The sequence below is a fragment of the Dreissena polymorpha genome, chromosome 1 (genome assembly GCF_020536995.1).
Source record: "Dreissena polymorpha isolate Duluth1 chromosome 1, UMN_Dpol_1.0, whole genome shotgun sequence".
In the NCBI taxonomy this organism is placed as follows: domain Eukaryota; kingdom Metazoa; phylum Mollusca; class Bivalvia; order Myida; family Dreissenidae; genus Dreissena; species Dreissena polymorpha.
In genome coordinates, this window is record NC_068355.1 from 184,593,609 (window position 1) to 184,665,697 (window position 72,089).

Below are 72,089 nucleotides of genomic sequence, written 5' to 3' on the forward strand. Positions count from 1 at the left end.
TCATAAGTCAATGCAAAGAAAGAGGTTGTTCTCTAATTGCATACATATATATACCTTCAAATCGATACTACGTTTAAACTTTGTTTTATAATGTCTATGGAGTATGTACTTAATCGTGTGCTTTTATTATCAACCATACAGCCTTCATCTCGGGACTTCAGGTCTACGCATATACAATCCTCGGACACATGTCGCTGAGGTTATGTTTTGTATTAACACTTTATCTTGGATAAATGTACCATTATTAATGAGTGAATGTTAGTCTTGAAAGGTTGCCCTGTCGCGGATAAAGAGTGAAAATTAAAAAACCGCGATCACGTTGGTTGAACGAACGGTTTTATAGATATGTTTAACTATATTTTATGAAATATAAATCAGTTAATAAGCTTTCGTGACGCATCAGCGCGATCTGTTCACACTATATAATTAATATATGTACAATAAAAAAGAATCGCACATTCTGCCAAATTGTTTTAATTGTTGTAAGCACTTTTCAGGCAAAACAGAAATTCCTATTATTTGATCTGCAAAAGAATACCATGTTTAAAGGGGCCTTTTAAAAGAATGTATGCATGTTTTGAAAATTCTCATCTAATGCTTAAAATTGGTAAGTGTTTACATCGGAATTAAATAGTTCCAGTATAAAACGAAAATAAAATTAAAGAAAAAAAAAGTAATTCAATCATGGACTCGATCTCTTGGAGTAATAATATTGCACTAAAAGCACTCGGCCACACTTGCTAACGTAACAGTGCATGTATTTTATTCTTTATAAACATGGTAACCAATACTCGTATTTTCACAAAATAAAACGATAACAATCAAATTTTCCAAATTATCCAATCGTTTTGCTTTTGTAACGCTTGATAGTTTTCATATTTTTAAATCGTCAAAAGGTGCAAAAAATGGTTTTTATTTGTACATGTTTAGTATTACTGTTTCCTAGCAAAGAAAGAAAATAAATACAACGACAATTTGCAAATTTTAAGTTTCTTTTCCATTTTGTCAATCTATCAAAACGTTCAAAGGTCCCTTTAACTTCTCATTGAAAATCAAAGAGAGGTGTTGCGTAATTCGTTTATCTGCGGTTAGGCATAGCACGATAAAATAAATGAATTGCTTTGTTGATCTGGTTTTGTAATAAAAGTGTTAATGTCTTTTTTTGTGACATAGATTTTGTTAACATGGCACGCATCTTTGAAATAGGCGATGACCGTAGACACGTTTTTTAATTATTTAACCTGAACGAATTTTCGGCTTAAGAATGATGTTATGGTGTTAATTTGGTGCAAAAACAAAACAGACATAACACAACAGACACAACCCTTTTTAAAGAGACTTGTTCACATATTTTAGTTTAAAAAATAGCATTAACAACATATTTTACTAACAAAACTGGACTATTTGGAACAGCTTGAAACATATATAATAAAAATAACCATGTTCTGCGGATAGAAGCTGGTACCTTTGAGCTAACTCGAAGCCATTACACCAAGCACGTTTTTAACATTTACAGCATTGTTCAAACCCTACGTTTGAAATACACGCTTTTGCTCAATTATCAATGAAAAGCGCTACAAACGGTTAAATTTTTATTTTATTTTGTATGATGTTCATCAATATCTGTTTAATGTTTTTCTAGTCGAGGGTGTTATTTTGCTTGGTTATCTACATATATTATTTTTTTAATTGATGACATTTTTATTGTTTATATGTATTATGCCAAACTGGAAACACGTCACTTAATATGCGTGTGAAATTTTAATTTGGCACCAATGATTTGTAGTTTACATGCCTCAGTTTTTTCCCCAGAAGGTTTTAGCACAGCGGTCCTGCGGTGCTTGTACTTCAAAATCAATTTCGCAGCAGAATGATTTACAAGTCGTTTCTCGGTCAAAAAGCTGAAGCGTGCACGTCGCGACCGGAGAAAGTGACAATCACAGAGGATCTTCTTGGAGACTTCTCGGAAGAAGCCGAGCCGAATGCTCGTGGTCGATGGGCGGGTCTGATGAGGGTCGGTTAGGGAACTTCTGCGAGTGGCTCTGCAAATCAAGCGAGTACCGTCATCTCTCCAGTCTTTCGTCCTCTGCCGCTGACTTCGCTGATTCACACAATGTTGAAGAATCGCCAAGCGGAATGCGAAAAGTCCTTATGTGGGTATTCACAGGCAATTCGAAACCTCACGGAAATATAATAAAACACGAGATATTCTAGTTAGCGTCGACTTGTAACTAAACTTTTTTATTACAAATCATTTGGAGAAACCATGGTCGTTATACATTTGTAAGTCTAATAATCACATTTACAAAAACGTTCATTTTGCAACAGGATTTCACTGAATTACCTGTATTAGTTTTACATCCCTACCAAAGAACACAATTTCCCCTATAATATTTGTCGAAATAATACAAGTTGTAATTTTCGTATAATTATGTACATTTCAATGGGTATAATTATGCGTGATAAACATCATTAACTAAAGACTTTTTCCGAGTTTAGTCCTCGAACCGTTTACCTAATCTTGTAAGAACGTTATTGTTGTATTTGTGCAACGTATAAGAAAGAGTATGAATACAATATAACATTAAAAACGCATGTGAAAGAATTTGCTTTCTTAATTATTTAAAGCAGTATTACGTTAAGGTAGAAGCAGAATCATGGAATCGGCAAATATCGGTTCATGTCGACTTCGTTCGTAACCAATCGGTTTATCTCGGTATATTGACGGACATTGTCGGAGATGGTATTATCGAAACGAAACATTGTATGACATATCATAACCTACACATTATTGATACAATTAACGTTAATCTAATATGTAGCTATCAGTTTGAATAATAGCACGCTTTCGTTTCGGGAGTATATATATCTTAAAGGGATCTTTTCACGCTTTGGTAAATTGACAAAATTGAAAAAAGTTGTTTCAGATTCGTAAGTTTTCGTTTTAGTTATGATATTTGTGAGGAAACAGTAATACTGAACATTAACCATGCTCTAATATAGCCATTATATGCATCTTTTTACGATTTTTAAACCTAAAAATTATAAAGCGTTGCAACGCGAAACGATTGAATAATTTGGAGAGTTCTGTTTTTGTCGTTAAATTTTGTGAAACTACGAAGATTGCTTATATAACGTATAAAATACGTCGATAATGTATACTCGGCGGAATAGCTCAGTAGGTTAGAGCGTTTTTACTTCAGGACTCTGGCAGGACTCCAGGGGTCACTGGTTCGAAACCTGCTCCGGGCAATGTTCTTTTCCTTTTTTTATTTTTTTTCTTGATTTTTTACTGGAGCTTTTACGATCCAATGTTTACATTTATCAATATAAAGCATTTAATGAATAAGTTAAAAAAATGCCAAAATCTGTGAAAAGGCCCCTTTAACATGTATATGAAAACCCGCGTTAACCGTAAACACGGAAATCAATTGTCTCAACAAAACAGCTAACCGGCATAAAAACAAGTGAAAATATACTGGTCTAACAAGGGGGGGGGAGGGTGACAGAGTAATGGTGCAGGTCATACTTACGAACGTCTTCTATATATATATATAGTTTGTTGAATTTTTTTTTTGTCTTAACAAATATCGAACATCACAGACATAAAAATACATTCGGCTTAAACAAGACTTTCGCTTAGACTTCCTTTAAACGAAAAATACCATAAAAGCGGATGGTGTCGTCCTGAACAGCCTCAGCGGACTGTTAATCGGTGTAGATAATGTACGCACGTGCGTTTAGCTCAGGAACAGAGAATCTGATATTTCAAACACAACATTCAACCGATTAAGTCATCCCTTTAAACACGTTGCCTATATGTGACTTAAATATAAATTAGAATTTATATAAGATTTCGGAGCATCACATATGAACTTGTTATACTCATTGCAACGAAGTGCATGTTAATCTTTATTTTTAAACGGTGACATGAGGTGATTATGAATTTACATCCGGCCAGTTTGGTAACGTTGGGTAAACGAACGATTCATTGAAGGTTCAAATAACAATAACTACAATACGTTTTAGTTTTGTCCGCGTTATTCAGTGATAATCTTACTTTTCTCACATAACAATTGCAACCTTTGACGCAAGTTTAACATGGATTGTAGCTGATATTTATCAATCAACGGACGTCTGTGGTGCTGTGAGTTATTTAATATTTTTAATATAGTCTTATGTGAAGTTATTTTTATGCCATTACGTATACATATACATAATACATTTCAAACCAGCGTGAAGCGCTTGTAGTCGAACCAGTGTCACATAAGTCTGTTGCAGTTACCTTGGTGGTCTGTTTTTTAAGTAATTTTTAAATGTTTGCTCCGTGTTTAAGCAAACGTTAAGGCTGTTAAAACGAATCGAGCCGCGCTATAGGAAAAAAGGGTTTAAATGCATGTGCGAAATGTGTCGTACCTGATGAGCATGTGAAGTCCTCACTGGGTTATCATGGTCTTCTATTTCGGCCAAAACTGGAGTTTCATTTAAAAGATACTTCCTTTAAACGACACAAATCATAAAATCGGAAAGTGTCGTGCCTGATAAGGCTGTGCGGACTTGTATTTCAACCTAAAACAAGTCAACAACTTGATTTCTATCTCGCATATTTCAATATTTTGAATTAAAAAAAACACACACAAATGAAAACTATATTCCTTCGACGTTGATATTATATATAGTTAGTGGTCGCTGAAATACATGTAATTACGGCCTGACGCGATCGTGTAGTTGCTAACAGTCGACAAGACGGTACATCTTTATGTATGACGTCTTTTCTGCAAGCCTTAGTAAGGTTAATCATATTGCTTGGCCCGAGGTGCTCTATTTTAGTGTAAACGTTTAATTTTGGTTCATGTCGGATCTGATGAATGTTTACTGGCTGCATTGATAGAAACATAGGGGTGCAGTTCATACTGAAACAGTGTACACTATATAGCACATGCATATATCAAATAAAGCACCGTTTCTAGTGTTTGAAGTTAATAAAAAAGAAAAAGTTATCACATTAAGAAAACATTACTTAAAAAATGCAAGAAAATGTGCTTGTTTAGAAATAATTTCTTAGTTTAAACCTATGCATTTTAGCTCGATTGCATTTAAAATGCTTTCTACTTGTTCGAAACGCTCTCGAGTCCGTTTCCTTGGCCAAGAGCTAGTACTTGGTGTTGGGGGGAACGCTCCCACACGGGGTGTTTGTGGGGAACGCTCCCACACGGGGTGTTTGGGGGGCACGCTCCCACATGGGGTGTTTTGGGGGAACGCTCCCACATGGGCTAGTACTTGGTGTGTTTGTTGTTTTTTTTGTTGTTTTTTTTTTTGGTGGGGGGGGGAACGCTCACACATGGGCTTGTACCTGATGTGTTTGTTTTTTTTTTTTTGGGGGGGGGGGGGGGGCAACGCTCCCACATAGGCTTGTACTTGGTGTTTGGTGTTTGTTTTCAGACTCGTTGCGTTTTTCATGTAACGAAGATTTTTGACCATCATACGTACATAAGGAACATGGAATAGTTTAAAATGAATATTTACATTCCGCCTAATGATATTCGTCTGTTAATCGGTGACGAAAATATTACAATTGATTATCATTATTTATTTATTGATTTTTTTTTTCAACGATTGATTTTTGAAAGATTGATTTTTGTATCAGATTTTGCATTTTTTTTATTATTATAATCATCATCGTCATCTTTATCATCGTTGTCGTCATCTTCGTCGTCGTCGTCGGAATTGATAATGAAGTTATAATAACATTTAACTGTATAGTTAATTTTATTTTTTCCCTTGTATGTTCGTATGCATGTTTCAATATGTATACTTATGTTTTGTTACTGAAGACCACATTGTAAAAAAGAAATTATTTCTTAATGTGAATTCTTCATGAAATAAAGTTATTAGTATTATTATTATTATTAATTATTGTTATTATTATTATTATTATTATTATTATTATTATTTTATTTTATGCTTTCCGGTGGTTTTTAAAGAAATATCAGTGAATTAAAACTGATAATTTCACTATTTCAAACAATGAAAATTATCAGTGAAAATTATCGATAATTTTCACTGTTTATGTTAAATGACGTCATTTTTTGACGAAGTGACGTCATGTTCCCAACAAAACTCTTTAGTTAAACTCTTTAACAATGTATATAAACTGTGAAATTAAGCATAAAATAAAAAGAAAATGTGTTGGGTTCGGTGGATTATCGATCTTAATTCACTCGTGATCATATGAAATATATATTTACACTCGTGGCTGCGCCACTCGTGAAAATATTATTTTCTATGATCACTCGTGAATTTAAATCGATAATCCACCGAATCCAGCAAATATCCTCTATATAATTATTATTATTATTTTATTTTTTTTTGCGCGTGAACAAGCACTCACGATAAAGTTATATATATATATATATATATATATATATATATATATATATATATATATATATATATATATATATATATTAGGTCGAATTTTGATTTAAATTTAGTCCATACTATAAAAACAAAATGTTCAAAAGAGATGTTGAGTAAAGATATAGAGGATATTTGTTGGATTCGGTGGATTATCGATTTTAATTCACGAGTGATCATAGAAAATAATATTTTCACGAGTGGCGCAGCCACGAGTGAAAATATACATTTTATATGATCACGAGTGAATTAAAATCGATAATCCACCGAACCCAACAAATTTTCTTTTTATTTTATGCTTTATTTCACAGTTTATATACATTGTTAAAGAGTTTAACTAAAGAATTACGTTGGGAAAATGACGTCATTTCGTCCAAAAAATGACGTCATTTAACATAAACAGTGAAAATTATCGATAATTTTCACTGATAATTTTCATTGTTTGAAACAGTGAAATTATCAGTTTTAATTCACTGATATTTCTCTATAAACCACCGGAAAGTATAAAATAAATGTTTTTAATCACACTGAATAGAAATGTTTGAGTATCAGGACGCAACAAACATGTTGTTAAATCCAATGAGCACGTGTTCTGTGTTGATAATAACGTGAATGTTCTTAGGATGTAAGGTTTTATTGTTATTTCAAAAGATGTTTATTTCAAGTTGGAACTGTGTATGCAGACCTTTCAAATATACCGATGGGTCGAAAATGTAAATTTAATTTTTGTGAATTAGAAGATAAGTTTTTAATTTACTTATTAAGAAAGTTTTTATTTTTATTGACATAAGCATTTATTTTTTAAACAATTTAGTAGACAATATTAAAATTCCGTCAATTATAAAAAATGATTTATGCAGTATGCCATCATCAAACATATAAAAAGTACACAAAACTGTTTTGCCTGTACATAGGGACCTTCTTACAGACTGATAATTTAATTGATAGATTTGCATTGAAGCGTAGTGTACTTGTTAGTTTGTAGTTATGTTTTATCCATGAAGAGTTTTACCATTTTATTACAGTTTGTCAAAGTAAAATCTGTATTACATCATTCAAATAGTTAAATAACAAGTGAAAGAACTTTAAACATACAATAAACAACTAACACTTTTGTTCTGAAACTCAAAAGCAACTTGTAACACTAAAATACATTTAAGATTAAACAAAAAATAAATAAAAATGCATAATTACATGCGATGATTTTATTAGATTGCATAGAGTTTTGAAGTCAACAGTATTTGCCTGTTATTTCCTATGCGTGTAATGAAATTGAGCTGCGTTCTTGGAAAACGGGGCTTAATGCATTTCCGTAAGGGGGTCGCCCAAAATAAGCTTGTGTTGTCCGCACAGGTTAATCAGGGACGACATGTTTTGTTTGTACGTAGTTTTCGTTTAAAGGAAGTCTCTCCTAAACGAAAATCCAGTCATGATGTTATTTGTCGTGTCTGATGAGACTGTGCGGACTACACAGGCTGATCTTGCATGAGACATTTCGCACATGCATTAAGAATAGTTGTCACACAACGAGGCTTAATTATTGGTTCCATTTAAGATCACGTGTCAGCGAATAAAGACTCCGAAGAAAGCGTGAAATCTTTCCTGAAGTCACTGACAAGGTATAGTATATTCATTGTCAATCGTGTCTTTAATTATCAACATTTATTAAAAGTAAAACTTCCTTGTTGAGTTATTCAACATAAAATGTGCGATTTTGCCCTAGCAATTTAATAAATATCATTAAGGCGGTGTTTTGGATTCGCGGTGTATGAGACATGTATGTGTAAACTATAACACGAAACAAAAATATGTGCATACCGATCGAAGTGGCGAAGTGAATAATGTGTTCGTGATCGGTAGGTCACGGGTTCGAGCCCTACTGTGGGATCCTTCTTTAGATTCCCCTTATAGACACCAAATAATGGTTCTAGTCCCAGGAAGCGGACTGAGAGCGTTTCAATTAAGCTTTATGCACTCTATGCAATCGAGCTAAAATGAATATTTTTTAAACTAATATTTACATACGCATATTCAAACACATTTGTCCATTTCATTCAAAAACACACTCCAAGAATCAGCAAAGGTACCTTTTCAACATGGAAATTTGTATTCCAGTTCGCTGCGAGACGGAAGTTCCTTTTATGCCGACGGTATGACTAGAGCCTTCTCCAGCGCCATTACCGGCGATGGTAGTGGACCGGATACAATTGCTCTCAATGCAGCATATCGAATAATTGAGAACATCTTAGCCAGTGGCGACACTAATAAATACCTCATGGAAACCCTCGAGAAGTTGACAACCTCCAAGACGTCGTGAAAAATAGACAGCAGCGCAACGGAAGTCGGTCGAACGCGGAACTGAATTCAGAACGAGTCGGCATGGAGCATGATTGGTCACTAGCACAAGGCCAAACATCGGAACCGGCTGTTGCTGAGCGCGACTTCCATAACAAAAACTGCTTCAAGCTTAGGCATATCTGCGACTTCTACCGAGACTCCTGCTCCGCGCGCGATACAGAATACGACTCAAACGCGCCGCTCTGCTGCATCAGGCTTTCCGGCGGCGGAAATTTCCTCCTGAGTGACCATTACGGGAACTGCGTGCCGATCTACGACTCCTACACGTGCGAAGAGATGCAGATGATGTACACACTTTGGCAGCGTTAAGCGGCCGTTGCACCGGACATGACACAATTTATAGGTGTAGGCGCCTGTTAGCGCGGTCTGTTGTGTTTTTATCATAAGCTCGTTTAAAGGGGCCTTTTCACAGATTTTGGCATTTTTTAACTTATTCATTAAATGCTTTATATCGATAAATGTAAACATTGGATCGTAAAAGCTCCAGTAAAAAATCAAGAATAAAATTAAAAAAAGGAAAAAAACATTGCCCGGACCAGGTTTCGAACCAGTGACCCCTGGAGTCCTTCCAGAGTCCTGAAGTAAAAACGCTTTAGCCTGCTGAGCTATTCCGCCGAGTACTTATACTTGAAGTATTTTATACCTTATATAAGCAATCTTCGTAGTTTCACAAAATTTAACGACAAAAACAGAACTCTTCAAATTATTCAATCGTTTCGCGTTGCAACGCTTTATAATTTTTAGGTTTTAAAATCGTCAAAAGATGCATATAATGGCTATATTAGACCATGGTAAATGTTCAGTATTACTGTTTCCTCACAAATATCATAACTAAAACGAAAATTTGCGAATCTGAAACAACTTTTTTCAATTTTGTCAATTTACCAAAGCGTGAAAAGATCCCTTTAACAACACTTTAAACGTTGTTCTTCGCGTGCGTTAGTTTGTTCGGGGATATTTAAAGAAGAATACTGTATATGATTTGTTATCACTTACTATTTAATGTAGAATGTTCATTATGATTTTGTTGTTTGAACTATTATTAAATGAGTGCCTTAGTATTTATCTTACTACACATACGCAGGATGCATATGTTCAGTACAATCGTAATTATTCGGTGACATCGTGATTACTCGTGTAACATCGTGATTACTCGTGTGACATCGTGATTACTCGTGTGACACCGTGATTACTTATGCGACATCGTGATTACTCGTGTGAAATCGTGATTTCTCGTTCTACATCGTGATTACTCTTGTGACATCGTGATTATTCTGTGTCATAAATTTTCATTTATTTCGTGAGTTAACCGATTCTCGAATTGAAGACCACAACGAACAATTAGTTTTTGTTAGGTTTAATTGTTTGTTTTGAATGGGGGGGGGGGGGTCACAGTTCAATGAATTTACGAGTCCTCAACTTTGTAAGTTTTTCATCCACTAGTTTTATACCGCCGTATATCAATGATTCTATAGTATTTGCTCGTTGGCGAAATGAACGAGTGTTCTGAGTTTATTCCTATAGTCGTGCTAAATTGAATTGAAGTTTAAAAATGCTGTCCTTCTGAGGTAAAAACGTACACATCAGAGCCTCGCTCTGGGAAAACGGTGCTTAATGTATGCTCGACAAATATCGTCCTAGATTAGCCTGTGAAAATTGCACTTATCAGGGTGGATACTGTCCGCTTTTTTGATATCGTTTGGTTAAAGGAAGTCTCTTCTTAGCGAAAATCCAGTTAAGGCGAAACTGTAGCCCCTTATTAGCATGGGAGAACTGTGCAGGCTAATTTGGGTCGACACTGTTCACACATGCATTAAACCCCGTTTTTCCAAAGCGACGCTCATTCGATCAGTTTCAGTTTGTGAAACTCTCGTTAAAATATATCCGTAAAGATTGGATTTTTATTTAATTTGCTTTAATGCTCTGCACGATTTAAAAACGTCTCATTTAACAAAATTGTAGAAAAAACAAACAGCCGATTAAAATGTGTATACTTAAATTCCCCTTTTAATGCACATTTCATATACAAAAGTACTTTTAACGTCGCTTACAGTCATTTTTAATGTGTATTTTATATGAAGTCATGTTAATTATTCCCATGTGAGTCGTAAGTCCTATTTAAGTCCAATGTTTACACTTTTAAGGCATGTACGTTGAGTGTCCATCTTGTTAATAAAGTACAATAAAATAAAAATTGTTTTATCTCAATATCTAAATGAAATCCCTACTATTATTGATGATGCTGATATCTAAATGAAATCCCGACTATTATTGATGATGCTGATATCTAAATGAAATCCCGACTATTATTGATGATGCTGATATCTAAATGAAATCCCGACTATTATTGATGATGCTGATATCTAAATGAAATCCCGACTATTATTGATGATGCTGATATCTAAATGAAATCACGACTATTATTGATGATGCTGATATCTAAATGAAATCCCGACTATTATTGATGATGCTGATATCTTAATGAAATCACGACTATTATTGATGATGCTGATTCTGTAAAAAGTAAGCCTCGCTCTGGGAACACAGGATTTAATGCATATTCGTAAAGTGTTCTGGAACACGGGGTTTACTGCATGTTCGTAAAGTGTTCTGGGAACACGTGGTTTAATGCATGTTCGTAAAGTGTTCTGGGAACATAGGGTTTAATACATGTTCGTAAAGTGTTCTGGGAACACTGGGTTAAATACATTTTCGTAAAGTGTTCTAGGAACACAGGATTCAATGCATGTTCGTAAAGTGGTCTGGGAACAAGGGGGTTTGATGCATGTTCGTATAGTGGTCTGGGAACACGGGGTATAATGCATGTTCGTAAAGTGTCGTCAGAAGCAACACTTTCCATTTTCAATGTTCTTCTCGTCCGAAGGAAGTCTTTTTTTAACGAAAACCATGTATTAGGGGAAAGTATCATCCTTGATAAGCGGATCTGACGATAATAGACTAATTTAATACAAGTATAAAGTATATTTTATCAAAGCTCGGTTTCATTTGTTGAATATGAAGCAAGAACATGAAGCATACTTGTACCAAGTAAATATTCTTTCCTTTATTATACTAATACATGGAACATTCATTCGAATATTAAAACATGCTGGTAAATAGGAAAAGGGTCCAGGATTCCGTATGTTTAAATGTAATTTTTCAGTGTATGTTGCATCAGTTGACACGTTTTAAACCACATCTAAAAAGTAAAACAATCAACAAACATCCTCAGCTAATGGCAAAATTGTCATTATAGTCCGCGTATCTAAATCACTTTGCTTTTCATTCGTTAAATGACGGCCAATAAACTAGTGAGGCGATAATGTTGAGCTGACCGGTGACGTCGTCTATCCAGACGTAATAATCTTGCACGGAAGCAGTGACGCAATGGACAACATCGTGCAGGCAGTTTCCGAAACCGAAACAGATTATTTCTGTAGCTCCCAACTTCCAGTCGCCAGCCGACACAACAGCGGACCGCCAGAATCACCCCGTATAGGTCAGACAGTTTGGTTTACCATGTTTTCATTTAAACAACAAAGATAGAAACAACACCACTATTTATTCCGTAAATATAACAAACTCATAGCCTACAACCGAGCTACTATGTCGAAATCACAATCGTATTTTGCAATGTTTGGTGACATTTGCGTTCAGATTCTGATAATTATTAAATAGCCTGTTTTCATTGGTCCGCATGCATACAATTAGTTTTTCATGATCTTATTTTTTATAAACTTAAAATGTGGTCCATTCTGATCTGATTCTTTACGAGAGTGTGTCATCACACCAGGATGTCGTTACACTGTAAAACGGTTTTACATTCATGTTATATAAATTGTAAGTTGGAAATGAGCAGTCTCACTAATAATGACGAATATCCCCCTCCCCCCACACCTAACACCCGCATTTAAAACCCGACAGAATGTCGCACGTTGTACGCATTTAAAACCAGACGGAATGTCGCACGTTGTAACAACCAAGTTAAACAAATTGTAATTTACGAGATCGGAAGTCTCAATCATGAAGCAAATACTATCCCAAATTTTCACTTGCGAAGCTTACGCGAAAAAGCTTCGCATTATGCGTTAAATAAACACTAGCTCCTTTTTACATTTTAAGCAATATCTGGCCGAAGTTTCACTTACAGACCTTACATGGAAAAAACTTTGCCTTAAGGGATTGATAAACCACTAGCTCCAGTTCTCATCGTACTTTCGAAGCACGTGGGCGCTCCCGGTCCCTCACTGGCGGTGCAGACGACTTCACTGCGGAAGTTGTAGGAGCCCTTCTTTTGAAGCCACGTGGTTCGGCAGATTTAGGTTAGCACGAGATGCACGCGCTTCAGTTGTAGTTGCCGCGCAGGCGCCATGAACGAAAACGGGTCTGAAAAAGATTTGTGTTATTATATCTCGCACAATTTTAACACGGTTTCGGGGAAATTGGAAAATAATTTTAGAATGAAGTTATAGAATAATGTTTAACAAGATGGAATGGTTAACACCACCGGCGCGCCTCTTCTGTCACATGCGAAGAACCCAAAATGTACATTAATGTAGATTGATGGAGTTGACTTAATAAAAATGAGCCTCGCTCTGGGAAAACAGGGATAAATAAAAAGTGTCGTCCCAGATTAGCCTGGGCAGTCCGCATATTCCATCTAGACTGGATTTTCGTTGAGAAGAGACTTATTTAAAAATAAATTCCATTAAAGTGGAAAGTGTCGTCCAAGATTAGCCGGTGCGGACAGTGTACGCAAATACATTAATCCTCGTTTTCACAGGGCGAGGCTCACATACATTCATCATAATCATACAAGTAAGTGTTACTTTAATGGAACTGTAACTAGGGCAAGTGTACATGACCTGCGCCCCTTTATATATACATCTTTTATGGTTTCAGCTGTTTAGTATGACGGGCTTAAATTAGTTCATTCCAAATGGCATAGTACATGTATTGTGAATCACCCAAACGTGAACAGTTATCAAGCCGTTTCGCAGAAGAAAATAACGCGAACATTTTAAACAAGTGTATCCGTTTCAAACTGAGGACGTTATGATGATGATGATGGTGATGATGATGATGATGAAGAAGCTGATTATGATGATGATGACGATGATGGTGATGATGATGATGATGATGATGATGATGATGATGATGATGATGGTGATGATGATGGTGATGATGATGAGGATGATGATGACGATGATGATGATGATGATGATGGTGATGAAGAAGCTGATTATGATGATGATGACGATGATGATGATGATGGTGGTGATGATGATGGTGATGATGATGAGGATGATGAAGCTGATTATGATTATGATGATGATGATTATTATAATCATGGTATTCATAGTGCTGCTGATGATTATAATGATAAAAGGAATCATAAAGAGTTCTATTTTGGCGATAATAACGCTGTTGTTTAAAATGTATGTTTTTTCCTCAACGATAATTACGTTACGCCATCCTTAAATGAAACCATTTTACGATCTCACCATCAAGGATTTCTTCGGTCGCTCCGTGCCCAGTAACGTAACATTCGGCATCAACGTAAGCATCATAAACGGTCGAACTGACGTCACATGCGCAACGTCGCTAACCGGAAGTAGCGGCGATGGAAAGGCACACCGGGCGGTTGTGGTTGGAGAGGAAGGCCGGATGTTTCAATCGCAGTATCGCGATTTCGTTCGCCGGGTAGGGTTCGCCTATTAATCCAGTCTCTTTAAACATTAAAGATATGAGTGATAGTAGTAACGCGTGTACGGACGTAGTTTTATCAAAAGGCATTAACATAATGACTCTTATAAATGATAGTTAAATAATAACCATTTAGTTAAGCGCTTAGTTATAAAGCCCTTTTAGCTGTATTTATAAGACAGCTTTTTTTGGTGATGTAGCGCTGCAATACTTTATCGTATGTTTTGGTGACCCGAATCGTCTGCATCCAGTCATCGGAAGTGAACAAAGAGTCGACGCTGAGGACTACCGAGTATTCTTTATCCGAAGGCAGCCTTTTTATTATACAATAAATAAGCGACTTACATTGCAAAATGTATCATTCACATTGTGTTTATATATTATACGTAATTTTTTTAATTACTTAACAACTCAATTTGTGCAGGCGTTTAAAGGGATCTTTTCACGCTTTGGTAAATTGACAAAATTGAAAAAAGTTGTTTCAGATTCGCAAATTTTCGTTTTAGTTATGATATTTGTGAGGAAACAGTAATACTGAACATTTACCATGGTCTAATATAGCCATTATATGCATCTTTTGACGATTTTAAAACCTAAAAATTATAAAGCGTTGCAACGCGAAACGATTGAATAATTTGGAGAGTTCTGTTTTTGTCGTTAAATTTTGTGAAACTACGAAGATTGCTTATATAAGGTATAAAATACGTTAGCTTTTTGTACTCGGCGGAATAGCTCAGTAGGCTAAAGCGTTTTTACTTCAGGACTCTGGCAGGACTCCAGGGGTCACTGGTTCGAAACCTGGTCCGGGCTATGTTCTTTTCCTTTTTTAAATTTTATTCTTGATTTTTTACTGGAGCTTTTACGATCCAATGTTTACATTTATCGATATAAAGCATTTAATGAATAAGTTAAAAAATGCCAAAATCTGTGAAAAGGCCCCTTTAATGATTAATTAATCAGAAAAATCTTCAACAAAAGCACACATTATTTTAAACTTAAATCGACGCTTTTGATGTTTTTTATTTATTTAAAGGACATGAATATAATTAATACATTAATTTAATATAAATGAATCATTGCACAGTTAATGTATGATTGTCGTTTTCAATTTACTTGACTGTCATGAAATGTGAAGCGGATGCGTTATTTCACGTTATAATCAAAATGGCGACGTCCATGCCGAGAAATGTTTTTTCCGCCGTTTATACCCTTTATTTCGTTTTTAGTATTTTTAAAAAATGACTCTTTCTTTCCAGCCATACCAGTAAACACGTGTGTGTTTCTACACTTCATGGGCAAAGCATATTTTAAGTTCCAATTTAATCTACTGAGACATTTCCAGAGCGAACTTACAACATTTCATGCGGAATAAAACTAATTGATATATAATCAGGTTGATTTTTGTTTACTTGTTTGCGTTTTGTGACAATTCTGGACAAAGTATGGGGATAATTCCTTAATCGTTTTAAACCACAAATGTATATAGTGATTTTTCAAAAGCAGTCACATCCGCTGTATTTATTCGTTTATGTTTAATGTATTGTATGCATTTCCTCCATTTGTAAATAAGTAACCCGTTTGTAAAAACGGGGCTTAATGCGCGTGTGTAAATTGATGTCCATATTAGCCGCCCACACAGTAGGACGGAACTTACCACTGAGTCTTGATTTTGGTTTAGAAGAGACTTCCTTTATATCGAACAATTCCATATTGAAGGAGAGTGTCGTCCCTGATTAGCCTGTAATCCCCTTTTTGCAATAGTGAGGATCATATGAATATGTCATTTGCATTAAATAAATGAATATCGCACAACTATATACTCATTATGATACTGGAGTTTCATTTCTCATATATATCTAATGGATGTTGCATTATATTGAGAACCTACGTCTCATAGATTTAAAGCCATACAACATATTTTATTACTTTATTACTTTGATATATTCCATTTCAGGTTTCAGAATTAATAAGCAATCCGGCATTCTGCATTCACAAGATATATGACCGATACTGGGAATCTAGATGAACAAATATGACTATCAAGAAACTTTAAATAATAACATATAGTATGCAATATTATATAATGCAGGTGTGCGTTATGGCATGTAATTCTACAGCAGCTAGACGATTAACATTCTCTCATCTACCAGAAATGTTGCACTGAGTTTTAAGCTTTAGAACATTTGTGAACGGCTCATTAATATTACTTAAAGCAACATTAACACATTGAATCGCAAAGTAACAATTATGATTTGACATTCGGATTAACATTACCGTTTGAGTTTATGAGATTGAAACATGGGAAAATGCTAATATTTAAAATCATCAGATTTAAATTATAACAAACACTGACGAATAACAAATTCAGTTACAAGTCATGTACATAACTCTTCAAAGCGTTTAAATAACGGACACATAACATTTTAAAGGAGCTTTAACTTTTTAGTAATGAATCAAACAAGTCTTTTCATTACGTTTAACGATTGTTAACAAATCGTAAATATGTAATATATTATGAAACATTGTAAAGTATCAAATTCATTTTCTAGCGTACTAGTAATAATGTTTTCCATCTTAAGCATATATACATTTCCGAAAACAAAATGCCTCAAAGACAAGTTCTGATATGCTTGCGCTATCAATAAATGTCATGGATATTAATAAACAAGATAAACGTTTTAGTTATATCACAACTGGATAGTTACCTGTTGATTTTGATAAGACATTTGTCATTGACAGATATTTGAATTATCCAGCGCTTCACTATTCTTTTCGGAACACCACAAGAAGCGGGGATGTATCGGCCGGCTAAGATTCGCATTCCGAGTGATAGACAAACAGTTTCCTTTCGTCGCAATAACGCCAGCAGAGAAGCCGAGTACATTATTTAAAATCAAAGCGATGAAGGCACTGAAGTTGTTCGCTATTGTATAATCTAAGACGCAACTCAGTTTTCAACATAGTGTTATAGCTTTTCATATCGCAAGTTTGAAATGAACACAACCCAATCACATTTATAAAGAGTGTGTCTTAAAGCACAGGTCGAGATGTGTTTTTTTTCTAATCATTAATAAAAAGGTAATTTAAGCATCATTTTGGGAAAACAGGACTCAATGCATATGCATTAATTTTCATTCCAGTACCAGAGACTGTCTTTGAACGAAAAACACCAGAAAATCAGAAAGAGTCGTCCTTGATTAGCTTGTGCGCATTGCACAGGCTAATCAGTGTGCACAGGCTAATATTATTATCTTGACATGCATTATGCCCCGTTTTCCCTGAACGCAGCCAATATGTACATATTTCAATGATAAACACTAGACTGGCCAATGTCGTCTTACAAGCTATTAAACACTATTGATTAAATACACATTGCAGAAGTAGAGCAGACGCTTCTAGCATTCGTCGTCTGCATAATTTTACTGCTGGTAGTGAAGACAGGCAGAGGTTATCGTTCATAGCTTAGCAAACAACAGACTGACTTGCAGTTATCGTTCTCAGCGTAGTTAAAATCAAACTGGCTTGCAAAACTGCGTCTCTACATTAGTGTGAGCTAACGCTCATAACGAACAACAAGCAGCCGCGCTCTTTGAAAATGGGGCTTAATGTATGTGCATACATTGTCGTCCAATATTAGCATGTGCAGTCCGCACACGCTTATGAGAGAAGACACTTTCCGCTTTTATTGTAATTTTCGTTTAAATGAAGTCTCTTCTTAGCGATAATCCAGTTTAGACGGAAAGTGTCGTCCCTGATTAGCCACGCTTAAATGGGATGGCATTTTATGAACATTCATGAATCACAGTTTTCACAGAGCTCAATAAAAACAATGCAGCAACAGCATAACTTGTGCGCTATTGCCACAAAACAGCGGGGTAAATTATGACATAAAATACGCTATAAATGATATGATTTTTACGTGGCGTATACATAATTTTGACAATCCATAATCTTATCAGAGATGTTTTCAGTTTTAAAATTAAAGCCTGAAACATTAGCCTAGAGTGCGACGGAGGTGTTGACTATCAGGACGTAGCGGTATTTGTCAGGGTCTAAACGGAACAGGGACTTCAGCGATATTCCCGGTGATCCGATGTCTATTCTCCAAATGGATTGCACAGGGATTCATTTGTCATTTCCAACTGATTGTATTTGCGCGGAATTTAGCTGTTGACCAATACGTTGTGATCGTTTTTATTTGCAGAGTCGCTTCCCGTATCAATGGCGGTGTAGACGTTTAGGATCCGATTGAGCCTCGTTCGGGGAAAACTGGATTGTATACATGTACGTAAAGAGTCGTCCCAGATTAGCGTTAGCAGTCCGAATTTGGTAAACAAAAGGTTTTATACATGTACGTTAAGTGTCGTCCCAGATTAGCGTTGGCAGTCCTCAAAGGGTTAACAGAAAGTTGTATACATGTACGTAAAGTGTCGTACCAGATTAGCGTTAGCAGTCCGCATTGGGTAAACAGAAGGTGTTACACATGTACGTAAAGTGTCGTACCAGATATGCGTTAGCAGTTCGCATAGGTTTAACAAAAGTTTTTATACATGTACGTAAAGAGCCCGCAAAGGGTAAACAGAAGATTTTATACATGTACGTAAAGTGTCGTCCCATATTAGCTTAAGCAGTCCGTATAGGGTAAACAGAAGGTTTTACACATGTACTTAAAGTGTCATATCAGATAAGCGTAAACAGTTCGCATATGATAAACATAAGGTTTTATACGCGTACGTAAAGTGTTGTCCCAGATTAGCGTTAACAGTTCGCATATGGTAAACAGAAGGGTTTACACGTGTACGTTAAGTGTCGTCCCAGATTAGCCTAAGCAGTTCGCATATGGTAAACAGAAGGTTTTATACATTCACGTAAAGTGTCGTCCCAGATAAGCGTAAGAAGTTCGCTTATGGTAAACATAAGGTTTTATGCGTGACGTAAAGTGTCGTCCTAGATTAGCGTAAGCAGTCCGCATAGGGTAAACAGAAACGACACTTTCCGCCTAAGTTGGATTCTTCTTTAAAGGAGACTTTCCTCAAACTAAATATTCCATTAAAGCGAAACGTGCCGTCCCTAATTATTAGGCCGTTCGGATATGCCTAAGCCCCGTTTCACAGAACGAGGCACAAGTGAATACAAATGTGTGGTCCGTGCAAGCAGTCAAATGTACACGTTGAATCATTTCAACGATTCGTGTTCTACTAACATTGCTTCAAGTATAAAGAAAAACAACTATAATCAATTCAGGGCCACTTCGCGTTCAATTTACCGTTGGTGTTCTATCAACAAATAACTCGTATCGCTTTACCTCAACATCATGCAAACTTCGATTGTGTTTTCATGTAAACTGTTTAACAGTTTATCAGTTTATTTAAGTCTAATCCACAATACATTATAACAATTATAACAATAAATGATGCATAGCATGTATGAATGTAATGTAAATGATCTATGTGCATCAACCAAATAAATGCTCTTCCAAGTGGTGGGGGAACTATTGAGACGGCACTTATACACAGCCTGGCTCCTACAAACATATACGTGTTCGTATAAATCGTAGGTAAATTTAAGGTTAATTTAACTAGTTCTATCAAAACATCTTTATGACTAATAATCTTTGGGAATATCGAATACCTATCTCACTAAGAATATGATTTCATGATGAAAATTCCCTGCACACAACTTTTAATTTTTGACACAATATACAAATTCAAAACATACAATAAGATAATTGATGAAAATAAATATGTGAGCAATACTTTTTACTCACGAATTAGGTAGTCATAAAGACAGCCCTTTTGACCCGTACTTTGTTGTTTATGCATTACTCGTACCCTAGCAGTTCACACGGTGTCAACAACTCTGACCTAAACATAGGTATAGAGCACTAATGCGCTTTTTCGGCATAGCTGTTTACCCAGCTTTTCACATTAAATGACTTTTACATAACGCCAGCAGACATGCATATATATTTTCGAATATTTCATAGGCTGATTCGAGATAAAACCTCTGAATTTTGGCTACATTACTATGTCTGTGCTCAGCGCAAAGGATGTAGCACTGTTCAGTGTAAGGAATTACGGACTACTGTATGTTCAAACGACACAAATTGTGGCCCAGTTACGCGTTAACATCTATCTCCCATAATTTCAGTGTCGGTACTCGTTCACTTAATCGTCCGGTGAATATATAATTGACTATCGATAAACACAGTTTTGCTTTCAAGATGAGAAAACATACATTACCGAAATAGTAAAGTGTCACGATAAGAGGAAAATCGTTTAATTATCCAACCACAATATTTGCCGTACTCGATCAGCACGTGTGGAAATTGTTCCTGAACGCCTGGATAGTCCGCCATTATTTACAAGTCAGCTATTTTGAATTCAATTTTGTATCGAAAATCATTGTGCCAAAATGTGCCATTTACAATTCGCAATGAGATTTTTAATGACCCTCGTCATGCAAAAATGGATCTTTATTTCGTATGCGCCAATCCTATATATAGCCTATTGAGTGAATTTATAGCCAATAGCATCGCCTCTGACCAGACTGCGAAAAACGCACATGTTGGGTTTACGATACCCTGAACGAAACGCATAAGACCCATTTTAGCATGACGCGGCTATGCAAGTGTGGTTTAAGGTCGCTGTGGTGTAGTGGACATGGTGTCCGCCTGGCGATCGGGAGGTCATGGGTTCGATCCCCACTGCGGGAGCGTTCTTTAGATTTCCCCCATAGACACCAAGTACTGGTTCTAGTCCCAGGAAACGGACTCGAGAGCGTTTCAAATAAGCCTAAGGCTTTCTATGCAATCGAGCTAAAATAAATATGTTTAAACTAAGTGTGGTTTAAATGTGTCAAAGAAAACTGCATTTAAATCAAATACTAACATACGATTTAAATTTTGATAGTGAAGAAATATACTCATAATATGGCATGTGAGGACACTAATGTGTGGTTTGACAATGATATCACACATTTCATGCGACAATTATGCGTATTTCAAGTGAAAAAAAACAACGTATGGTAATATACAAATGCATGCATTTTAGTGTTCTTTAGAGTAATTTTGTAATAATATTTTGGTTGCTTGTTAGATAAGAAGTAGTGCAACAACAACAGTAATATTGTTCACATGTGAATACGCATTTAAGAGTACGTTTGTAGTCGTGGTCAGAAGGTCTTCATGTCGTCGATCACGCCTCACTAACTTTTTCTAACAAATTATTTTAAAACAGATGCGACTACGTCTCTCATGTTCGCTCTAGCCTGTTACGAAACATTTATGCCGGTTTGTACTTTGTAGCCATATACTTACAGTTACTGGTCACGCGATTTTCCAATATTTTGCTATCAAATGGTCAGCATTCTTTTCACAAAACATTGTTTTCGATTGTTTGGAGATTAAGAAATTCTTATGGTGTATAATGTACATCTCTTTTTGACCAACGTAAATACAGTGATTCATATTGTTTAACCATTTAACGACCTTGGACTTAAATATAATTTAACTTATTAAAACAACATAATTTATACATGTTTGATATAAGTTTGTATTCTGTTGAATATATATGTGTGCCATTTCATCATTTCACAATTATACTTTACATTTCAACAGAATGACAGACAAGACCAAATCACTATAATCCCCTGACTTGGAAGATATGACATGTAAAAATGTTTGATAAGAAAAATAAAAATTCATATAAATGTGTACTAGATGTTAGCTTTAAGAACGAAAACAAATTTTCAGAACGAACACATGTTTCTCCCATTCATTTTGCCTGAGAATGTTGTTCGCAATACATTTTCAGATAGTGGTCAACATTTGTCTTAAATAATCCTAAGTTCCACATTGAATCAAGTACATAAAAAAAAATTAATCACATATTTTATAAAACGTTCTGCCTGACACACTTAACCTACTCTCAATAGGAGTGGGCTTCGTCTACTGAAAATACCAATCATGGCGTGAAATGTACGTGTGCACAGATTAACGTGTACGTTTTAAAGTTTGTCATTCCCATGAATTAGTGACTTGTTCCTATATGATTAAGTACGTCATTCAATTGACTTACTTTCTCATTCTCACGGGTAAGCTTTTTCATTCTCATTACAAAGTTATCTCGTTCCCACTACCTTATTAATCATGGGAACAACATAACAAGTCTTTTGAGCGACATACATAATATCTGCATGAAGAACAATCCCCAAGTGAAGATCTGTCAGAATAGTTATTAAGGGTTTGAAAGGTATCCGAGTCTGACCAATGTATGACGGGGGACAAACGAAAAAACGGAGAGACAGACCAAATCACAATATGCCATCGCCAAAAGGAAATTTATATAGAAGTGAGGAAACAATTAACATACATTTTTTATTTACTATAACAACATTTGTTTCACAGTACAACAAGATTCCTGCTCTATGCATGGCTATATACATTAAATGGAGTGAAACAACAAGAAATGGATCAGCAAATCACATACATTAACATGATTATATCCCTAAACATACCAAAACTACAATGATACTATATTAAATGACATGTGCTATGTCTTAAAAAAAAACAACAATTAATGTGCACCAAACTACAGAAATTATTCAATTCAATAACACAAACATTATAGCCATGCAAAGGCAATTATTAATCCCTGATAAAGTCCTGATCGTTAGTGATACACAATCAATGGTTAAAAGACCTGGTGGTACGTTGCATAAAGTTTTCTTTATTCAACAAGTTTTGCTTTTGCAAAATGTTAATTTGGGATAATCGAACAAATTAAGACATGATTTTGAACCTTAAATCTACTTTTACCAATATAGTTTATTGCTTAAAAATATGTTGTTTATATATTATAGAAACAATTTTATTATAGCTAAATATACATACAAATAAACAAAATATATTTTTGTTCGAAATAAAAAATTGATATCAAAAATTTGAAATATTACACAATTTTGTCTAATAAAAAGCTGTGTATAATTGTTCAACAACAAAGCAGACATGTTTAATGCAAAGCAAGCTGAGTATAAACAACCACTATGTATGGAATCCAATCATAAGACATCAGATGAGATGGGAGTTTTACGGAACCTGGCCGCAGTGAATGTGCGTCAACGACATTTAATGTGGAGCAGTCAACATTAAAACAGCTTTTACAAAACTTGTAAACAATCAACTAAAAGCAATCATTCAAAACTGGAAAATAGTCACAATCAATTTACAGCTATAATTCAAAATTAGACACCTTAACAAGCAACAACAAGTTAATAAATAAATTTTAATATATTAACACATATTGCCTCAGTGTTAAAATATACTATGTGATATTGTATGAGAACATGCACTTATAATAGTCAAAATACCAAATTTTTAGCACTGTATGGCCAATTTTGGCAATTAAAATATGATGAATTTTAATTGATGCCATACTGGTGAATTTGGTATAACGCATAGAAATAAACAATTATGCAAACCATATTTCTTTAGCGATTATGGAATGAATATAGTATATAGTTTATAGTGTCGAATAATTAAAAAAAAAGATTCAATGTTCTTGTTACGTTGAGAGGTACAATTATACTCTAACAAGGGAGACGACTTTTATTTAGTATAACACAGTTGCTCTCCCTTGAGTCGTTCTTCACTGTTTTCCAAATTTCCAGATAGCAGTTGCTTAATTATATTAACTAAAAAGCTTGACATACAACAAGGTGTTTCTAATCCTTAAAGTATATTATTATGTTAATAATCTGATATTCTGCATATCTTAATTTACTATACAGGTTAATGTGCTCATTCATCCAAAGCAATTCTTTTTCTCTATTGCCTGATATGTAAATGATGTTTAATATGAAACAATTTTGTACAAATGAATTCAAACAGTGAATGTATCTGTTTGAAATGGCAATATTTTATGAATACTGTACAAACAAAAACATTAGCTTTGCAGTTGATCTATTTACAAATGACAAAATAAACTTATATACAGAGACACATAAATCTGTGTAACGTTATTCACTTATTACATTAGAAAAGCTGGTCGCAAATGTGTACATACACATATCTAAAGCATAATGTACTTTTAGAGCTAGAATGCAAATGTCAACACAAATAATGAGCATGTCAGTATATGATACAACAAGAACAATCTACAACCATATCTAGGATCATTATTCATGAAAATACTCACTTTGAAACAAAATTACTTGTGGAGGAATTACTATCATATTTTCAACAATGAAAGCATACTTTTTAAATAATTAAACAAACTCCATTACAGTTAAGATGCACTTCTAAGTTTTACTTTATTTAAATAGTTTTTCCATTAATGTGTGCATTAATGATCGAAATATTATGCATGTACATTCACACAATTTTTATAACGCGCTTAACTATTGTTAATATTAAACAAAGTATCTGTTGTCAATAAATAAATTGATAATTAACAGAAGGTTAATATAGTTTGAATAAATCAAATTATTATTTGATATTTTACTATTACATCACTACATGAAATTCTTGATAAAATACTGCCTAAAAAGAGCAAACTGATGATAAATGTACACGGACAGAATGACAGAGAGATCAAAATAGAAGCATCACAATTATGAATCGTTCTGATCAATTATTTTACCTAGCACATATTGCTATTTTATAGGTAAAAACTAAAAATAAGCATGTCTTGTTTATACAATAAATAAGTTAAATATTGTCCAAGGTATCAGCATTATTTAAACAACTTTGTGAAGGCTTAAAATCAATGTTTAAAAAAAACCAATTGTAACATATTTTTGTCTGTCTGTTTACGATAATCAGGATAAAGCTATATAGTCAGTTTCTGAATACAGACAAAATAGTAGTACTTGCATTATTTAGCTCTTGAAATAAAACTTTAAATTACTGCTATTACTGAGTTTCCCCTTATCATATTGGTCTATTTACCAATATATAACAAAATACTTAATCATCAAGATACTGTCAGTATTATTATACCCATACAATATGAAATGAAGATTTTTCTTCCCATACAATCAGACTGTACACACGAGACAAAGTTGCTGGTCATAGGACATGGCTGGTAAAAACACTTGGCTGGTCACATGACTTGGCTGGCCAAAGAACTAAGCTGATCCTAAAACTTGACTGGTCACTTGACTTCGCTGGTCACAGGACTTGGCTGGTAACAGGACTTGGCTGGTCACAGGACTTGGCTGGTAACAGGACTTGGCTGGTCACAGGACCTGGCTGATCATACAACTTTGCTTGGACTTGACTGATCACAAAAATTTGGATGATCACAGGACTTGGCTGGGAGCAGAACTTGGATGGTCATATAACTTGGCTGATTGCATGACTTGGATGATGACTTGACTTGGCTGGCCACAAGACTTGACTGATCATAAGACTTTGCTGATCACATGACTTGGCTGACCACAAGACTTCGCTAGCCGCAGGACTTGACTAATCAAAGACTTGTCTGATTACAGGGCTTGGCTGATCTAAAGACTTGGCTGGTCACAAGACTTGGCTGGTCACAGGACTTGGCTTGTAACAGGACTTGACTAATCACAAGACCTGGCTGATCACAGGACTTGTCTGATCACATGACTTGGCTGGCCACAAGACCTGGCTGATCAAAGGACTTGTCTGATCACAGGACTGGACTGGCCACAAGACGTGTCTGGCCACAGGACTTGGCTGATCACAGGACTTGGCTGGTCTTATTGTGCTTTGTCATTCCCTCATTTTTGTCTTAACAGTGACAGGTATTTTCCTTCCTTCCCAATATTTCAAGATGAGGAATTCCATCGTAAATGCTCAGGATTGCCAGTCTTTTAAGATGCCAAAGCAGGCACTTATTGACTATCATGCTTAAATTGTATGTATAAATGATCTTCAAAGGCATGCATGGCGTCAAGCTTATGACAAGTGCTGTACCAGGTTGTCCTTTTGATTGGCCGGTTTAATTACATCGATTGGGATCTGAAATAAAGGAAGGTATGTAAATTTAATTTCAGTTCATTATTCTGATTTTATTACTTAGGAAAGCAATAACAAAGAACAAAACTGGCATATGGTGCTAAGCTTCTTTGATTTGAATTTATAAATAGGTGGTCCGAGATATATTCCTTAATTATTAAATATTTACGGCAAAATAATATGAACATGTAATAAAAAAAAGAGTTTTTTATCTCCAATTCCACTAATGCAAAAGGAAGCTAATATAAAATACACAACAGTACACGTCCACATGCTGATCAACATGTTTGGAGAGTTGCATAACAATATAAGAAATATTTTTTGAGGTTATATATGCCACACAACCTGACAGGCGGACAAACGTTTAGATGGACCAGCGTTCCTTTAAACTGTCTCTGAAAGTAGGTATTTACAAAAAGCCTACACACGTCTCACAAACTCACAAATGTTCTATGTGCAGGGTGTTCACAGGCAGCAGGTCAGGTAACATGGAGAGGAGAGAATCTCAATACATTGACAGCTGCTGGCTTGAAAGCTGTGACTGTAACTGCATCCAGAACAAACTTAACGCCTTGATATTCGGGTTGTCTGGAAAAAGTAGATTGTGTGTCAAACTTGACAGATAATTGTGCAAATATGTCAAGCATTTTTTGCATTATAGAAATTGTCTTTGTCAACCATAAGCTTCCATATTGCTTAGCCAACATAAACAGATTTGAACAGAACCAATTTTGTGGCAACAACGTTTTTGAGATGGAAAGCTTCTGAAAATAATATAGACATGCAATGCAATCATTTTATATCAACAGAGAATATGTGTTGAGTTAATTTCAGTATATTATTAAATTTTATTTCACAGGTGGTTATAGAGAAACATATATGTTCACCAGGTGCATAGCAATGGGGGAAAGGGACTTTCTCTTAATCCCGGAGTGTAATAAATATCCTAATATTTCATCACTTTACATTGGCAATACTTAAAAATACATGAAAATAGCTCAGATATCATGTCTTTGCGTAATACTGTATTAATGTGGGATCTTAGTCAAGTGGTGGGATGCTGGTCTAGGAATCGAAAGGTCCCAAGGTAGAATTCTGCTCAGACCACAGAACTGTGCATATCAAAAAATTAATCCCATTCTTGTTCTATTGGGTACCTGTGAGGGAAATGAGCAAATCTGCTGTGGTTGCATACTGTGCAGAATGTAAACGGACAACTAATATCCCAGTGATCTGGTGCCACAGTGTACGTTTTGCAAAGGTTAGGGGACTTACCTATTGATATGAAGTGGCTGAGTTGGAGTTGTTAGGTTATTTTTCTGTGAACAGAAAACCAGCTCTTTGCGCATCACTGACATATGTCCCTGTAAACCAAATAATTAATGCATTCTGAAATAGCATCAGTTATATTTGAGGTCAGTCAATGTTGTTTGATTAAATAATATAAGAAATACATTATGTTTGAAGGCTCTTGATACAAATGAGGTATACAATAAACACTTCAAACACATACAACCTAATATATACTGTACACTTGATACAATAATTTTTCATCCATATCTAACCAATCTGCATTAAGTTACGTGAAACTCCAAAAGGGTTGGACGGACATAAGGAAGAATGGAAGGACGGAGAGAATTCTACAACCTCTATGACCTCCCCCCTGCACCCTTTCAAGTTACAAGGCAATACAAAATGGCAACGATTTTGAATATTTACAATTACGTAATGAATTAAGTTTAAGTTAGCAGCAATAATAGAGTATTACCGATGTAGAACAAGCACACACTATTGAAATAACATTTTGAGTAGTAACACACTGCACATTATACAAGGTAAATTACAGGATCAATGTACCTTGTAGAAGAGGTAATATCAGCCCACTTAGCAGGAAAGTTTGGAGCCCCAGCTTTAGACTGGCTGCACCTATCCGGGCCCAGCTTACCAAACAGCCTGTTGTTCAGCTGGGTACCGATCTATGACTGCATGGGATCCTGTAGGAACCGGCTCTTAAAAAAAATTCAGGAACTTACATAAATATTGAAGGGAATAATTGTATAATGTGCTGAAGTCGTTTAAATAATTGTTTTGCTAAAATTAAATAAAATTTAACAAGTATTTACAGCGGATTTTATATGCAAGGATAAACGCTTCGTTCAAGGGCTGAATTTCGGCCGAAACGTAGACAAAACTATGACTTGACCTTCTATGTTTAAACCTGATCAATTGCTATTTGCTATTTATTTATCAAGTTGATTAATTTTAAAAACACCTACTTACCATTTGATGCTTGGACCTTTTTCTTAAGCAGGCACATAAAAGGACAGATGTTAAGTGAACTATATGTGCCTCATTCTGGGAAAATAGGGCTTAATGTATGTGCATTCTGCACAGGCTAATCTGGGATGACACTTTAATAGGGCTTAATGTATGTGCAATCTGCACATGCTAATCTGGGATGACACTTTAATAGGATTTCATGTATGTGCAGTCTGCACAGGCTTATCTGGGATGACACTTTAATAGGGCTTAATGCATGTGCAGTCTGCACAGGCTTATCTGGGATGACACTTTAATAGGACTTAATGTATGTGCAGTCTGCACAGGCTAATCTGGGATGACACTTTAATAGGACTTAATGTATGTGCAGTCTGCACAGGCTAATATGGGATGACACTTTAAAAGGACTTCATTTATGTGCAGTCTGCACATGCTAATCTGGGATGACACTTTAAACGAATAAATGTATGTGCAGTCTGCACAGGCTTATCTGTGATGACACTTTAATAGGACTTAATGTATGTGCAGTCTGCACAGGCTAATCTGGGATGACACTTTAATAGGACTTAATGTATGTGCAGTCTGCACAGGCCAAACTAGGATGACACTTTAATAGGACTGTATGTATGTGCAGTCTGCACAGGCTAATCTGGGATGACAATTTAAAAGGACTTAATGTATGTGCAGTCTGCACAGGCTAATCTGGGATGACACTTTAATAGGACTTAATGTATGTGCAGTCTGCACAGGCTAATCTGGGATGACACTTTAAAAGGACTTAATCTATGTGCAGTCTGCACAGGCTAATCTGGGATGACACTTTAATAGGACTTAATGTAGAAGCAGTCTGCACAGGCTAATCTGGGATGACAATTTAAGCACATACATGAAGCCCCATATCCCAGAACACCGCTAAGATACTACTTATTGTTCTTGTTGCTGCTGCTGCTGCTGCTGCGACTGGGCCATAGACAGAGATGGAGCGAGTCCCTACGCCAAAGTTGCCACCCCAAACCCGAGAACTGCAGACAATAACTGTTGTTGAATGGCGTCAAATGCATACTGCTCTCCAGGCCTAAGGTTAACATTATTCGAGAACAACATATCGAGGTCAGTCACATTAACGGATGTATCACTCAACGCCTGCTCTACCTGTTGGATCAGATCGTTTCAGTTCGAGCGACTTATCCGGCCTAATTTGTCGACGCCCATCATCCAATTGTTGCTAAGCGACATTGATGCTGAGATGGAAGTCGAACTCACCAAGGCTCTGCTGTTGGAAGTGTTGATGTACCCAACATGGGAGGATATATTGATAGGAGGCTTGGTAGTCTGACCCAAGATGTCTTCGTGCTGAATTTCTTAAGCGAGTTGTAGTATTAGTGCAAGAAGTCGATTTGTCATCGACTTATACAACTTCTGACCAATTTTGGTGAAGATTGGATAAAAACTACTTGACTTAGAGAGCGGACAACATGGTGAGGTTTAAAACACACAAAGTGACCCTGTGATCTAGTTTTTGACCCGGCATGGCCCATGTTCGAACTTGACCTACACATCATCTAGTTACAACTTCTGACCAAGTGTGGTGAAGATCGGATTTAAACTACTTGAAATAGAGAGCGGACACCATGCTCAATGTGTAAAACGTACTAAGTGACCCTGCGACCTATTTTTTGATCTGGCATGGCCCATAATCGAACTTGGCCTTCAGATCATCTAGATAAAACCTCTGACCAAGTTTGGTGAAGATCGGATGAAAACTACTTGAATAAGAGAGAGGACACCATGCTGAATGTTAAAAAACGCACTATGTGACCCCGTGACCTAGTTTTTGATCTGGCATGGCCCTTGTTCAACCATGGCCTTTAGATCATCTAGATAAAACGTCTGACCAAGTTTGGTGAAGATCGGATGAAAACTTCTTGAATAGGAAAGAGAACACCATGCTGAATGTTAAAAAAACGCACTAAGTGACCCGTAGGCCCATGTTCGAACTTGGCCTTAAGATCATCTAGATGCATCTTCTGACCAAGTTTGGTGAAGATCGGATGAAAACTACTTGAATTAGAGAGCGGACAACATGCTGAATGTTTAAAACGCACTAAGTAACCCCGTGACCTAGTTTTTGACCCGGCAAGGCCCATGTTCGAACTTGGCCTAGACATCATGTAGATACAACTTCTAACCAAGTTTGGTGAAGATCGGATGAAAACTACTTGAATTAGAGAGCGGACACTTTATACGGACCGACAGACAGACCGACTGACCGACAGACAAGTTCACTCCTATATACCCCCCTAAACTTCGTTTGTGGGGGTATAATTAAGCCAGTTATTCTGATAAAAAACTTTAAAATGTGCTATAACTAGGGGCTTGCTCTGTGCAGTGTTTATTCTAACCATTTTTGGATTGGGACAATTCGTAAAAAATCAACGTGTTTTGAATTAAATTTGGAAAATGGTTGTAGATTTTGCTAAACATAATTTAAAAATTGAGAATAAGTGGTATCAAGATAAATTGCACTTAGGTTCAACTTATAGAGCTGCATAAGGAACCAAACTCAATTTGTACCTATTTAAACATTGTTTGGGGTCAAACCTTGAATTGAGAACTTTAGCCAGTAATTATGGAAACAATAAACTGTTTAAGATTAGGAATGGGACTCAATTTTGGACCCAAATTTCGACAAAATGAATAACACTGTATGATCTCACCTGAAGCTCAAGAAGCTGAGCTGATATGCTGGCCTCGCTAATATTGCCAAAGGCTGAATTTGAGTTCTGATTAACTCAATGTTGCAACCTATCAAAACATTCTTTTTCTTCTGGGAAACCATGAATTGAGAACTTAAGCCAGTTATCATAAATATAGACTTTTTGAGATAAGAATGGGGCTGAATTTTGGCCCCAATTTCAACAAAATAATTAACACTGTAAGGTCTCACCTGAAGCTCTAGAAGCTGAGATGACATGCTGGCCTTGCTGATATTGCTAAGAGACGAGTTTGAGTTCTGCTTTCTTCAGGTTGCGAGTCCAAGGGCCTACTGGACCACACAACAAAACTGCTGTTATTTTTTAAAGCCTTCTCTTGCATCAATTCAATGCGAGGCCTTTTGGACTCGGAGTGCTAAGTGCTCATAACAAAACCAGACGTGTTCACTTTAAGCACCTTGTTCAAAATGGTGGGCGTAATTTGCGTCTGTGGCCCACCCCATGGATGTATGGATATCTTAGTGTTTACAACAAAGTCTTTACTGCCTTTCTGTGTCAGCATGGATGTATTGTGCTCTGGGTGTTTACAACCAAGTCTTAACTGCCTTCCTGTGTAATCATGGATGTATTGTGCTCTGGGTGTTTACATCCAAGTCATTACTGCCTTTCTGTTTCAGCATGGATGTATTGTGCTCTGAGTTCACAGCAAATTCATTACTGCCTTTCTGTTTCAGCATGGGTGTATCGTGCTCTGAGTTCACAACCAAGTCATTACTGCCTTTCTGTGTCAGCATGGATGTATTGTGCTCTGGGTGTTCACAGCATAATCATTACTGCCTTTCTGTGTCAGCATGGATATATCTTGCTCTGGGTGTTCACATCATAGTCATCACTTCCTTTCTGTGTCAGCATGGATATATCTTGCTCTGGGTGTTCACTGCATAGTCATGACTGCCTTTCTGTTTCAGCATGGATGTATTGTGCTCTGGGTGTTCACAGCAGTCATTACTGCTTTTCTGTGTCAGCATGGATGTATTGTGCTCTGGGTGTTTACATCCAAGTCATTACTGCCTTTATGTGTCAGCATGGATGTATCGTGCTCTGAGTTTACAGCAAAGTCATTACTGCCTTTCTGTGTCAGCATGAATGTATCGTGCTCTGAGTTCACAGCAAAGTCATAACTGCCTTTCTGTGTCAACAAGGATGTATTGTGCTCTGTGTTCACAACCAAGTCATAACTGCCTTTCTGTGTCAGCATGGATGTATTGTGCTCTGTGTTCACAGCCAAGTCATTACTGCCTTTCTGTGTCAACAAGGATGTATTGTGCTCTGTGTTTACAACCAAGTCATAACTGCCTTTCTGTGTCAGCATGGATGTATTGTGCTCTGTGTTCACAGCCAAGTCATTACTGCCTTTCTGTATCAGCATGGATGCATGGTGTTCTGTTCTCACAGCCAAGTCATTACTGCCTTTCTGTGTCAGCATGGATGTAGTGTGCTCTGTGTTCACAGCAAAGTCATTACTGCCTTTCTGTGTCAGCATGGGTGTATCGTGTTCTGTGTTCACTGCCAAGTCATTACTGCCTTTTCTGTGTCAGCATTGGTGTATCGTGTTCTGTGTTCACAGCCAAGTCATTACTGCCTTTCTGTGTCAGCATGGATATATCTTGCTCTGGTTGTTCAAAACCAAGTCATTACTGCCTTTCTGTGTCAGCATGGATGTATCTTTCTGTGGGTTTTCACAGCATAGTCATTACTGCCTTTCTGTGTCAGCATGGATATATCTTGCTCTGGGTGTTCACTGCATAGTCATTACTGCCTTTCTGTGTTAGCATGGATGTATCTTTCTGTGGGTTTTCACAGCATAGTCATTACTGCCTTTCTGTGTCAGCAAGGATATATCGTGCTCTGGGTGTTCACAGCATAGTCATGACTGCCATTCTGTTTCAGCATGGATGTATTGTGCTCTGTTTTCACAGCCAAGTCATAACTGCCTTTCTGTGTCAGCACGGGTGTATCGTGTTCTGTGTTCACAGCCAAGTCATTACTGCCTTTCTGTATCAGCACGGATGTATTGTGCTCTGGGTGTTCACAACCAAGTCATTTCTGCCTTACTGTGTCAGCATGGATGTATCGCGCTCTGTGTGTTCACAACCAAGTCATTACCGCCTTTCTTTGTCAGCATGGATGTATCATGCTCTGGGTATTCACAACCAAGTCATTATTGCCTTTCTTTGTCAGAAATATTGCCAAAAGTCCGTTCTATTATGATATTCAGGCCGCTGAGAGGACAATCTGGGGCAGTCAGTAACCCTACTGTTGTTCAAACTATTAACAGCAGATGTATCCCACTAGGAAAGCTTACGCTTTTATTGTTCCTTGATTTTCTTCCGTTCAATTTCTGTATGTCCCATAAAGATTGGAACAACTTATTGAATTTCTTATTCTTCATGATATTTGTTGTGATGTCCAACAGCAACAACTGACTGTTAGCGTTACCATAACTACTGCTATAACTGTTTGTGTCTGTAACACTTGTCCCTTTCAGGCCCACGCGGAACTCTAGCTTAACAAAACTACCCAGGCTTATGTATGGAAAACGTGACGTGGGCATTGCGTTTGTTCAGAACAGAATCATGCTCAGAATTTCCTGCAGAACGGAGTTGTTCAAAGATGCTGACTTTTTGAGGCAGGCGGTCAAGAGGGAGGATTTAGAAGTCAAGGGAGGGGAAAGGTCGTTCTGGACTGGGGCTCCTGCAGGCGGGACTAGTGCGGTTGCTGGGCCAACTCGATATCAATGCTGGTGCTCTGCTGAAAACAACAACAACACAGTGGACGATAGGAACTTGTTGCAAATTATTTTACAATCTATCACAAATTATGCCTCTTGACTGGCTGGGAAGGTTTTCAACAACATGAATTTCTAATCTGGCATTTTATTGGTTCCTTGTTCTTAATAGCATGATATGGCACGCCTGAACCACAAAAAAGAGAAAAACTAAGTTTAAGTAACTTAAACTTAGTTTTTCACTACTTAAACTCAATTTAAGTAACTTAATTCGAATTAACGCTACTAAATGCATTAAGTAGTTAAGAAGAGTTATTTTCTATTTATGTGAGAAAAATGAATTAAGCAGAGAAAAACTTAGTTTAACTCGTTAAGTGCGCCCGAACAACAAAAATTGATTTTAATTACCGTTAAGTTACTTAAATTGCATTTAACGCTGCTTAAAATTAATTTAAGTGCTTTCGCATCGTTAATTGTATTTAATTATTACTTAAGTAATAAAATTTTTACTTAAGTTGAATTATTAATTATCGTTAAGTCAAAACTCGCGTCCGAAAATAAGCATATGAAACAAGCGTTTTGATTGGTTGTCAGGTTTGTTAATAAATTCAGGCCCGAGGTCGGAAGAAAAAGATTGCCATGTGGTACGAGCAAAAAATACAGATATTATAAATTTGGATTAGAATCTTAAGTCAGCTAAAATTTGTTTTAGTCTGGAATAACATTCAAAACACCCTTTCATCATCAAATTTTGCTGACAGTCAGTAACTATGCAATAAACATCAAAAACGATCCGCCCGTCTATATATTTCCGGGTCATATCGCATTTACGTGTAGTAATAACTTGTCTTGTATACGAGTAGTCATACCAGCTTGTATGTAGAAACTGGGACTATATTATATGTCCCAGGTAGAAATTAAAGATTATATCGTGTCACCGAATCCAACTTAATTATATTCTATACATGTAAATTTTGGCTTTGATTTTAGTATTTAAATGGAAAAAAACAGTCTCCAGTATCTCAGTATTGGCAGTGAACTTATAAGTAAACAATCCCAAAAAGTACACATATCAGAAATTACCCAGGTGATATTTTAAGTCTGAGTGCACTATTGTCTTTTAAAATAATTTTAAATGTAAAAAAAGAAAAAAATGTACTGTTAACATATTATTTAGAAACATATCTAACTTAAGTGTTCTGATTTTTCCCCTTTAGAAATAAATAGTTTAGACAGAGACATATATTCAGTATATATTCCCAGTTTAGATATTAATTAAAAGAACTAATGTATGCATTTGTTAAATGTCATTCGTTCTTCCGAAATATTATCCTATATTGTTTGATGAGATTCAAAATAAACCTAATTAAGAATTTAATTGTTGTTTTAGTGCAGCAGTTAACAATTTATATGTTTTTATGAGTGTGTAAATATTGCAATGTTAACAAACGAATCCATAATACAGTATTAAAAATGTCATGAGGATCAGTGATTGCTCGTTAATTGTCTTTCATATCCTGTATTTGTTATTTCAGTTCCCTTTTTAAAAACAACCAACATTTTGTTGTTGTTTTAACAGTATTGGTAATTGTCTAGTTAATTGAAGGGTACCCCTTGATTACACATGGGTTGTTTTCTTAAAAAGAAGGCCATATGACATTCCACAAGCTAAGTCATAGTATGGCTTCATCTTTTTCTTATAAATAAACCACCACTCAATTGCTTGATCATAATTATCCTGAATTCAAGATGTCAGTTGGTAAGTAGCAATTTTATTTTTTGGGTGTTTTAGTTTTGTCAAAATTTAGTCAATAACATCACTTAAGCCATAACGCTTCGATAAAATGATTAAACAGATATATATTAGGTTAGTATGCAAGTGGAAAGATATTATATGGGATCAGTTACATAGAGACCACACTCCATCCAAGAGAAAAACAGGGAATTTCAAAAAATAGTGGTCTCCACAAGTCATCCAACAAGTCCTTGTGTGAAAAAAAACAGCTAAAAGATGCTGTAATATGGTTATGGGTTAACACTGCTTGTAATTTTCCTGCATGAGAGCTTTTGATAATCATAGTCACATGTTGTTGTTTTTTTTTGTAATGGAATCCTAAAGGAATCCTTTGAATGAAAATAGAATCTTGATCAAAATTGCTTTTATACAGTGAGTTTCATGACCTTTAATAGTTGCCAACAATGTTGAAGAAACTTATTCAAATATTAATGACTTTGAAGTTTCTGACAATCCCTTTAATGAAATAAAATAAATTTAAATAGAAAATTCATATTCGTATTAAAAAAAATAAAAACATTTATGCAAAGACAGTGTTTTAACACCCTCGACTACCATCATATGGTATAAGACTCAATTTATAAATGAATTAGTGAAGAATAAACATGATCAATGATAGTTCCATAAAACTTAAGTCAGGAGTAAAGGTAGGAGAAAATTTTTGAGAAGTTTAAGACCCGGGAAATAGCTTAATTTCATATAAATGATCACACATTGGAAGGTATAAGAATATTCCAGGGGGGGGGGACCAATTCAGGAAATTTTGCACATTTTGATAAATTGATGTTAAAATCAAGTTAATACTTGATAGCAAACAAAACTTGAATTTAGGACTAAATCATTTTTTGGAAACGACAATATTGCATCCTTACTTGAGTCAATTTAAAGGTTTCTACAACTCAAATGTATTTTATCTCCAGGATCTCAACTTTTGACAGCAATTTTTTATTTGATTTTTATAGCAATTTATGTTAGAACTGTGATAGGTCCATGCAAATCCAAAATTTTACAAATATCACAATATTGTAAAATATGTCTTTTATGCTGTACAAGCTGTATGTATTTTTGTACTTCCTTGACCTGTATGGATGTTACTTTGCACTTTTATCTATTAAAGAAAAAACTGGGGAAGGGGGGGGGGAGGGAATAGTTAGATGTTCATGTAAAATTTCTGCCTTGCATATTCTCTCAACGTTTTCAGTGAATATTCCTATTTTAAAAACAACTAAGTTTATACAAGAGAAAATATACCTGTGTTGATTTATGCATTTTGCTTTGAATTTGCCCCTCCATGAAAAATAATTTTGGTATAGGCCTAAAATAAAATTAAGTTTGTTTGCCCTCCTCCGACCTACCCACCAAAATTGCCCCCCTACTCATAAAATTTTATTGCAAAGTTCTTACACAAATTGTATTTCTTTGATTTTTTTCATGTTTTAAACAGTTTTCTTTCAAATTAAAATTAAAAATTGAAAAAAATAAAGCATTACACATTCCATTTAAGAATTAAAAAAAAAAATAAAAAAATTCCTGCCTGCCGGGTCTGATTTTTTTGTCCATGTTAGGGGAAACCAACAATCATTTTTCTTTGGCCTTAGATAAGACAGGAAATGGGGAGGTATAATATTGTGAAATATAGTGGTGCCAGAATAACATTTCAAGTCAGGCTTCATCCGTGACGGGCCACACGTGAATGGGAGTGGATCAACCTGTTTGTACTGATTAAAATACGGGGTTTCTGAGAAACACCTGGTTAAAAATTGTTTTTTTCCAGCTTTAATATATAATACAAGAGGACCCCATGTATTCCTACCTGGACAGTCTTTGAAAACAGACTATACATGAACATGCACGAAAATATCATAAACAGTATATCCATGGCGAGGGGAAGGCTTTTCATGGGGACTCAAGGATGAAGCAATTTTAACTCCGTGATATTGGGAATGTCGTTAAATTTCTGAAGGAATTAAGGAAAAATGTTATCAAGAATCTGGATTCCTATCCAGAATTTGGAAATTTTTTCAAATTTTACATCAGAATTATAAAATAAACACACAAGTTTCTTGTGAGAATTTAAAAACAGAAAATTTGATGTGAATAAAAAATTAAGATCAGTCCCAGCCAAACTCAATTTATTTTTACTGGACAGGAGGTCCTGTAATATCAAAACTTTTACAGGACCTTAAAAATTTTTACTGGACGGTCCTTTATTTATGTTTTGCATCAGAAAATATTATACTGGTCAGGAGGTCCTGTAAGTGTGGTCACCTTACTGGACCTCCAATTTTTTTACCAGTCATGTCCTGAGGTCCTGTGAGTTTGGCTGGGACTGTAAGATATGCATTGCGGTTTAGATCTATTTAAAACAATTTGCCTAACATTTTTTTATACCTTTATCTGGAATTTGGGAATGAATTTAATTTAATCCAGGAAATCGGGAAAGGACTCAAAGGAGCAAAATAATAGGTACAGGATTTCGGGATGGGACTCCCTCCTTACCCCCTTTATGCATGACAGGCCAAAAAGTTTGTTATATTTAGCATTCTACTCACCATAACGATCAACTGAATGACTGCTGTGTTGAGCATGTTGAGTCAAATCAGGGAGACTATCTCTGACTAACACTACTGACTGGATGATGCTCTTCAGTAAATCATATGGGACGGTGTGGTCATTCTCAAGTCTCTGCAAGTTTGTAAGAAGACTGGCGATCTGGGTGCGAGCTGCAGAAACGTCAAGGTTGCCGTTCTGTTTGCCTCTCTGTACATCTCTGAGTGTTATTGAAACTCTTTCAAGAACACTGTCAGCTGTAGGTAAATGCGTGCGTTGTAACCGATCCATTGCAAAATTGTAAATGGAGGTAGAAGAATATCCTTTCCTGTTTACGTTTGTTACGACGTTTCTGATTGGCTTAGGTCTTCCGGATCATTAACTGACCAATCAAAACAATTCGACTTTACAACTTAAGTAAAATTCCTTACTAAAGTTGAATTCGTGTAACTAAAAACATATTTTAAGTAGAAAAACCTATTTTAACGCAACTTAATTGAAAATAGTACAATTGATAGAGAAAATCCTTGTTAAGTTGAATTAATTCAACTTAAGTAAGAAAATTACCATTAAGCACCGTTAATGCATTTTCGGTGTTTTAATTAGCGTTAACGCCGCGGGAACCACAAAAACTACTTAAATTCATTTTAAGCAGCGTTAATTCGAATTAAGTTACTTAAATTGAGTTTAAGTAGTGAAAAACTAAGTTTAAGTAACTTAAACTTAGTTTTTCTCATTTTTGTGGTTCAGGCGTGCCATAAGTAAAATATGATTTTTTTAGTCAGTACAGCCCTACATGAAACGATTATTTAGTATAATGTAACCTATAAAACAACCTGAACTGTTTAAAACGCAAAAAATATGCACTTCCTTATCATTTTTCATCTATCCTCAATGTGCATGCCAAACTTCAGATTGATCCTTTACGTAGAAATGTTTGAACAATGAAAATTATTATAATAATGCCTGATAAGACATATGGCTTCAATTGTCGGTGCTTAAATTTATAAAGGGCTTTCAAGAGCAAATAATATTAACTTATATAACAGAATACAGTAAATATACTTTAAACTTCTTATATGCTTTATCGAAGAAGAAATATAATATTATTAAAACGTGTTTGGGCTTCTTTCAGTGCGAATTTGTGAGTTTAGATGTGCTCAATACGAGATTCTGTACTTTTTATTATCCCTAGGCCATAGGCGGAGGGATACTGTTTTGCGTTGTCTGTCAGTCCTTCCGTCCGTCCGTCTTTCCGTCCGTCCGCCCGTCTGTCCGGAGCCATATCTTGTAAGTGCTTTGGCGGATTTCATTGAAACTTGGTATGAGTATGCATATCAATTGGATGATCCACGCCAAATGGCATTGTACATCATCGGTTAATAATAGAGTTATGGCCCTTTGTATCTTGAAAATGCTTTTTGTGTGTCCGGAGCCATATTTTTGAAGTGCTTTGGCCGATTTTATTGAAACATGAAATGAGAATATATATGGATAAGAGGATGATGCACGCCAAATGGCAATGTACACCATCTGTTCATAACAGAGTTTTGGCCCTTTGTATCTTGAAACATTGTTGTTTTGAGTGTCAAATATAATACTTTTGTGTCCAGAAGCATATTGGTGTGTGCTATCAATTCAACGAATTTGCTTGTTTTAATTATTTTCCCATACAAATTTTCCAATTTAATTATTTTTCTTTACACTTTTCAATACTCGTTAACTCCATGAAACAAAACGCATTTATTCCATGAAACTAACAAGAACGCATAATATCCTGTGAAAAAATGGTGGTTTTATGTAAATCATGCTCCTTTGTGACGGGGCCTGTTTTGACTAAAAAAACAACACTGTATACTCAATAAAAACTTAACACCTCCTCGCAATAAGACTCTATACGGCATTAGATGGAATAGATTCCAATCAAATAGGCTTAATTAAATATCTTACAGCTTTACAAAAACTCAAGGCCTGCATGGGGATGACAGAAATTATTGCGGTGTTGTGTTTCTGAGGTGTCTGTATCGGTAAGTTGGAAAGCATCGAGCTGGAGAAGGGTTTGAGTTATTGATCATCAAGTAAAATAAGTTGTACTGAAAACACGATATACACAAGAATAGTTTTACCTTCTGTGAAATCATATCATATCATTCTCGTACACTTCACTTATTTATACACTGCAAAAACACTATTATTCGCGGGACATTATTTTTTATTGATTTTAAGGGTTGAACAATCCACAAATTAAATACAAACACACTGGAAAATAACTTACACAAATTTCATATTTATTGTTTCCAAACTGAGAAAGTCATGCATTAACTACCACGTCCATGAAAGTCTTTTTTTAACCACGAAATAACATGCGGACGAATATATATAATTTTACAATAAACAAACAATTTAAAAGGATATTTAACCTTATGTAAATTCATACCATTCTTTGCCACCTCATCTAAATAAACAGGAAATACACAAGCAGTACTTTTCCTTGAGTATTCATGGGTCTGTTTAACGGACCCATACCCAAAGCGTGTTATATGCTGTTCCTTATGAAGTTATATCTAAATTATGTTTCAATTAGATCTAACAAAGTTTATAACTATTATAATAGGATTTTATTCCTATAATTTGAAGTATAATTAAAACTTATATTAAATGTGTTTTTCCCAAATCAATGGACTTTTAGCACAAAACAAATTCAAAATCCCAAAATTGCATTTTTTCCCAAAGTGGCCAAGAAAAGGCCTGACAAAGCGTCTCTTTTACCTTCTGCGTCATGCTTGTCCCCCACATCCTCAGCAACGTTGACCCGACCCAGCAGCAACTGAAGCAGCAGAATAGCTTGATGTATTTCTTGTATGTACCCGGTATATTTAGGACTCACACACACTGATATAAATGTAATAACAATCAATAAGACATGTTCAACATCATAAAATATGGCAAATTTATAAATCTCACATCAAGTGTAACCTTTCTGTAAACGTTGCGTAAAATATCAATATATACTCCTCCAAAGATTACTTAAACAATTTCATATTTTATTAAAAAAGTATTCATCAATATACATTTCTTACATGGCATGGTGTTTATAGAAATGAAAGTCTAAAAATAGCCTCAGTTGCTATGTACATGTGAATATATGTAGAAATATTAAATTTTTAGTTGAAATGCTTTGTTTTTTAATGCAAAGTTTACAAGAACTAAATGTTAGGACCATAATGACACAAACGTTATGACAACATAACATAATATGCATTACATCTTATGTTCCAACAAAAACCCTCACATTGTATTATCAGATAACAATATGTGCACATAAATTATTTGTATCTATAACTACACACACAATGTTGTATTGTTACATCACACACTACTGTGTTTGTATGCTAAACAACACATTGTCATTGAAATACTAATCACTAATTACTACAACTAATGCATACATGTACACACTGTTCCACTCTGAACACCAGGATGTTGTCGTCCAGGCACTGTCCCACAATGATGGAGGATGTGGTGCTGCTGTAGTAGACTGACCATGGCAGCCACACTCCATCCCTCTCCAGAGTAGCAAGAGTAGCCAGCTTACTCTGCCCCTCCCAGCCCACCTGTAGTACAGTGGTGACGCGTCCACAGACCAGCACCTGGCCTGCAGGGGTCACATGTAGACCATGTGGGTACTCTAGTGCTGGGTCTGTGTATGTAGCCAGGTGTGTGCCATCCCTGGCCAGGGTGAGAAGCTTGTGCTGGTACCTGCTGATGATGTACAGCCTGTCTCCTGTGGGACTCACAGCACACTTGTCTACTGCAAAACAGAGTAACATCAAGATATTGAATTACTGTCAACGTTAAATAATCTTATTAAACATACTGCAGTGATATTGTATTACGCATATGTTGCTATAAAGAGGCCTTTACACATCTAAAATATATGCATACATTTCAATAATTCAATAGTTAAGCGTGACTATAAACTTCAGTAGCAGAGCTATTGTGATAACGTTTGACATGTTGAAATGCGACTGGTGAGTAAGATATGAATTGAAGCAAAACAATTACACAGATGGAAACAATTACACATACTGAAACAATTGAACAGTTCTATCAACAGGTAAACATATTGTACATGTACAATCATTTTACAACCACAAAATTAAGACAGGGTCAGAAAGTGTCTCTTTCCCAGGAACACAGTTTCTATTTATAGACATGCCATGTAGTGACAGTCAAAATACTTCATTACTCATGTTTATAAATCAATATTTCAGAATCTTGTTTTGGCTACAATGTACTGTAGCATTCAAAGGGCACATTGGAGTTATATAACAAATATTTTATAATACATCAGCGGGTTTTCTGCTATTACAACTGAATTTCATTTTATTATTATCTCACAAAGTATATAACTATAATTTATATGGTTATTTTTTTTAAAAATAACAAGATAAAGGCCTAATGGGTCAAGATTTGTTGATTAAAAAAATAAATACCAATTTGGTTCATTTAGTGGATAAAAATTCCCAAATTTGTCATTGTATGGATTTAAAATAACACAATTTGACTAAACTCCTTTTCTCACAATGGCTAGAAAAATCCCTGTACATAATAGGTATGTTATCAAGATGAATTCACCATGATTCTTACCTGTGTCATAAGCAGATTCATCTTCATAGAGTCTGCAGACCTGTTTGCCACTCAGTGTGTACTTGAACAGAGCAGAACCAGAGCAGATAAACAGTTCACCCTCGTGGTGGTCAATACCTATACATCCATGTTGTAACTTAAGCTTCCTACCAAAAGTGAGCTGGCTCTGGGTGACTGTAATAAACTGGACATTATGTTTGTTGCTAGCATTATCATCCAGAGCCACCGCAACCTCACTGGGTGTGATCTGACACATGTCCCTTACATATTCAGTCACATCACAGTGACTCACCACCTGGTACTGCTGGTTCAGCAGCTTGCACCTCTTATTCCTCCAGTCTGCGACCAGTACCTGCCCATCGGGAAGAACGCATATTCCTCTGACATAACATTCATCTTTATCACTTGGTATTCTCACATTGTGCTCAGTTATACTCTGGACATTAAACGCCTTGCCTGACTTTCCCAGCAGAGTCAGTGCCTGCTGTATTATATGCTTACATTTTATGCTGGCTATAAGGCAGAGCTCCTTATGATCTCCAATTTTCTGAACAATTTCATGGAATTGTGACAAGTCATTGTGAACACTGGTGCATTTATGAATAGAACTTGTAACTGACCCTTTAATGCTTATAACTTCAGCTTTCATCTCGCTAAGTTCCTTCGCAGTAATATTATCAAATTCATTCAAGATAGAAAGAACACTACTACAAATTTCTTCTTTTAAACATTGCTCATTTGTTCTTGATGTACTCACAGACCTATTACTACATACATCTATATAAGTATCTATATTGACACACATTTGGTCTATCATGAATGTCCCATGTTCCTTGTAAGAGCCTTGCAATGACTTAACATTGGCCTCTTGAATGCTCAGTAGGCTCTTGATTTCTCCCAGGACAGTTTCCAGCTCCACTGACAGTCCCTGTAGGTCTGTGGGCTGCGTGTCAGTCAGCTCATTAATTGGAGTCACTTTACTGCACTGGCTGAAATGAACAAACAATACATGTACATACCAGGGGTATAGATAACGTTTGGGGTATATTGGGTAACCACCCCCTGTCTTTGACAACAATAGGGTTTTTGTAAATTCAACAGAGTTTTAGCAAAAAATTTCACCCCCTACTTTTGAGCTTAATTGGGATTTTCACCCCTGTTTTTTTAACTCAATTTAGGTAATTTAGGGAATGACATATATAATAAAATAAAAATCTACTAAGGTGACTGTATATACAAATTGAATTCAAAAAGGTATCTGTACATAACAACGAACAATTACTGAATTTCTGATCAAAGTGAATTCATTTTTGCGTTGAATAAGACCGAGTTAGTTAAAATCGCTGCACCATTGATGAAGTTATGGCTGTTCAAAGCAATGCACCCCGTTTTCGGATCATTTTGAGTTCAATACCTTGAAAATGAAAGTAGAAATCTGACGGGTCTACGAATAATTACAATAATACCCCAAAGTTTGATAACTACTGCAAAGACTGCCTTCTTTTCTTCATAGGACGGCATATAAACTATCCCGTACATTTTTGTATGGAAAATAACCAGTCTAAAAAATACGCCCGGTGTTCTTAAGAACTGCGCTTTGTGACGCAAGGTTTTATGTTATAACATTTGTATTTGCATTTTTGTACACTTTATTTTGAATAATGTTTTTGGTAAGTTTAATTGTGTAATTACAGCTTACGCACATACGATTGTTATATATAGTCCTGACATACCAAGGAATAGTCAGTGATATTATGTAATGCTCCCAACAAGTATACAGTGTCAAATAAAAACAAACATGGAACATAAATGAAAGCTTTTTCCTTGGGCTTATTATCCGTTGAGACATTATGGGGTGATGAATTCTAGTTCACCTAAAGGTAGTCTTTTGTAAAAGGCTTGTGACCAATTGCCAATGCATGCAGTGTGACTGGTTTACCAGTGAATAAAGAGCTTATTGTTTGAGTTGAATGCACTTTGTTTAACACGTTAAATTGGGGCCTTTTCGCAGATTTTGGCATGTTTTGAAGTTTGTCAGTAAATGTAAAACTTGGATCTAAAAAGCTCCAGTGAAACAAGAGATGTGTTTGCCAGAAACACAATGCCCCCAAATGCGCAGCTTTGAATTATTTTTTGACCTTTGACCTTGAAGGATGACCTTGACCTTTCACCACTCAAAATTGGCAGCTCCATGAGATACACATGCATGCCAAATATCAAGTTGCTATGTTCAATATTGCAAAAGTTATGAAGACGGTTAAAGTTTTGGTTAAAGTTTTTGAATTTGTTTTTTTGACCTTTGACCTTGAAGGATGACATTGACCTTCACCTTTCATCACTCAAAATGTGCAGCTCCATGAGATACACATGCATGCTAAATATCAAGTTGCTATCTTCAATATTGCAAAAGTTATGACCAAGGTTAAAATTTTGGTTAAAGTTTTGGGACACACAAGCACACGCACACGCACACGCACACACACACACACACACACACACACACACACACACACACACACACACACACACACACACATACAATGACAGACAGGCCAAAAGCAATATACCCCTGATCTTTCGATCCAGGGGCATACAAACAAGAAAAATATTAAAAAAAGAAAAAAAGTAACCCTCAATTGGGCTCGAACCACTGACCACTGGAGCCCTGGAGTTAAAGTTTATAGCTTAGACCAATCAGCTATCCTTGGTAATAAAATTAGCAATATATAAGGACAACATCATGACTACAACTCTCCAAATTATTCAATCATTTGCATGTCGTTGCAACGCTTTATAATTTTCAGGTTTTTAAATCGTCAAAAGATGCATATAATGGATATTTAGAGCATGGTAAATGTCCAGTAGTACTGTTTCCTCACAAATATCATAGCTACAACAAATAATTGCGAATCTGAAGCAATTTTTAAAAATTTTGTCAATTTACCAAAACGTGAAAATGCCTCTTTAAAACAAAACAATCAGAAATCAAACATGTCTTCAACTGTGGACAAAAAACACAAGGTTTAATTTTTAAATCTATTTCATAATTACTCTATTACCTAAAATACCTCTGATATTCAAGAGAAGTACAGTACAGCCAACGTTGAACAAACATATTTCGCGATCCGCGGCAGCAAGGCTAAACGAGTCGATGCCGCGTCAGCCGTTGAAGCCGCGGCAGTATGAGGCGGCAAGTCGCATTTTGCCACCATGATTCACATCTGTCCTAGTGTTTTATCCAGGCCGTTTAAGCCTGGCGCGGCGCCACGCCGCTTTTTTGAAGCGCCTCGCTGCCCCTTTCAAAGCAAATCAGCGCCACACTGCCCTTTTCAAAGGCCGCCGCCCTGTTTTCCACCGTGCGCGACCTTATTGATAACATCTTAATTGCCTCTTAACCAAGCTTCTAAGCCAACTTTTATCAGCGAAGATTCGCGCAGTTGTGAATACGTCATGCGTGAATAACCATGTGTCAATATCAATCGATAATTTCAGTGGCTTTGTAACACCAATCGGTCCGGATACAATCGTGCACAGTTAAATAGGAGACTTGATGAAAACCTTGATGTTATTCACGTGGAAATTGTGCATTTCATGCATAATTCAGTTATATCAAAACATTTATTTTTACGCATAATTAAATTAAAAAAAAACACCAGTTGTATCTGTAAAATATTGATTTGATTAAAATTTAATGCAAAACAGTTTTAAGTTAATAACAAGGGACAAAATTGTCACAAAACCAGGTTTTCATTGTGAAAAAAAAATCTGATAAAGGGAGAAAACTCAAACTGAACTTTTGAAATGACCAAAAAAAATTAACCCCCTTTGTAAGTTTTTTTTTTTTTTAAATCTATTTTTAGTCGTGGCGACCTTGACATTGCAGAAATTGACGTGATTCTTTCGTGGGACACACCGTCCCATGATGGTGAACAAATGTGCCAAATGATTTTAAAATCTCACAATGAATGACATAGTTATGGCCAGGACAAGCTCATTTATGGCCATTTTTGACCTTTGAACTCAAAGTGTGACCTTGACCTTGGAGATATCGACGTAATTATTTCGCGCGACACACCGTCCAATGATGGTGAACAAATGTGCCAAATGATTTTAAAATCTGACGATGAACGACATAGTTATGGCTCGGACAAGCTCATTTATGGCCATTTTTGACCTTTGAACTCAAAGTGTGACCTTGACCTTGGAGATATCGACGTAATTATTTCGCGCGACACACCGTCCAATGATGGTGAACAAATGTGCCAATGATTTTAAAATCTGACAATGAACGACATAGTTATGGCCCAGACAAGCTTATTCCGCCAGCCCGCCAGCCAGCCAGCCCGCCCGCATTCGCCAATCTAATAACCAGTTTTTTCCTTCGGAAAAACCTGGTTAAAAATTAATTTAAAACAGGGCTTGCACTAAGCGGCGTACGGCCGTATATTATGCCCGATAATTGTTTCCATACGCCGATTACAAAACCCCATGACGTCCACTGTACTTCCTGAAAATTGGCCATACGCCGAAAATAGCAACCCGTGACATATTAAAGCTGTCGATTAAAATAACGCTCCGCCTCCTATCCAATACAATTGGCGCAGGCTCATATTAAAGCTGTCGATTAAAATAACGCTCCGCCTCCTATCCAATACAATTGGCGCAGGCTCACAGAAGATGTGTGTTGATGAATTGTACCAGACGACAATCTTAACACGTTTGCTGTTCACGGTTAGGCAGACCGCGCTTAATTGGGGCACGTGCTTGTTTATTGTCACGATGTTTTGATTACAATAACGTGTGAATGTCGGCAAAGAAGTTGATACCCCGTCTTGGACCCTGTTTGGCCAAAAGTTGTTAATTGTTGTAACAGTAGTAGGCCTGCACCATTGGTTCAATTAAGAACATTATGAACCGTCTGTAACTTGTCAAAATATGTTAATTGGCAAACACAGATATGAATTTTACAAAAATATTGAACTTGTACCACTTATCTTTCGTGTTTAGAATGTTGCAACGTATGCTTTCCGCTTTTGGCATTCCACTTTCGACAAAAACGTAAATTAGAAATTGATGCAAATTGCATTGTAAGCAAGAAAAGTTTATATCGAAAACCAATTAATGTGTATTGAATTAATTGACAATGAACAAAAGACAGTACGGCGCCGTTCCTAGTTACACTTTTTGCGAAATAAAATGTACACAATACAACACGAGGTCATGAAAACAATGTCATTACGCAGAACTTTCTGACTATTCAACAAAGTGTTAGTGTTTGTGAATCTCCATTTAAGATGCATATAAAGGACTTGTTTGTGCAATGTGTTTAATGTTTTAAATATAAATAATTGTTTAAGAGGGTAACTCATTTAACAGTATTCTAAGACTTCTTTGAAAAGCTATAGTTTGTATAAGATATATATCCTATGGTGTTTAATCTTGTTTTTTGTTACTACATGAAAATATAAAACACATAATAAAATATACATTCTGGATTTTGTTGGTTTAATTATTCAACAATAAATCTCAAAACTATACATACAATGTTTGTGTGTAACAAAGCTTGTTATTAAGTCACTATACAGATATATGTGTGCCCTTTTTATGGATGTCGCGCGCTAAAGTGCCCTTTTTTGAAATTTTGCACCACGCCCTTTTTCCTTCCTGTATAAAACACTATGTCCGCCGAGGCAAGCCGCGATCCGCGATATAATGCCGAGTCGATGCGCATCATAAATAAAATCTTTTTCAAATGATTAGTTAGTCAATACATTTTAAAAGAACAATTATACTAATATTTAAAATAATAATAAATTTAATGAATCTATTACTGCATACTTAATATTTTTCCTGTCGCTACTCTTAACCCGATAATCCAGTATAGTCCAGTTTTAAAGCAAATTCTGGAAATATTTACAATAAAAGTTCTCATGGATTTCAAGAAATACAAACATTCGCCATTTTTCTTAAGTGTCAAATAAAGTTTGCATTTGTTTCTATTTAAAGATGTGATGAAATAACATCCAATTGGGGCGTTTTTTTTTCCACTGAACACGCGTAAATCGCCTGACATGATATTAATGTTTTTATACAACACAAAATACACCCACACTTTCCATGCGACGGTCTACATGTCTGCATAATTTTCGTCCGCTTTTGAGACAAAGGAGACAAAGGATAAAGCACTGTTTATTTGACGCTAGAATTTAATTGTTAATGTCCTGTTAGCATTAAAATTGAGAAGCTTGTTTTGGATTACAAATTGAATAATACTCATTTGAGAATTGAACGAAACATTTACAGTTGTGCATAATTAATTCAACGATAATTTGTTAAGGCGCATTACGTGTCAAATATATTTGAAGACGTGATATTATATAAACAGTCTACAAAGCATCAAATACAAATCATATCCGCTTATTAAAACGTGAAAATAATAACTAATTAAGTAGCATAAATCTAGGCTTCGACGCTTCACAAATGTACATGTAGGTGTATATCTTTGCACTCGATCCGCCACGAACTTATACGGCGGATTTATTCCGCGAAAGTACGCGAGGTTAATACGGACTCTGCGTCGTTGCGCGGATTGATGCCACGTGCCTCGGCGATTGGCCGCGTGAACGCACAACGCAGTGAGTACTCACGTTCTGGCCGTGGCGTGACCGAGGATTATGTTTGTTCCGCGTTGGCTGTACTGTTTATACTACAATTAAGTTCTGTAAAGTTTGAATTGAAACCCACTTTAAAACCTCTTGTTTGTATGATGCCTGGTTATTAATGACACTGGCTAACACCATAACAGACAATGTTTAACTCCCATGAATAAGAACTACTAATTATTGTGTATTGACCAACAAACAAAAGTAAACAAAGATTTATTGAAGAGTGTGAGCATGCCTCACAAGTATATGCTCATCAGATAGGCAATACATTATCTTAAAACCAATATTCCCAGAAATGGACCAGTTAAAAAGTGAAAACAAAACAAACACTGACCTTTGTCTTTTTACCAAGGAGAATGAGAATGGATAAAAAATACCTGTCTTTTTTATCATTGAGCTTTATTACCAAACATAATATTAATATCATTTCAGGCATTAAAAAGTAAAAGAGCTTAAACTAAATCTGAAAAGACAGACCCAAGCGAAAAACAAAGTGTGACTACTGCTATATGCCCGCTTTCATGGTCAAAATAAATTTATAATTTATGAACTGTACCATTTAAACAAGAAACCAGGCTATGTCAGAAAACCATGTTTCAGCACATAGGAATTCAATTTATATAATTGTATACTCCCAAGTACTTTTAAACATTTCAGAAAAAAAATCCTCTTTCAAAATTATGTAAACGAGTGAAGACAGATTTTATTTATCATGGTGGCACTGACCCTGACGTACATCTGACTATAATGGGAAGCTAGATCTGCATTTAAGCAACCAAAGCACACTATTTCAGCACAAAACCTCCATCATATTCATGGAAAGAAAACTGCATCTTAATCAAATATCAAATGTTTCCATGATGACGAAATAACTTCACAATAAGCCATAACAAGAGCTGTTTGTAAAACATGCATGCCCCCCATATGGGCTGTCAGTTGTAGTGGCAGCCATTGTGTGAATACGTTTTTTGGTACTGTGACCTTGACCTTTGACCTAGTGACCTGAAAATCAATAGGGGTCATCTGCGAGGCATGATCAATGTACCTATGACGTTTCATGATCCTAGGCATAAGCTTTCTTGAGTCATCATCTGGAAACCATTTTACTGTGTCAAGTCACTGTGACCTTGACCTTAAACCAAGTGACCTGAAAGTCATTAGGGGTCATCTGCAAGTCATGATCAATGTACCTATGAAGTTTCATGATCCTAGGCGAAAGCGTTCTTGAATTATCACCCGGAAACCATTTTACAATTTCGGGTCACCGTGACCTTGACCTTTGACCTAGTGACCTGAAAATCAATAGGGGTCATCTGCGAGTCATGATCAATGTACCTATGAAGTTTCATGATCCTAGGCATAAGCGTTCTTGAGTTATCATCCGGAAACCATTTTACTATTTCGGGTCACCATGACCTTGACCGTTGACCTAGTGACCTTAAAACTATAGGGGTCATCTGCGAGTCATGATCAATGTACCTATGAAGTTTCATGATCCTAGGCATAAGCGTTCTTGCGTTATCATGTGGAAACCGTTTTACTATTTCGGGTCACCGTGACCTTGACCTTTGACCTAGTGACCTGAAAATCTATAGGTGTCATCTGCAAGTCATGATCAATGTACCTATGAAGTTTCATGATCCTAGGCATAAGCGTTCTTGAGTTATCATCCGGAAACCATTTTACTATTTCCGGTCACCGTGAACTTGACCTTTGACCTAGTGACCTCAAAATCAATAGGGGTCATCTGCGAGTCATGATCAATGTACCTATGAAGTTTCGTGATCCTAGGCATAAGCGTTCTTGAGTTATCATCCTGAAACCATATGGTGGACAGACGGACATACAGACGGACATACGGACGGACCAACATGTGCAAAACAATATACCCCCTCATCTTCGAAGGGGGGCATAATAAGCCATGTGAAAAACACATGATGTGATCTACATAGTAAAATTGGTTTCTTCAAAAACTATTTGTTTTAAATCAAAGAACTTAGAAAGGAAACAAAATTTAATATTCTTAAAAACCAAATTAGTATTTTCATATAGTGATTCTTTTTTCGATGATACGGTCATATCTGGATAGAGTACCCACATGGAACCCAACTAGCATGACAATATGTCAGTTGGTAATCCAAGTTGCATCATGGCCAGTGCAATTATTTATAATCATGTTTCATGTTTATGGTTTTACTATCAATATTTGACCCAACATTCTTCCAACAGTTCTTTAAGTTTGCAGAAATGTTAGTTGTGATAAGTAGATGGCACCTTATTCTGTTTTGCATCTAGTGTTATAGCCATTTCATGGTTTCTGAACAATATCTCATCCATCTTTTACCCTACAGTTCTCATGTTTGGTTAAAAAAGGTTTGCAATGAAGTGTTGATGACCTCTATTTTTTTGTAGATCAGCATATCTAGGTCAATGTCATCCAGTGCTATGATATTGTAATGATTTTTAGCCAGAAGAGCTTACGTCATGGCGGGCTTCCGTCCGAAGTGAGTCCTTATGTCGTCTGTTAGACAATACTGTTTTGAAAATGCTTTGATACGTACATGTAGGTCATGGTCTATCCTAGATTCTAGCATGTAACAGCCACAATATACTGCTGGCTATCAAAACAGTTGCATCAACATAAGTTATAACGGTTACAACAAAGCCAACAGTAGATTCAAACATACATTAGTATGTGCGTTGTTTGCATTGTTTTCCAAGGTTATGATGTTGGCTACATGAAAACTTCAGGGTTACATATTCCTGGTAATTGATGATGTTGGCTCGTACTAAGAACTCAACTCCTTTAGTTAATGTTTATAATTAGTGTATGTCAAATTTGATGATATATGTTTCAACAAGGGACAAAATTGTCACAAAACCAGGTTTTCATTGTGAAAAAAAATCTAATAAAGGGAGAAAAGTCAAACTGAACTTTTGAAATGAACAAACAAAATTAACCCCATTTGTAAGTTTGTTTTTAAAAAAAATCTATTTTTAGTCGTGGCGACCTTGACATTGGAGATATTGACGTGATTCTTTCGTGCGACACACCGTCCCATGATGGTGAACAAATGTGCCAAATGATTTTAAAATCTCACAATGAATGACATAGTTATGGCCAGGACAAGCTCATTTATGTCCATTTTTGACCTTTGAACTCAAAGTGTGACCTTGACCTTGGAGATATCGACGTAATTATTTCGCGCGACACACCGTCCCATGATGGTGAACAAATGTGCCAAATGATTTTAAAATCTCACAATGAATGACATAGTTATGGCCAGGACAAGCTCATTTATGGCCATTTTTGACCTTTGAACTCAAAGTGTGACCTTGACCTTGGAGATATTGACGTAATTATTACGCGCGACACACCGTCCAATGATGGTGAACAAATGTGCCAAATGATTTTAAAATCTGACAATGAACGACATAGTTATGGCCCGGACAAGCTTGTTCCGCCCGCCCGCCAGCCAGCCCGCCAGCCAGCCAGCCCGCCCGCATTCGCCAATCTAATAACCAGTTTTTTCCTTCGGAAAACCTGGTTAAAAATTCTTGCCTAAACTTTCAGCTAAAAAGGTTGGCTTTTAGATGATCATCACAAATGTGTGTGAGGTTTTTAGTTGTGAGAGTAGCTCACACTAATGAAGAGACGCAGTTTTGCAAGCCAGTTTGCTTTTAAATACGCTAGAAACGATAACTGCAAGTCAGTCTGCTGTTTGCTAAGCTAGGAACGATAACCACTGCCTGTCTGCACTACCTGCAGTACAATTATGCAGACAACGAATGCTAAAAGCGTCTGCTCTACTACTGCAGTGTGTATTTAATCAATAGTGTTTAACAGCTTGTAAGACGACATTGGCCAGTCAAGTGTTTATCATTAAAATCTGTGCATTATAGCTGCTTTCATGGAATACGGGGCTTAATGCATGTCAACTAAGATTAGCCCGTGCACACTGATTAGCCTGTTCAATTCGCACAAGCTAATCAAGGACGACACTTTCTGATTTGATGGTGTTTTTTGTTTAAAGACAGTCTCTGTTACTGTAATGAAAATTACTGCATATGCATTTAGCCCTGTTTTCCCAAAATGAAGATTAAATTATCTTTTTTATTAATGATTTGAAAAAAAAACACCATCGAACTGTGCTTTAAGACACACTCTTTACAAATGTGAATGGGTTGTGTTGATTTTGAAACTTGAGATAAAAAAAGCTATACTATAATTTTTAAAACTGAGTTGCGTCTAAGATTATACAACAGCGAACAACTTCAGTGCCTTCAGCGCTTTGACTATTTGTGCTATGTACACAAATTAACATGTAAGTTGAAAAACATTAACTTTAAGTTTATTAGTTTGTGTTTAACAAATTTGGAAAACAATTATGAGCTATGAGACATTTGCCCTGTCTTTTATGATACATCACCAGAGCTCACTGCTTGGAAAATGCATAATCCTGTCATCCCGTTTTGTATGAAAATACTTCTAGTTCAATTTGTCAGAACTGTCACAGCTTTCATTACTTCTGTGGTAATTAAAAGTGTTATATTAAGATGACTTTTTTTAACTTTGAAGCCCTTTTTGATGTGAAAAATGTTGAACCACATACCGGTATGTAATTTATCCATAGGAGTGGAAGGGTTGCTGTTCATCAAATGACCTAGGTTCTTATACCTGAGCAGAGTTACATATAATGAAATACAATTTTTTTAATTAAATATAAACAACAAAAGCTATACAGTGATGGGTACTATTAAAGCCTTTGAAAATAACTTGTCCATTTGTGCTGAAAAATGCTTCAAAATTGATAATACAAGACAGTGATTTCAGTATTATATTCACTATAGTTGAACTTACACAGCTTGATGGCAGATGAACAAGATGTTGAGATCTTAAAAGAAAATCAATTTGGAATTTAAAGGTCTTACTTGGGAAAAACGTACTTTGATTGCAAGTATCTTTAGTTACTTTCCGAGACATTGCAGGATCTAGTTCAGCGGACATTCAGACTGACGGACATGAAGAGCGGCATACATACATAACGATAGGTAGGGTAAACCTATAGTCCCCGTTAGTAAAACTAGTAGCGAAATAAACATGTACATATATAAGACACTGTTTAAAGTTCTAAACATCGAGGGCCTATCTTCAGTTGTTGTTTATTTCAATTTCATGAAGATTGGTTTAAATATTGCTCTTATATAGCAAAATAATGCCAGGTCTAAGCATAAGAACAAAATTGTTAAGGTTTTGTTAACTGGTTCTCAATCATAACACAAATACAGAGTATTTCTTTGCTTTGGTAAATTATATATTTTATATCATCAGCACTCAGAAAATTAATATTTCTTTTATACCTATTGATAAAATATGACATTTCTGCAGTGAAATAACAGCTGTGAAAATAAACAAACTGTTATTTTCACCGGTGAAAATAACACATTTTCGAAACTACGGATTATCATATCAAGATTTACTTCAAGATTTATATATATTTTTTATGATCACGAGTGAATTAAAAACGATATTCCATCGAATCCAACAATTTTATTTTTTATTTTATGCTTTTTTCACTGTTTATTTACATTTAAAGAGTTTAACTGGAGAATTTGGCTGGAATAGTGACGTCATTTCGTCGAAAAAATGACATCATTTTGTTCATTGAATTGTATTGAGGCACGCCACAGGAGAAAATGGTAACTTTTCAGCGAAAGGGAAACAGCTGTTAATTATTTTCTTGAAAAAGGGGCATAAAAGAAACAGAAGATTTGCGCCACTCATGAAAATATAGTTTCTTTGATCACTCGTGAAATAACAAACGATCTTACACTGACATGAACAAATATCCTCTATGTTTCAGTTGTCAAAGCCACAAGTAAACATATTGATTTTTTTTCTTTTCTCATTTAATTCTTAATAACTTAACAGCTGAAGAGTACATACCTGTGTTGATCAGATACACACTGTGGGCAGCACAGCTGTTTGTGCAGGTTGCAGAATTGGTCAATTTTATGGTCCTTATGAACATCACAAATTTGTAGAAAATCCACCACCTTTTTTGAAACTGGCCATTTATCTATTTCGATCCTTCCAAATGTAGTATGTTTAGCCAAGGCTTTACCATGTGGATCAATACAGTTTCCACAATATAACCGTTCACACTGTTTACAATAGAAATCAGCACTTGTCACAACATTATTCTGGTCTTCACAGGCATTGCAAATATAGTCCTTCACTTCATTAGAACCGGGCTCAACTGAAGACTGAGAACTTGTTGCCATTTTATAAATTAACTGGTTTTAACAAAGTCACTTTCTGACACTATAATTACAAACAAACCTGCATCAGTATAGAAACATAATATACATAAATATATATTATATACTTTTTACATTTGAACAACATTTATCACTTTTAACATGACTCAGAAAATTTCATGTGAACTTGTAAAACATTGTTCAACTTATAATCCGAAAAGCTCTTTGCAGCACAGTTTTGTGGGGAAATAAACTGACTCACCACGTCACTATGTAAACTGTCACGTGAGAACATTGTACAGTGTCAGTTTACTTTAAATCTACTGGAATGAAATTGTAAGAAGTGCATTGAATACAATGCTAATTTAAACTGACTTAAAGCACAGACATCTACTATGAAGATAGTTTAGAAACATATAGTACAAATGACTGCCCAGTTTAACAAGAATGGTACATTTTGTTTAAAACTAATTTCAGATGGGCTATGTTAGGACGTTTGAACTTGAATTGTGACTTTGACATGGGCCTTTGTAAATAATACTTGTTAAACAATACAATATAGTCACTACTTATAAAGAATGTAAAATTCTGCCTATGCTAGACAAACTTATTTAAAGGGACCTTTTCATGTTTTGGTAAATTGATGAAATTAAACAAAAAAGTTTCAGATTCGCAAATTTTCGTTGTAGTTTGATTTGTGTGAGAAAACATTAATACTGAACATTTACCGTGCTCTAAAATATCCATTATATGCATCTTTTGACGATTTAAAAACTTGAACATTATAAAGCATTGCAACGCAAAACGATTGAATAATTTGGAGAGATCTGCTGCTGTTGTTATACTTTGTGAAACTACGCGGATTGCTTATATAAAGATTAAAATATAACAATCATAGTATGAGAACGGGTGGTAGAGTGGGCTAAGCAATAAACTTTTACTTGTGGGGTCAGTGACTTGAGCCCAGTTGAGCGTTACTTTTTTCTTTTTATAATTCTTTTTTAGTTTTTTTAATAGAGCCTTTAGATACAATGTTTACATTATCATTATAAATCATTTAATAACAAATTGCAATACATGTACAAATCTTTGAGAAGGTCCCTTTAAAGGACAAGGTTTAATGGATTGGTTTCTTATATTTTTAACATATGACCTTGAACAGTGACCTAAACCTTGGACCATTAGGGGCCTGGTTCTGCAGGGTTTTTTTTGGCCCGATTTTATAGCCGAAATTCGGCTATGTTCCCAATCCCAAAAAGTATACTTTTTTCCCAAAATGTGGAAAAAAATTCCCAATTTCCAAAAAAAAAAAAAAAAAAAAAATTATTTTTTTTTTTTTTTTTTTTTTTTTTTAGAAAGAAGTGTCTTATGTGTATTTTATCTCAATTATAGTTCAATAACATCTAACAAAGTATTATATGATGTTGTTCTTTTAATTTGATTGATTATAAAGAGTTATATCAAATTTAGTATTTCCCTTATCAGTAGACTTTTCGTTTGGAATAAAAAGGCTAATGAATTTATTTTCCCAATTTCATGAAAATTCCGATAAAATTCCCAATTGCAAAGCCATGGGCTATCGTCCCAAAAAGTGGAAAAAAAAACCCTGTTCTGGCACTTTATACTCTTTCAAACCATGCTTGTAACTTCTACCCAATAATAAGAAAACCTATCTAATTGCAGTGGACAAAGAGTTTTCCTTTTGTCTTGTACAATGACCTTGACTTTTGACCTAGGGCAAAGTTCATATGAAATGTTGGTGTACCCAAGACTGGGGTCAACAATTTTCAGGGATGCTGCCTGCAAAAATGGGGATCCTAAGCTAATGTCGAGATGTGTGTGCAAGTGTCTTTGCATGTTTTAGAGATACAAAGTTAGTACAAATAACACCAACAGACATCTTTTTGATTTGTTGAACTTGTAGCAAGTATGATGACAATTGTTTTATTTTAACCATGTTAAGATAAATTAAAATTATATGCCATCATCAACACCGTCAGACTATTGGATTTTTATTAGGCAACAATATCCTGATGAAAATTTGCTTTACAAAACAATTAAGTATTAATATCACACACACATTATAAAATACACAATAACATAATTGATCAATAGATCTAAAGAAATAAATATCAGAGAAAGATTGAACTGCTTAATTAATTAGTCATACATCCAGCTATGTTGATAAACATTTCGGTGTTGATGCATTTTAACCCTGGGAGCTCACTTTTCCATGGTGTAAACCAGATTTTGACCCAAACTTAGGTATACACACTGACGTGCGTTTGATATGTTTTTGTTTTTATATTTTGTTATAGCGAGTATAGAAGTGTTTGAAGTGGTACGCCATCTTATCATCGGCTGTAGTATAATTATTGTTGAAATAATATTCAATGCCTTATTAATTCAGAAGTGTAAATAAACTCAAACACTAATGTGCACAGTCCTTTTTAAGTTGTTTTACCTGAAATGATGGGAAGTTCAGAATCAGGTCCGTTCAGCTTACAACTATTGGCCAGTTCAATAACTGTTGTTACCGCCCCTGAAAATTACCCCCCTTAACTGCTCTTCGCTAAGGAGGTAATTCATCAATTTCCGGTGGTTAGCAAATTATTGCGCAATGGACGACTTATCAAATCTAGAACACAAATCAACCGAGAAGAAACGGAATTACTGCTGTATTTGCAGTAATTTTCGGGGAAAATTAGTAGATGGGAAACAAGTGAGGTTGCATAGATTTCCAGCCGACGAAAAAGTGAGAAAACTATGGATCAAAAGACTGAAAACTGTCAGCACTGGCTTCGTTTTGAAGATCAAGAACGATCGGCTGTGTTCAGCACATTTTGTCGATGGGATCTACAACAGCAAGAACCAAATTCCCAGTATCTTCATGGTGAACAACAAGCAGAAGATCTTTAAAACATCGGAGGTATGTGAATTCTTATGCGTCAAATTGTTTTTACTTTCAGTGACCAGACTGAAGGTTATTAAAGGGACTATGTCTATCAAAAAATTCATTCTATGAGAAACCTGCTTTATTTTAATAAACTATGTAATTATTTGGAAATTTAAAAACAAAGATATGTTATGTTTGAAAAAAATAGGGACTATACGATTTCTCAAATATTCATGAATTTATATGAAATGTGTAAAAAACTTATTATACACATATTTAAATTTAAATTAAAATAAAAGATAAGAAGAACATGTGTCAAAAATGCGAAATAAGGTAGATGTTTTATTCTGAAATCGAAAACAACTTTACAGCCAAATTCGCCAGCATGTATATCATGCATGTACAATGTGAATCTAAATTTAGTTTAACGGTTCATTTAAAATTCTTGCAGCGATATCGATTCATACGACACACGAACACTAACTAAAAAGACAAATGCTTCGGTTATTGTAGGAAAATATCTACGAAATATCTTCGTCGCAAACAGCTTGGGGCATTATTTTGTATTTGCTGCATTTTATGAAATTCTTCTTAAATGTATCATTTTTCTTGCCTATTGTGTGTTATTATAACATATTTGCATCAATATATTACAATTTAACACATATAAAAATTGTATAATCTCTCTTTAAATAGTTTTGTTTTGAATAACATTCAAAATTTCTGAATTAAAATCTTAATCATTTAAAAAAGGTTTTACTAGTTTAATACTCTTTTAAATGTTATTGCTTTTTTAAAAAGGGGGCAGACCAAAAAGGTCACAAGTAAGATTGGCTGCAGTGTGTATAAAACCGACACCAGTTACAGTTCACTCCACGCGTATTCCCCAATTTCCCTCCATACTCCGCGGGTTTCGACCTAGAGGGAGATTAAGAAAATCCCGCTAGACGCTGCGTTTGCATGATTTTGGACGCAGCGGTTAACGATCGGCAAAACTGATAAGCCGACGCGTCGGCCCTCAGCGTTGGCAACGTGGGGGAAACTAAGCGTTTTACGAGATAACGATCAATTTAATTTTGTTTGACTTCCTGATTTTGAAATAAAATTACATTTATTACATGTACATACATGTACGTACATGTAGTATAATATTTACAATTAAAAAAAATTAACCAAGATAGATCGATCCCGACGTGGTTGTAGAAGTAGTTGTTGTTGTATAGAAAACTCGTTGATTTACGACACACAAAACGTCGTCTTTTAACTAATACTAACCAATTAATATAAACACAGTTTGCAACATTGTTTTTTATTTTGATAATTTAATCCAAAGTTTTTATGTTAGCAGGTGATTTTCTATACTGAACATGTATACAAATGACCAAGGACCCTAAAAATCTCGCAAATCTGTGTGAAATGACAGTTTGACGTAATCAAAGAAAAGCCGCTTCCTGTCTAAAGGCATTACTTACTCAAGTAAACACGTTCAACGAATGCATAAGGAATGGTTTTAATTGTCGGAACAAAGTCAATTCTCTGCTCGCTAATGCATTGATTTTCTCTTTGTTTGTAGGTTATTCCATTGATTGCTAAAAGGTGGTAACTTTTGAGTTGATAATTGCATTTAATATTCACAGTTGTATTCTTGTTGCGTCGACATTCTAAACAATGTTTACCAGTAATTATGGACCAAATCGGCAGAGTGACATTCACACATGTATTTAATCCCTTTTGTCAAAACACCGCAGACAGCAGTCTACACAATAGGTCAGTAGACAAGCTTTGCGTGTTTTCATAACGTCAAACACTTAAAATCCAGTTCCGCCCAGCACCCGATTGTATAAACAGTTAAACCGGCGGTTAACCACATCCCGGCGGTTAAAAATCGGTAACATGTTGGTTACTGGTCGGTAAGCGTTTGTATAAAATTTGGTTAGCTATACCGATCGGTTAAAACCCAGTTACAACATACCCTGCTTCCCTAGGTGGGTAAGTAACAGTAACCAAGAGGTAACTTACACAAAATGGCCGCGGCGCGCAACATTATAAAAGCTAACCATCGACGACCTTCACAATTTCAACGAGTAAACAGACAATTGCAGTGACTGGCACTTTATTTGACTTAATTTACAGGGCAATACGATTTCCGACTTCGGACGACGAATTTAGGGACGCACAGAACGTGTTTCTTATATTCTGTTATGGGTATGCCGTGTGTGATCCGATGCATCAATGGCGCCCATGTTAAAATCATTTCTCCGAGAACAGGGAACAACAAAAGTACAAACAAAAGACAAAACACGTTTGAACTAGTATCTTACCTTTAATAATCATTTATAATTCATAAATAATTCATTTAACTCAATGATTGACGAGTTTGCATCTAGGGTCTTTGATCACTATTTTAGCATAGTTAAATAAAGACCCTTATGCCATCATATCATTATATTCAAATAAGAACTCAATAAACGTTCTTCTTCGTCACACGCTACGTCATGTACTCTATGTACATTACTGCTGTTAAAATGAACCGGAACAGTTTATCAAATGTGTCGTGTTCTGAGAAAAATGGGCATAATGCATGTGCTTAAAGTGTCGTCCCATATTAGCCTGTGCAATTCGCACACAAGCTAATCAGGGACGACACTTTCCGCTTGTATGACATTTTTTGTTTAAATGAAGTCCCTTCTTAGCAAAAATCTATTTTTGGCAGAAAGTGTCGTCCCTGATTAGCCTGTGCGAACTTAACAAGCAAATATGGGACGACACTTAAAGCACATGCATTATGCCCAGTTTTCTCAGAACACGACACAAATAATAGCCGTTGGTGAACTCTGTTGAATTTGCAGATTTCTGCATACAAAGATATATTTAAACTTGAACAATGTTTTATTTGTCTACGGTAAATTCCCTTATTGTACAAGAAAGTAAGTAAGTTTATTGTAAACATAAGCCAAATTAGAAGAATAGTCTAGCATGTTACGACGACCATGTATAATTTTTATTTTTCATCTAGAACAACTAGAAGAATAGACGTCTTTGTAAGCACTCTCTTGCAGTTTGGAAGCACCAGTGATTCCGCTAAATGATGCAAATCCCGACATCATTATCAATTTGTCCCTGGTCATTTTGATGAACTCATAGTTAAAATTTACACTTTATTTTATTGTGAATTCATTTGTTAATGAATTTGATAAAAAAAATACATGTCGCTGTTTATAAGCGTGACTCTTCGCGTGAAAATTACATCATTAGAAAATGCATTGTGGGAATGTTTTGGTTAAAGTTACCGGTGGTTAAATTCCACTATGCGCGGTTAGGTTACTTTGCGGTATATCGTGTTTATACAATCGAGTTACCTTGAAGGTTACCATACCTGAATAACCGCAAACTTACCAAGGTTTGAATGTTACCGAGCGGTAACTTTAACCAGCGTTTATACAATCGGGTGCTGATGTCTTCTTTAATCAGTTTACAGTACAATTAGTGTTAAAATAATTACTCTACTAAAATACCGTAACAATAAAGATTCAGCGTGTTCGATTTGAAATTATTTTAGAGGAAATATCAACTTATTCGGGATATAATTTCGTTAATAAATACCAAAGAAACTTTTAACCAAAATCAACAAAATTCAATGTTCTCTGCGCTAGAAAGTTTGTATAAAAAAAATCAATACACGCATGCTTTGCAGGAGTATACATTGTACCTTGACCTTGTACATTGCAGCATAATTTTCGCGCGCTTTTGTCGGGAAATATACACGATGACTGTATATTGAAAGCATTAGTAAACGTCGTGTTAACAATTAAAAATCGTTGTGTGTTTCGGATACTAATTTTTATTCTCATTTGAAAATTTTACGGAACATTTATTCTTGTGTCATATGTGTTATGATTTAAATATTAATTTGTCAAATGTATTATATAAGACAAATTCATATTGAAGACGTACCTGTGAATTAAAAAACATAATTTTTATATGTATTAATTTTCTATACAATTATCTTTTTTATACATGTACTACAGTATTTAAACAATTTATTATAACAATGTTTTTATTTTTTGGCATGCCCAGTAGCACACTGCTAACGCGGCGTTGCGCGACGATCACTGATAAGAACGGAAAGTGTCTGCATTTACCGACTAGCCTAAAGTAATACACGCTGCGAGAATTAGCGAACGCGGCGTAACGCCGAGCGTTTTATCGAGTTCACCTCGCTCTTCCAACGCCGCGTGAACACTCGCTAGCAGAAAAAAAAACGCGGAGGGAGCGCGTTTTTTGGGGAAAATGCATGGAGTGTACTGTACATGCTTTTTGCTTTTGCAAGTGTTTAAAATAGATGGAACACTAGGATAACAAAATTTACTATGTATTTTGTTCTGCTGCACTGTAAGCATTATGTGTTTTCATTAAGTTCTGGTATAAATCACACATGAACTAAGAATAATTTGACATTCAACACATTGAAGAAATAAGGATACATTAATATTGAATGCTTTTTCGAAATTCGAAGCATGAAATTAATTTTTTTTTCTTATATTTTTATTTTAAGGTTGAGGAAGAAACTAACACAACAGAGGCATCTGCAATCCTGCAAGAAAACGAAGATAGCCGGGAGATTGCTATGAAAACACTTCCCTGAACTCCTGTTTTGTGTCAGAGCATGTGTCAGTTCAAATGCATGACTATATAACTAGTTCTGTGAAGGAAACATGTACTGTGACACAGACTCTACCAAAGCTTATACAAACTGATTGGATCATGTGTGACATGGCTACACAGACAGATCTCAGCTTATCATTGTTCCGAAAACTGACATGTGACACATCTTCACAGACTGATATGAATAACTGTTGTATTGAAAAAGACATTGGGATTCAGTGTAACAACTGGAATTGGTAGCTGAAGACATTGTAAGTGACGATATGTGTATGTTTTACACCGGCTTGTCCAACAAGGAAGTTTTCAATGCAATATTTAGCGAACAGGACGATGCAGAGGAAAGAACCAACCGATCAGGAAATGGGGAGAACAAGGGACGGCCTAGAACGCTTCGACTGGGGGATGAATTTTTGCTAGTTCTGATGCGCTTGAGACTTGGGTTGCTTTTAGAAGACTTGGCGTACAGATTCCGCATTTCAAAAGCAACCTGCAGTAACATTAATAAGCAGTGGATCATGTATCTAAGTGTGAAATTGGCATCAATGATACCATGGATATCTAGAAGATTTATAAGAGAGAATATGCCAGCTAAATTTAAGAAGAAGTACCCAAACTGTAGAGTTGTAATAAACTGTACAGAATTTTACACGCAAAATCCACAATCATTGGCTGCCAAAACGTTAATGTACTCACATTACAAATCACACATGACATTGAAGGCCTTAATAGGAATTAGTCCCACTGGTGTGATAACATTTGTATCAGATTTGTGGAGTGGTGGTATTAGTGACAAACAAATCACTATTAAAAGTGGTCTGCTGGAACTCTGTGAGGCTGGAGATGCAGTTATGGCGGACAAAGGATTCTTAATATCGGACTTGACAACCCCAAGGGGGCTACACCTAATAATTCCACCCATGAAATTTCAGCGCTTTAATCGCCGACAGGTGGAAGAAACAAGAAAAATCGCTAATCTTCGCATAGATGTGGAACGTGCCATGGAACCATTAAAGAATTTCCGCATACTTCAAGGGGTTATGCCGATTACTATGTCTAGACAAGCATCGCATATACTCAAGATATGTGCTGCCTTGTCAAATGTTCACCCTCCCTTGATACAGGATCACTAAATGAGAAATTCTGTAACGGCATGTGTAAAAATCTGCGTTCAATGACTTAAATGCTTTGACACAGGAATTAAATTCTGAATTGTGTGAAAACTTTAAGGAGCATATCAACAGTGTAACAGCAAGTATTCAAAAACGAACACAAAGTCATTTTAATAAAAATCAAGGAACAACACTTAATTAATTAAATCTTATCGAGTTCTTTTTAAATGTATTACTTTCAGAAAATAAAATACAGTTTCTAGCTGTTGATATCTCCTTAAGACAATAAAACAATGATTATTCAAAATAATTGGTTGTAAAATCATAAGTTTTATCAAATTAAAAACAAGATGTGTTTGAGAAACACAATGTCCCCCTATATGATATGACCTTGACCCTTCACCACTCAAAATGTGCAGCTCCCTTGAGATACACACACATTTCAAATATAAAATTGCTAGCTTCAATATTGCAGAGGTGACATTACATGCGCAATTTTGACCCATATACTTGACCTTGAAGGATGACCTTGACCTTTCACCACTCAAAATGTGCAGCTCCATGAGATACACATGCATGCCAAATATCAAGTTGCTATCTTCAATATTGCAAAAGTATTCATAAAATAAGCGATTTGGGTCACATATATTTGACCTCTGACCTTGAAGGATGACCTTGACCTTGACCTTTCACCACTCAAAATGTGCAGCTCCATGAGATACACATGCATGCCCAGTATCAAGTTGCTATCTTCAATATTGCAAAAGTATTCATAAAAAGAGCGATTTTGGCCACCTATATTTGACCTCTGACATTGAAGGATGACCTTGACCTTGACCTTTCACCACTCAAAATGTGCAGCTCCATGAGATACACATGCATGCCAAGTATCAAGTTGCTATCTTCAATATTGCAAAAGTATTCATAAAATGAGCGATTTTGGCCACCTATATTTGACATCTGACCTTGAAGGATGACCTTGACCTTTCACCACTCAAAATGTGCAGCTTCATGAGATACACGTGCATGCCAAATATGAAGTTGCTATCTTCAATATTGCAAAATGTTAAAGTTGGCGCAAACAGACAGACCAACCAACCAACCAACCAACCAACAGACAGGGCAAAAACAATATGTCCCCCACTACTATAGTGGGGGACATAAAAAAATGAATATTTAACGCGCTATATTTGTTTTGTTGATTTATTTGTTGTTGCTTGCATTGATAATGAATAAAGATACAAGTACCATTCTTTGGATATTTTGTGATTAGGCTCTAACAAAAAGTTATGTGTTTCAGGCAATTAAAGATAACTGTGCTAAGCTGGGATTTTTGTTATGAGTTTAACTTAAATTATTATAAGTGCTTTTATGGCATGCTACATTTCAAGAGTAAACCTGGAAAAACATGCGTGTAACACATACTTTTTTTTATTTGGCCATCTGTGTATGCTATCAGGTTAAAACCTTATGATATAAAGATGAATGTTGTATTCACGCAAGATAAAAGCACACATAAGGACATACCAACTTTTATTTCCAGCATTAAAAAACAAAATCTAAACAACAACACATTATGTGTTGAAAACATACATAGAAATCAGAATATATTTAATAAATGGACCTCAATACATTCAAATGACATAATTTATTAAGAATGAATGATCAATTGTCCTATTTACTGTCTTTTATCAAACTCAAGTCTCAGTGTCACAAGCAATATGAATTCAATGAATGAATCAATCCATTCACACAGTTTGATGATTCACATTATCGGTCGAAGAATCCATTCACACAAGTTCCTTTCCGCGTTTAATACGCTCCGTAAAGAATTCTGGAACAACATAGTGTTCGTAAAACAAATTCAACTTTGATGACATTTCTTTCCAGAAACTAGCATCAAAGGGAATTCTTTCAACATAATGTCCTTTCAATGTCCAAACAAAGAAGTCACACCAATGTCGTCCAGTCAATACCATCTGACCTTGGATTTGGTAATAGAAAGAATGTGTCTTTTTTAAAGAAATCTTTCCTTTGAGCACATAACAAAAAAAAGGATTTGTCTTGACAGGCCTCATAAACAGAAGCATTCCTATGTTTGTATGGACATTTAATTTCCAAAACACCACACCTGTCCTGGCACTTCTCACAACAGTCCACAACACCATCAGGACTTGTCCCTAAATGTGGGTGATCTACATTAATAACAAGTCCAGATCCAAAAACCTTCAATCCAGGATGTGATGTCTGAATGATATTCTGGTAAACTCGACGTGCTGCTGCTTCATGGTTTCTCCCCCACCTTGTAGATTCAGTATCAAATGAAGAATAGTTCATTATGTTCTTTATGATACTATCAGGTTTTGTATCCACCACTCTCTTCTTGCATACAGTCCCAAACATAGAACTTGTAATGTGCCCTATCCTAGCTTCCATCCATGTGTCGTTCTTGCTTTGACCTTTTGTCATTTTTTCTATTCGTACACAGTCCTCGCTTTTTATATGTAATGATGACATATGGTTTCGGAACGCTTCTTTACAGACTGGGTTCTCTATGCTTACACTGTCATGATACATATATGGAACTGTATGCAAATTTGGGAGTTTCAAATTCTCTGCTTGTTGCACAATTTCTTTTCCAGTCTCCATACTTAGCAGCAATGCTGCATTCGGGGCACAGCTCTTTAATTTAAGACATAACGAATGAAGATTCAGCGGTTTTACACGGTCCATTGTACAGTCAGTTGTTGCTTGTGTTTAGGTTCACGTTCAGTAGTCTGTTCTTCATATTTAATTTTTTTGAAAGTAATGTTTTGCGACTTCTGAGGACTGAGTTTCCATTTCCGAGGCCTATTCCACTTACATGGTTTTGAGGTTGATGTTCCTGTTCCATCTTTCCGTTTATCTGTAATGTCAACTAATGCATATAGCAGCACTGCCTCATGGTTGCATGATTCGCCCTCTCTGAAATGAAATTTAACATAATTTTTATTATCAATTTCTTACTTTTCTCTAACTCTTGTCAATTGAAAAAATTAAATCATCACATGTAAACGTCAGTGGCCAGATAGTTGCATTTAAAACAATATATCTCAGGTCAGAGCTCCAGATAAGGTTTTGTGAAAATCTTAAATTACTACCAGATTTTCAAAAAGAATTCTTAACTCTGAAATTTTATTCTGAACGTTACTACTAAGTTTTGGAAAATAATTCTTATTTTTTTCTAAATGACCTAAAAATAAATAATAATGGTTATTTTCATGCAAAAAAAAATCAAAATAAACATACTAGCAACTTTATTTATACGAGTTCAACAGTGTCTTTTCAGTATTATACAATTTTATTTTTCAAATACCTTCATATGCCCAAACTGTGCTTAGATTGCATGCCTTAGGTGAATTTTTACATATTTCACAATTAAAATGGGTCTCCCCTTCAATCCTTTCAACGATTAGCCACAGGACTTGTCCCTTCCACTCGTTCAATGTTTTTTTTGTGTTTATGTTTGGACCCGTCGTGTCACGTTTTTGTGTAGCTTTTCCGACTGTGTCGGCAACTGAACATACAATATCGTATTAGATCTTTTCTATAATGTTTCTCTAAACATTTAACTTCGGCTCACTGTGCGTACAATATGTTAAAAGCGTGTTTTTTGGACGCTTTGCAGTTTTTGAGGACGCTCTCTGGGCGCAGCCATTGTTTTTTTACTGACAGACTGTATACGCCGCTTTTATTGGAAAAAATACGGTTTGTTAAACAAACCCGATAACCATTCTATATAAGCACCGCAAAGATCATTAACACGTGAAAAGAACTCAATACAAATAGATACAAACCGATGTAAAAATAATATTCGTAACTTGATTTTGTAACTCTTAATGGTACGACAAGAATTTGAAATAAATACGTAACGGACTTGAAAATAATTCGTAATTACGAAAATACGACCCTAATCTGGAGCTCTGTCAGGTTAGATTAAAGTTTCAAATAAATATAGTTCACATCTACATGTACATGTAAGTTGTAACTTGTTTCATAAAACTTTTAACTGTTTAAAGCATTGTGTAACAAAGATATATTTTATTCAAACTATATATATGGGTATACATATGTTTTTGAATCTCAAATCTTAATGGTTTTTACATGAATCTGATAGTCTTACTCTATCCTAGTTCTTACCCAGCAGTGCAGTTGCAGCCAGCAGCATGAACCATTCCTGACATCTTAGCCAGACAGACCCAAGCATGGTTATCTTTTTAGCATAGGTGCGTTTACGCACCTATGCTTATGGTATATACCACATTTCAAAAATCCACATCGAATGGTTACCCATTATGAAGCCTTACCTGATCAAAAATCAGACGAAATATCTATTTAATATAGTATATGGTCATTCTTACAAAAAAAATTTGGAAACGTTTTTCTAACGTTTTCTTCCAAGAATATTGCTGACACCGTTTTTAGTGAATTTTTCTAAGACCGTTTTATGTCAATAAATCTTCTTATAACCTAAAACAAATTTCGTTCGTCAAACAATTCTATCTGCACTATAAATCTCAATCTCCTACGCAGTGGCCTCCCTTATACTAGAAGTTACTGACCGGGCGAAGCAAGGGAAGTAACTGCTTTGAGGAGTTTCTATAAAAATCTGCATTCAGAAATCTGTATTCAGAACTCAATCTGTTGTGCACGTCTGCATCTAAAGCTTACCACAAGTTTTACGACAAATTCTTGACGCAGACGAATAGGGTAGCGTCTATTTTCATTTGTGAAGATACAGATCTGTCCGTGCTTAAATTTTGAAAGGCTTGGGTAATTATTTTTCATAAGCGTTTCAAACACTGATGTAAATGGAAAGATTATCTATTTAAATAGTCGGTAATTGTTTGAAATTATTGATTTGAGAAATTCGCGGATGGCGATATCGAACTACATTATACCACGTGACGCCATTCTTCCCTGTATCTTGCACCTATGCTTTTAACGCCATCGGCGCTCTCGTTTCTTATTGTCTGTTGGAAGGGATGGTATAACCTTTGCTCAGACATAGCAATGTGAACACTCTGGGGTAATCTGGTGGTATTGTACACTGTGCACATGTCTGTCTTGGTAAAACACTGCAGCTTTCAATTGACGCTTGGCATTCCTATTTTCCTTGTCATGAGTCCTTGATTTGCTTAATACCAAATAGTTATACAAGTCCTCTTTACGAAAATTTGGAGCGGCGTTGTATACAATTGACATTGACAAACATCATGATCTACGTTGTCCGAGATTTCAATCTCTTTTAGCATCCTCTTTCCTAATTTCAAGAGCCCCCTGGCTCTTTTGATCAATTCAGGTCGATTTCCTAATACATTTTCGCCTCGATCTTTCAGATATAATCGTAATTCACGCACTGATAACCGTTAAAAAACTATGTCACACTCTACTTCATTGTTCGTCGCCATCTTGGAATTCTTTGCTAACCAGAAGTTGAATCAATTTAAGAACGACAACTCATCAGGGGAGGCTAATTACTTATTGAACTGGGCAATTGTTGCATCCGTACAGCAGCATGGGGCATCCTCTCAGTCATTCATTGAAGATGGTGGTGGTGACTATATCCGGCAATCATTGTCGAGTTGGGGAGTTTCACAAAGAGCTGCAGAAATTGCCCTGTCAGCCCATATACCAGGGACAAGGAATCAATACCGTTTGACCGAGAAAAAGTGGTATTTATGGTGTGGTTCAATGGCTTTACAGTCCCTTTCAAATGACGGAAGGTGTAGTGGTATCTTATTTGTATGACCTCCATGAGGATTTGAAATCCTATTTAGTGTTAAATACTCATTATGCAATGCTATTGTAGAAATTGCAATTTTATGGTTACATTTGGTGTTCCAATATATTTTTTATAACTAAATTTATGTAGGAATATTTAATTTTTGTCCATTTCTTCCTAGATATATATGTTCACATGAAGTGTGAGTACTGTTCTCAAGTTTTATGGTCTTTGTATCCATTAAATAAACTGACTATGAAAATGATGACACTTTAGGTGTCTGCTTTAATAGCATTATCCCGCATCCCAGGGCTTAGACTTTAGTGTTACTTAACACACTTAGGCTATATGAAGACAAGTAATAATAATGTGTGTTTTGTGTTTCCTAATCATCTCATAATCACTAATAAGCATAATAATTATCTGTTAGTTTTAGAAATTTTCATTATGAGAAATTGTATGTTATGCATACTGTGTTGTTTTATGTAAAATGTACTGAAGCCTTTCAAAATGTATATTATTTGTTAGTGTTTTATGTAACCTATAATACAGTTACCACTTGTACTGCGGCTAGATGGCTAAGGAAAGTCTTACAACTTCTGGTATAGACATTGGTATTGTTAAGGCTTGTGTGTTTACATCTGCAGCTACTTCTGCAGCATATAATAAAGGTTGATCCTTAGTGGGCATTTTTCAAAACTCCAGACTTGAAATTTGATAAGAATTTTTATAACTGGAGTAGAGAAATCAGTGTCAATTAATGACGCTGTGTTAGGTAGTTAATAATTATTATTTTAAACTAGTAATGAAATGTGTTGATGAAGATTGCATATCCAAAATGTTGTGTTGATTTGTTTTAACAGGGTTGAATCTCCTGTGAAAATGTCTGTAGTGTTACATCCATAAATGATTGATAATGATAGTTATGATGGAAGTCTTTAGTAACAGATACTCGACGTTGTTATTGTTTGTGTTCGGTTTTGTTGCTAGATTTAAAGATGCTAAGTATATATGTGAAAGCCGGAGGCTTTACGGAAAATAATGATCCACCATCCAAGCTTTAGTGAAGGATGATGGGCATTATTTGAGTAAAGCCGGAGGCTGAGCATGTATACTCCCACCCTTCTTTATGAAATTATATTATGTATTCTGAGAATATAATTTAATATATGGCTTTTTCGGTTGATTAAAGTTTGATCAACTCTTTTCCCTTCCCTTTGTGCTTGTGTACGATTTTGAAGCAACAAAACAGTTTTAAAGAATGGTAAAATCTGGTTGAATATCCGGGTATGTAGGTGAGTCACGTGGTGTTTTTAGGCGCGTTATTTAAAATGCGGATCACTCGATATCGTCATCCCGATATGCTAAGTATACATGCTCAGCCTCCGGCTTTACTCAAATAATGCCCATCATCCTTCACTAAAGCTTGGAAGGTGGATCATTTTGTTATACAATTGATGTGACATTTGTTTTGTGACCGTTTGT

The 72,089-nt window shown here is 35.6% G+C and overlaps 1 long non-coding RNA gene across 5 annotated transcripts; it reads right to left on the reverse strand.

Moving 5' to 3' along the window:
• Positions 1-22,844: 22,844 nt before the first annotated feature.
• Positions 22,845-34,401, reverse strand: LOC127864243 (uncharacterized). Of its 5 annotated transcripts, none has more exons than XR_008041625.1 (5): positions 31,695-34,401; positions 28,325-30,100; positions 27,743-27,831; positions 26,911-27,055; positions 22,845-26,470 (listed from the first exon to the last, which is right to left on the reverse strand). It is a non-coding gene; the product is annotated as an uncharacterized LOC127864243 (long non-coding RNA). The 5 variants fall into 5 exon arrangements; XR_008041624.1 differs by having other exon boundaries at positions 28,325-30,108; XR_008041627.1 differs by having other exon boundaries at positions 28,325-29,769; positions 29,900-34,401.
• Positions 34,402-72,089: the final 37,688 nt, after the last annotated feature.